This window comes from Blennius ocellaris (genome assembly GCF_963422515.1).
Source record: "Blennius ocellaris genome assembly, chromosome: 17".
Classification (NCBI taxonomy): domain Eukaryota; kingdom Metazoa; phylum Chordata; class Actinopteri; order Blenniiformes; family Blenniidae; genus Blennius; species Blennius ocellaris.
In genome coordinates this window covers 634692-706569 of record NC_137666.1, presented here as the reverse complement: position 1 = coordinate 706569, position 71878 = coordinate 634692, and the positions used below count along the sequence as shown (strand labels likewise).

The 71878-nt window shown below is 42.4% G+C and overlaps 3 protein-coding genes and 1 long non-coding RNA gene across 6 annotated transcripts in view; 1 reads left to right on the top strand and 3 right to left on the bottom strand.

Annotated features, from left to right (window-relative positions):
- Window positions 1–23010: 23010 nt before the first annotated feature.
- Window positions 23011–45076, bottom strand: ehd4 (EH-domain containing 4). The gene is made up of 8 exons (XM_080512834.1): window positions 44828–45076; window positions 39699–39875; window positions 34513–34610; window positions 27602–27768; window positions 27381–27514; window positions 27168–27279; window positions 26100–26264; window positions 23011–26024 (listed from the first exon to the last, which is right to left on the bottom strand). The coding sequence occupies exons 1-8, from the start codon at window positions 45055–45057 to the stop codon at window positions 25467–25469; spliced, it is 1641 nt and encodes a 546-aa protein (XP_080368960.1). The 5' UTR covers window positions 45058–45076; the 3' UTR covers window positions 23011–25466.
- A 3891-nt stretch (window positions 45077–48967) lies between these two features.
- LOC308142219 (uncharacterized protein) lies at window positions 48968–49580 on the top strand (the record flags this gene model as incomplete). Its single annotated transcript, XM_080512567.1, has 2 exons — window positions 48968–49162; window positions 49255–49580. Exons 1-2 carry the CDS (start codon window positions 49102–49104, stop codon window positions 49578–49580), a joined length of 387 nt encoding a protein of 128 aa, XP_080368693.1. The 5' UTR covers window positions 48968–49101.
- Window positions 49581–52021: 2441 nt separating this feature from the next.
- LOC308142445 lies at window positions 52022–59552 on the bottom strand. Of its 3 annotated transcripts, none has more exons than XR_013936999.1 (7): window positions 59462–59552; window positions 56288–56356; window positions 55514–55561; window positions 55306–55436; window positions 54760–54808; window positions 54283–54314; window positions 52022–54070 (listed from the first exon to the last, which is right to left on the bottom strand). It is a non-coding gene; the product is annotated as an uncharacterized lncRNA (long non-coding RNA). The 3 variants fall into 3 exon arrangements; XR_013937001.1 differs by lacking the exon at window positions 59462–59552 and adding an exon at window positions 56565–59017; XR_013937000.1 differs by lacking the exon at window positions 59462–59552 and having other exon boundaries at window positions 56288–59017.
- Window positions 59553–63637: 4085 nt separating this feature from the next.
- The window catches only part of coch (coagulation factor C homolog, cochlin (Limulus polyphemus)), a 10686-nt gene continuing 2445 nt past the window's right edge, over window positions 63638–71878 (bottom strand). Inside the window, exons 5-15 of the mRNA XM_080512833.1 lie at window positions 70292–70425; window positions 70135–70206; window positions 69966–70022; window positions 68501–68648; window positions 67748–67851; window positions 67453–67679; window positions 67118–67232; window positions 66873–67016; window positions 66231–66387; window positions 65275–65369; window positions 63638–65168 (exon numbers count right to left, since the gene is read on the bottom strand). Of these exons, the coding sequence (XP_080368959.1) occupies window positions 64996–65168; window positions 65275–65369; window positions 66231–66387; window positions 66873–67016; window positions 67118–67232; window positions 67453–67679; window positions 67748–67851; window positions 68501–68648; window positions 69966–70022; window positions 70135–70206; window positions 70292–70425 (1426 nt within the window). The 3' untranslated portion in view covers window positions 63638–64995. The remainder of the gene's footprint in view (window positions 65169–65274; window positions 65370–66230; window positions 66388–66872; window positions 67017–67117; window positions 67233–67452; window positions 67680–67747; window positions 67852–68500; window positions 68649–69965; window positions 70023–70134; window positions 70207–70291; window positions 70426–71878) is intronic.

The following is a 71878-nucleotide window of genomic DNA, read 5'->3' as shown; positions in this document are numbered from 1 at the left end:
TTAGAAATTTGAAACATGAAAAACAGAAAAATGGATAAAAACCACGTGAAAATGACCCAAAACTTGCATCTTCTATCATTTATACCTCAGAAATTGTCTCAATGGAAAATATTAGAGATGCTTTGTAAAGCTGAAATGTTCGAGACAATTTAGGGGGAAAAAAAAAAGAGTATTTTCTCTGTTGTCGACGTGCATTTTATCACATTTCAGTTTTTATCCCTCCTGAAAAACCGACTCGTGATTTTAATCATAAATCAGACTAATTTTGGAGGATATGGAAAAAACACAATTCACTAGAATAAAAGCTCCTTTCAAAACAAGAAAAAAAAATGTGCTGTTTAGGATATTAAGATATAGAAATTAGCATGAAAAACCTGTTTTAAGTTATATTTTACATTGGAATATGCTGCAAATTCTTTTTTTAGGAAAAAAATAGATTTTTACTTCATAACTTTCATCTCAAACTGGGTTTGGAATATATTTAACGTAGTCTCAGTTGTATTATAGTGGCGCTTCTCGAGATTGCACATGAAATAACATTAGAAGGATTACATTTTATTTTTATTTTTTTTTTTTTTTTACTACAAAAGAAGAACATTTATTGTATTGAGTTCTGTATTTCTTGTGTATCCGTACTGCAGCTCTTGGTTCATTTGTTATTTCCATTATATTTTTTCCCCATATTTGTTCTCATAAAAGTGAAAAAACTGATTTAAAACTGCTTTAAAATGGGGGTAAAAGAGATGCAAGGAAAAGGAAGTAGAGGAACCGGAGAAAAGCGTTGACTTGTTTCTCCGCTAAATTGAGCCGCGGCTTCTGACGTTTGCTCCGTTTGAAGTCCACTTCCTGTTCCGTCTCCTTCAGAACCGGGACGGAACATCAGTCCTCCAGAAGTGAAAATCCTCCACTCCTTAAAGAGCGAGCGTCCGAGGAGGAACAGGGGCCAGACCAAGAAGACGCTGGTGTGCGTCGCCTCCAACTTCTACCCCGACCACGTCAGCGTGTCCTGGAAGTGCAGCGCGGGGAAATGCGACGAGGTCGCGACCGACGGCGCCGCCCTGCTGGACGGAGAAAGCTACCGGATCACCAGCAGGCTGAGCGTCGGCGCGGGAGTCTGGGAAAACCCCGAGAATAAATTCACCTGTGTCGTCACATTCTTCAACGGGAAGAGTAACGAGGATTATCTGAAAACGATTCACGGGGTCAAAGGTTTGTTTTTTGAAAAGTGATCGAAATTTTTAAATTGTTGTGGAAAAATATTTTCTCTAACGCATTTTGCTTTTCCCTTCAGGTAACTCCACAACAAACATGAGAGGTAAATACCTTGTTTTGTATCCGTACATGTTTTCTCCATGTTTATTCATGTTTCACATAATCGAGTATCGGGTGCAGAAACAACAAAAAAACCTCAGAACTTCCTGCCAGAGTGAAAGTAACTGGTTACAAATACTCACAAGTACAACATGAAATCCACTGTTACTTTTGAACCATTTGAAATTACTTTAAATAATAGTCAAAAGCTTCGAGCTGCAAATTTGTAGCCGCCAAGTTTAAATTTCAACCCTCTATCGGGGCGATTGACCATATATGGTCATATTTATTCCTCCTTTATGTCAAAACAACTGCAGTTAGTTGATAATAATCACAGAACAGGAAACGTTTTAGGCCCCATGTACACCACAGTGCTTCCAAGTGAAAACAAATGACTTTCGTGGTGTTTTGAGAGTCTGTTTCCATGACAGCGGTGCTCAGAGGCACTGAAAATTAAACTTTTTCAAAGTCTGTCTCCATGGAAACGGTGGAAAACGCAACATTTCTGTGATGATGCAATGACAATGGAGGAAAACACAATTTTTCTGTAACGCTCCAGCTTAGTCGCCATCGAAACGGCAGAAAACGCAACTCGTCGGTAACGTTACAACTCAGTCGCCATGGAAACGGTAGAAAATGCAACTTTTCAGTAACGTTACAACTCAGTCGCCATGGAAACGGTAGAAAATGCAACTCTTCTGTAAATTTACAACTCAGTCGCCATCGAAACGGCAGAAAACGCAACTCTTCGGTAACGCTCCAGCTCAGTCGCCATGGAAACGGCAGAAAACGCAACTCTTCTGTAAATTTACAACTCAGTCGCCATGGAAATGGTAGAAAACACAACTTTTCAATAACGTTACAACTCAGTCGTCATGGAAACGGGAGAAAACGCAACTTTTCTGTAATGCCCCGATTCAGTTGCCATGGAAACGCTGGAAAACACAACTTTTGTGAAACCCTTCACGGAGCCAAATTGCTGCACACAAACTAAACAAAACAGGAAAAAAACCTTAGAAAATACATTCAACATTAAAAAAACACCCCCCTCCTGCTTATTTTTTTAGAATACTGGTGTAGTTTAATGTTTATTAGGAGAACAATGACGATATCTAGTGAGACTTTCAACTCTTTGAGGCATTTGAAGCTATAAATTGTGAAATATTGTCACTTATCAGAAAAGACGTCCGGTGTAACAGCCCGCCAAGTCATCACAGCTCAATAAATACCAATATACATTATTATTGTTTTTACTCACTGGACTCTTCAGCCTCTACGGTTCATTTCCACATCATTTCCATGTGTTGTGTTTGAGCAGAAAACTACTTGAGGATCACCCAGAAGGCCAAACTGTCCTACGGCGTCTTCATCGTGAAGAGCTGCGCCTACGGCGCCTTCGTGGGACTCGTCATGTGGAAACTTCAGGTGCGGCCGTTAACCTCAAAACACGTTTCCGTCGTCACGTCTTCTCGTTTCCCGTGCTCCTGACAAGCTTTTGTGTTTGTTGCAGCGTTCGCAGAGGAAACGCTGAGAAAAGACGATGTGACGTCTGGATGGAAAGTTTGTGATTTATCTTCTGTTAAACTGGATTTTTTTTTTCAAGTCGCAGCCTAAATGAGTCAAAACCGCCGCTGGTTTGAGGGAAACTTTAGTCTTTCTCGTTTATCGCCGCCTTTGTTTATGTTTTTCCGCTTGATTTTCAACCTCTAGTTAATAAACGGAGCTTTTCGGGCAAACGTTTGTATATTTCTTTCCCCACATTTTCTGCTTAATTTCTGAGAGCAAAGCTTCTTCCTCCTACACGTGACGAGACAAAGTCACTGCTTCACGTCACATTTTCCAAACAAACAAATATAAATGTCACAGGATTTGTTTGGTAACCCTGATCAGTCCATGAACACATGTTTAAGAGCTTTAAGTGGTTTTATTTGAGAAGTTGCTATCAAAATAAAGAAAATTAAACCGAAAAAAGGAAAATATCTGCACCAATTATAGACATAGACGTAATTTTTTTGACAGAATTTCTTAAAATAGCATGAAGCCACAGCGTCTCGCATCTTTGATTTTAAAATAACAAAAAAATATGAAATCTAATATTTACTCATTGTTTTGTAGCTCAGGAGGAATTATTACAATATACAATCAGTTTTAACTTGAAATTTAGATTAATTTAAATGAAAAATAATGATAAATAATCCCTGTCAACCAAACGACAGAGAAAATTGTAAACATTTAAGAGAAAAATGATTTTTTTCTTTATTTTTTAAAAATATATATACTAATATTCTAAAGAGTAGCGACACAAAATATGGGATATCGGAGACGCTGCCATGAAAAATAGAAATTGAGCTTTTGCCTCCAAGCCGTGGTGTCGGGTTTGTAAAAACTCCCACAATGCAACAGTCATAGTAAAGGTTTTCTTCATATTTTACTGTATCTTAAACCAGACGGCCATTAAAACTGACTTCATGTTGAAACTGTAGTTATTTTCTTTGGGTTTTTTAAACAGCTGGACGACAAAGTTCCTCTTCACATATAGAAACACGGTTGGTAGATGTGAGAACGAGAGACGCGACAACAGGAAGTGGCTCGGCGGGAGGCGAAGCCCCGCAGGCGAGCGGGAGGGAGGAAGTGGTGGCAGAGCGGAGAGAAAACGGCGGCGGCGGCGCAGCTGCAGAGGAACGACTGCAGTGTGAAGCTGCAGCAGCTGTTTGCTCTGATCGGCTGCAGGAAACGAGAACGGCTGCAGAGACGTTTGTTTGTTTTGTAACCCGTACGCAAATAAACAAGACGAACACATTAAGACTTCACTACTGCCACACCAGCGTCCAGAGACACACACACACTCATTCACAAGTACTTTTCCAGTTGCATAATTACTCTATTACTCGATGTACCAGCCTCCTTTTTCACCCATTTAACTGAACGATTGCGTCACTGTTGAGATATTTATTCAGTTATTTCAATAGTTACTCCCCTACTCACTCAATTACTTGGATATTTACTCAGTTACTTATCTAATTACTAGTTACAGTATATATTTACATACTTGTGTAGGTACTTAGTGAGACATCCTGTCGCTCATGTATCTTGTTACACGTGTATTCAGCAGCCATTTCAGTTGTTGTTGACCAAATAAAAACAAACAAATAAAAAAAAGACCGGAAAAAAAAATCGAAGACAAAGTTTTTAACAGTTGAATTAAAACATTTGTTTCAGAATCGTTTGTTCTCAGTTTTACTGTGTTTGTATTTGTTGTGAGTCTATTGTTTTTATTTGTTATTTGTTTGTGTTTGTTGTTGATTTTATTTCTTGTTTGTGTTTGTTGTTGCTGTTTACGTTTGCCATTGTCGTCTGTTGTTTGTGTTGTTGATTGTCATTTGTCTGCTGTTTGTATTGGTTGTTGTTTTCATTTGTTTGTTGTCATTTATTGTTGTTTATCCGTTTTTTGTGTGTGTCTTGTTTGTGATTTGCTGTAGTTCATCTGTTTTTTGTTTGTTTGTTGTGTGTTGTTTGTTGATATTTATGTTTGCTGTTTGCTTGAAGACTCACCCTTCACGCTGCCACCACTTCCTCTGCATGTTTCCACCAGACTCCAGAACGATCCACACCACAGCGCCCCCTGCTGATCAACCTGCAACACAGCAGGCGAAGCACAACTTGTATTAATGGAGTTATTATAATAATAATAATAATAATAATAATAATAGTAACTCATAATAATAATAATATTATTATTATTATGAAGCACCCATATAACAAATACAAGGATGACGTTTCCCGTCACTGTGACACAACAACCTGAGCTTCTCTGTGCTCAATCTTATAAATAGGCGACAGAATATTTGGAAAATCTAACTTATATAAAGTGGTTTAATAACTTTGATAATTTTTGTATTATTTTATTCATTAATTTCAGGCATGTGACATTTGAACATTTGGGGCACACACACACACACACACACACACACACACCTTGTATATCTGATTAAAGGGGTAGAAAGAAGTAAACTTATCAAATCCTCCAATATTTGTTAATTAACTTCCTGTATATTTAGTTTATCAACACTTTTATTTCTTTGTAAAACTTTGTGTTCGATTTGTTCTCTATTCATAAATTTGCATATGAAACACATAATGAACCAATATAAAGATGTATACAATACATATTTACACATGTAAATAATCAGTGATACTACTAAGCAAAGCGGTAGTATTCAGAACACAAGCAGTACTATGATGTTTTTACGAGTCGCCCACCAAGTCAATGCAGTGTCCTGCCAGCAGAGGGAGCCAAAGTACCAACAAACAGAGACTCTGCACCTGCAGCTTCTCCTATCCGATGTTTTTCTTTTTCATTTCTACCAACATGAGACTTTCTGTTGTCCGCTGAATGAAAGAAATTACTTCTTTATTCCTGAAATAAAGTTTGTTCAGTTTTAGTCTTTTTAAAATTGATTTCATCACATAATACTTGACCCTTGAGCAGCGGAGGCCTCCAGGTTGGAGAATTGGACTCGAGATAAAAGCGGCTCTGTTCTAAAAATACCCTAAAAGCTTCATCATGTTTCCACAAGTAAACCTTTTAAAGCAGACGCTTCAAAGCGACGTTCCTTCAGGACATACAGGATGAGAGACAACTGAAGATCAAAGCCGACCCTGAAGCTCCGCCCACCTGGCGGCTCCGGGGTGGCTTGGTCCACTCCAAGAGGAGGTTGGAGGTATTCAGTACTCAGCATCACCAACATGTTCATCCTCCTCCTCATGCTTCAGTTTGTCTCCGTTCTGGTTTCAGGTAATGTCGTTACAGGAGCTTCAGACAAAGAAGCTGGAATTCCAGTTCTTCACCGTTCCCTCGTTCTGCGTCGCAGGTTCTTCTCCTGACAGACGTGTGACCCAGACGCCGCCGGACCTCCTCATCCATTCCGGAGAGGCAGCCCACATCTACTGCTCCCACGAGATCGACGGCTACAACACCGTCCTGTGGTACCGGCGGGGGGACGGCGGGGGGCTGCAGCTCCTCGGGTACGTCTACTTCAAAGACGGCTACCCGGAGGCGGGACTGGCCGGCGTGAAGATGGAGGGAAACGCAGCGAAGGGCCAGAAGTGCACGTTGACGTTGGAGAAACAGAGCGGCGGCGGCGCCGTGTACTTCTGTGCAGCCAGTTAACCACAGCGCTGCACACGGCGGCTCCTCGGCGCCAAAACCTCCTCAGGCGCACCTGGAACGAAGCCGTTCAACCAAACCCGTCTCACAACCATCCCATAATATTCAAGTTCAAACCAAGCAGTTTATCTGCTCAACGTCCGGAAATTTAAAAAAACCCACTCCTCTCTCATAGAATGTGATGAACACATTCTTTTTTTCAATCTTCCTTTAAAGTTGCCCTATGGACAAATGGTGCAATGCCAACTGCGTCCACTGGGTGTCAGTGTTGCCAGGTTTATGGGTTTTCTACTGTGTTGATTATTATTGATCTGAACGCTTCAGGACAAACAAATCATGTTTTTCAAACTCAAGAGAAAAAAAGTGCAAAACTTTTCAAATCGTGAACTCAGTTTATGAATTAGTTTATATAATTTTAAATTAATTAAACAAATTGTAGTGTAAAGATTAACAGCTATATTAACTGTTGACATTTTATAACATGATTGTTCAGTCATCTAAGCAGTACATGTCGCTTAAAACCACTTTTGGGAGTTTTAACCAATTTAGTTCATTTACTATTTTTATACTTTTTTTCAGTTATCGACTTTGAGTTTTAGCTTTCTTCTGATAATATTTTGTCATTTCAATTTTAGCTTTTTGTAGATCCATTTTATAATCTGATCCAATTCGACAGTCTTCATATAGCTTTAGACATTTTAGCACTTTCATCACACCATTTTTATTTTTCGATTTCTCTTATAAACGTATAAAATTTAAAGCATCACCAGCAGTAAAAGTTTTACGGTTCTCATGATGTTGCTATTAAATGGCTTTGTGTAAGAAATACGGAGCAGTATGTGTTTATAAGTGGTTATAATTAAATATGGCGTCCCGCAAGGATCCATTTTAGGGCCCCTCAGTTTCACCTATTAAGGCTCTACTAACGTGTGTATTTATAATATATTAATTTGTCATTTTTATTTCAATTAATGAGGATTTTTGATGGGAGGATTTCATATAGGCCCCTTCTTTAAATGTTTTCTTTTAAATCTGTATTATGTTCTTATTTGGTGCAAATAAAGGGGAAAACAACAAATTAGTTATTTTGATTCCAATATTTAACATTTAGCTCTTTAAGACAAGGTATTAAGAAAAATCATGAAGATTAAGTATTTCTGCCCAGATGTGGAAGAATTAATTTAAGAAATGTGTTGAATTCATTTTTTAAAGTGATTTTTTTAAATTCAGTTTTAAAATGTTAAAGGGAAAAAAATACATTTTGCACTTATACATTAAAGTGCAGGATGTATATAATAATAAGTGTTTGAATGTTTGCCAAGTTCTTCATTGTGTTGAGAAAAGTGTGCATGTTGTTGAAAACGACTGAAATAAACAGCGAGTCTGAATAAACCTCTGAATAGGAATATTGGACACTTTCAAGTGTCACATTTTACTGTATTTTTAACCAATTATATGTATAAAGTAGATGTAGCCGTTTAGCTGTGAAATAAAAAGTGTTTCTACTCCGTTTCCGTGTGCCGATCCCTGATTGGTTGTTTGGTTTAGAGGAGGAGGAAACCAGTGAAATAACAACAATAATGCGTCTGTTGTGTTTAATGTGGAGGAAATACAACATCATGATCGTCTTCTGCTGTCTGACCTTTAACATTTTGCTGGTTTCAGGTAATAAAAGCTCGTCTGTTATTTCTTAGAGGAACTTAATAACTGAGGATTTGAAAGCAGAGATGAAAGGAAGGTGAAGATCTTCAAAGCAGACGTTGCTCTAGTCTCTTCACAGAGCCATCAAGTTCACCAGGATCCACCAGAGATTTACTCCCAGGCTGGAACCACGACCACCATCAGGTGTCGGCATGAAGTCCAGGACTACACCCGGATCCTCTGGTACAAGCAGCCCGCCGCCACCATCGCTATGACGCTCCTCGGAATCATGAACGTGGACAAGGGGCAGCTGGAGGACGGAGTGACGGCGAAGATGAGCGGCGGCGCGATGAAGGGTCAAACGTGTTTGTTCACCACCGAGGAGCTGCAGCCCGGCGCCACGGCGCGGTACTTCTGCGCCGCTTTTAGGCACAGTGAGGCGCCTCCGTCATCCTCGCTACAAAAACCAACTTTAATCGTCTTCAATCACCCCCCCTCAGACCCCTTCAGACCCCCCTCCACCCCCCGCTGAGCCACATCACACACTCCGGTGGCGGTTCGGTTATAAAACAGCCCCCAGACGGCAGATGTCTCCATCAAACTTGAGGCCCGAACTCAAAATTCTATTATTGTAAATTCACATCAAACAAGACGTATTGAAAGAAGACGGTCTGGTTTAGTAGGAAATATTTCCAAAACACAAACACAGACAATGAAGGGTCGTCATTTCTCATTCTTCCTTTAAGAGGAGCAACTGTTAAAATAACAATACTGTCGCCAATGGTTTGGATTATAAACAATTAAGCAACATACATTTTGTTTTCGCTGTAAAATTTTCACGCTTTTAATTGAGATTAAATACAGAAAAGCCTGTTTGTCATCATAGATTAATTGTTTATGTAAACTGTGAGTCCAGGTATGGCAGCATTAGCAACATTAGCAGCATTAAGTCTTCAACCTTTATGAGCAAATCAAAATTAACTGGAGAAAAACAATTAGGCAAACAACTCGGAAAACTTAACATGTACTGTGTATTTTTGAAACATGAACAAACTGTCTTATATTGTATTTATAAAAATGTGCATTACAATTTAGGATGGTAAACATTTAATTACATTTCCAGTCGGTTTTTTTTCCCCTTGTTTAACAGTTTCATTCTTTTTCTGCATTTTTGGGGGAATTTTCACATTTTAGTTGTTTAAATCATTTCCAGGTTTTATTTTAATGCAATTTTTCTTTATATTCACCACTTTTTTTTGCCTTTTATCCCCATTTTTACAATTTTAATTTCCCTAATATTTATTCTGTTTTTTGGTGTGTTTTTTTGCCATTTAAGTTAGTCAGCCAAAAGTTCAAAGTCCTTTTGGAAATGACTGTGTGTAAATAAAATGAAACGAGAAACACATTTTATAACGAGAAAACAATTTATAAAAGGATTCTATTCAACTAAAAAGAAGCTGATGTGTAAACATGCGTGGACAAAGTAAATGTATGCAAATGTATATTTACTGTAAAACTTTACATTTAAAATGTGTTTTTGTGACGATAAGGCATTAATTGTTGGAGCACCGGCGTCTCTACTGGTTTTAAATACCTCAGATTAAATAAGAACTGGAAATAATAGAGTGAACGAGCAGAAGCACCTCCCACTTTAATTCTCTCGCTGAAAACTAACCACAGAGAGGAAGAAGTGCTACAAGTCACCAGCGCTCAGAAATTACAACACGATGCTGCTTTTCTTCTGCATAAGTCTGGAATTCTTCCTCGTTTCAGGTAAAAGAAACCAAATCGTCACATAATTTGAGATTTCATAATGGTTTTGTGTTCTTTTACATGTGTTTCTATGTCCTATTCCATCATGTTTTCATTGATCCAGCAGGAACCGACCCGAGTTCCCAGGTCAAACAGACTCCGCCGCAGATCTACGCAAAACCTGGACAAGAAGCCAAGATGGACTGCGTGCACCGGATCACGTATAGCGACCGGCTGCACTGGTACCAGCAGACCCCCGACGGGCGTCTCCGCTACCTGGGGTACGTGTACAAGACCTCGTCCAGCCCCGAGGCCGGCCTGGACCTGGAGATGAGCGGCAGTGCCGACGAAGGCCAGACCTGCTCACTGACGCTCAGACGTCTGGCAGCCGGCAGCAGCGCCGTCTTCTTCTGTGGTGCCACGCGGCACACTGCTGCAGATCACTGCTGCTCTGTAACACAAACCCTCCCATCTGGGCAGAAGACGGGGGAGGGGGGGGGGGGCATAGTGCCTTAAAAACCCTTAAAGTCCCAGTGAAATGTAACGCACTACTTTGCAAAAAACAATAGTTGGAGTTCTACTTCTGAGGTTCCTCCGACTCTGCCCCACCACGGTTGTCACATAACAAAGTTATTTTAATTTTGAATTTCCAGCCGAGGAAGTCGGGGGAATCCTTCTTCTTCGTGGGCGTGACATCACGAGTTGTGCAGATCTCGATCTGTTGTGTTTATATCGGCTTGTTTCCCTCTTAAATATCCAAGTTTTTACAGTGTTTTGAAGTTATAGTCGGCGTTTTATGAGCCTTGATGAAAGATTGAGCCTGGAAGAGACCGAGAGAGGAGGAAAGGAGCACGGGCGGCAGGAGCCTCAAAGCCTCAAAGGTGAAAACTGGCGGCTGCTGAGGCGAGGAGACGAGGACGAATGGAGGACGAAGCGTCTTCTGCTTCCTCAAACATGTTCCAGACGGGGTCACCGATGGCAGAACCACCTTCTGTGTCTTCTTCATCAATCACTGGGTTTGAAATGACCATGATGATGAAATATGGTTCAATTCAGCCTCTTCGTGGTCAAAACTCCGCCCAGCAGAGGAAATAACGCCGTTTATCGGCTATTTTCTCGCAGATTGCCGTGTTTTAACATTTTACCCTTCAGCCAGTTAGCATAAAAAATGTCCCTAGAAGCGACACCAGAGTGTTTTGGAGGTGGAATTTTCATTTCACTGGGACTTTAAATCTAGACTTTTAGAGTCTTTTTTTTTTAGTTTTGGAGCCGAGTATGCGCGATGAAAGTGTCCAGATTTTCCCCAAAAACCAAAGAATGACTCCAGAAAATGGTGACAATATTCAACATAAATCCTATAATACCTGTTGCATTATGGGTATTTTTAGAATCTCATCTATCGCATGTTTTTACGACTTTCTTGCTGGACTGGAGCCTCTTGGGAGCTCGTTTTTGTTCCACGGACTTTATGTTATATCAGGATTGAACTGGGGGGGGGGGGGAAAGACATTCAGATTCACAATTTGGAACGAATTTTTAAGAAAAAGACTGGAAACTCAAAAACCTGGTTTGACTGGACTCTTTTAAGACACTGCATAATGACGAGGAGACACGTCTGGACTTAGTTTTAACTTATGGGTAATATGTGCCTCCCTAAATGTTAAATAAGAAATACATGTTTCACATCCCTACAATAGAAGGAAAAAAAACTCAATAAAAATGCATGAATAAAATTTTTTTTTTAATGTTTTTAAAAAAAGGATTTAAAGACGACATGCAGTAGATGAAATACTACATAAAACCAAAGCTTGTTCTTTTCTGCACAATCTACTGACATGAAACGTTCCAGTTTCCAAAGAACTGAATCGCAAAAAGACATTTCTCCTGCAGACGGCGTCACTTTTAATCTGTACAAGTACTAGAATAAGAACTACTACATCAAGAGAAGAGATATTACTACAGAAATATGCAATTTTTGTTCCACTTAAAAATACTGTGAGTCTGTGGTGTCTCTATCTTTCCAGCAGGGGGCGCTGGAACTCAAGAAATGCATGCAGCTATCAAAGAAGGAGGAAGACAGAGGCAGTAGACACTGTCGTCGTCGTCGTCACTTCCTGCTTTCAGGTTTTTTTCCCCCTTCGCGGGTCGAGTTCGTCACATTTCCCCGTTTCGCTCAGTTAAACCTTCACGAGGCGAAGAACCACAACGATGTTTTTCCTCGTGTTTTATCACCTCGTAGGTAAATCGTCCGAGTCCCTGGATGTCATTTAGAAAGAAAAAGAGTGTTTTTGGTGTTGATGCAGTGTGCGTCTCTGCAGGATTCTCCCTGCAGGTCCAGGTCCGCCAGTCGCCCCCCGACCTCATCGCCGAGGCGGGCGCGGACGTCCGGATGTCCTGCGGCCACGGGCAGAGCGACCACCGGGTGATGCTGTGGTACCGGCGGCTGAGGTCGCGCGCCGCCCTCGCGCTGGTCGGATACGGATACGGGGAGTTCAACAACGACAGCGTGGAGGCGGCGTTCGGGAAGCATTTCCGACTGGCCGGGGATCTGACCGCCGCCAGGCCCAGCGGCTCGCTTTCCCTACGGGACGCCGAACCGCTGCGACACACCGCCACGTACTACTGTGCAGTCAGGGACGCACATCAAGTCAAACCTCCACGCTCGCTGAGCAAAAACCTCCCGAGGCCCCCGCCTCACCGACATCCTGTCAGACTGGGGAAGAAACTCAACCTGGGGTTTTCTGGTTTCACTCCGACGTTTCTCAAAGTGCAACGGTCCTGGCGGCCGGTTTGTTTTAATCCAACAAGCTTTGACAAGGTTAAATCTACATTTTGTGGCCTTTGGCGACACCTACAGGCGAGGTCGGGGGATAAGCGGTAATTCCAGGTGTGGCCTTTAGGGGCACTGTGACTCATCAAATGCAACGGGAAAAAAATGCAGAAGATGACAGAGAACATAGACATACAGAAGTAGGCACCTGACCATAGATTTTGCGAGTTAAATAGGTCTACGCTCCGGCTCTTCCCGGCACTCAAGAAACGCAACATATCTGAAATTCTGACATTGAAACCCAAACATGGAGTTCCACAGGGTTCCGTATTAGGACCAATACCTTTCACATTAAACATGCTTCCTGTATGGAACATTATCAGAAAACACTCTGTCAACTTATTAAACTAGAAGCCGTCTGGGTGAACCTTAATTTTGTGACCCCGCCCACCCCCCCCCCTCCCCTCCCCCGACATGTTTCGGCTTCACCACAGAGATGATCAGATTAAAAGAGGGCAGGTGTCGAGCTCAGGATTATTTCCTTCCAACAGTTCCGTTTCGTTTCCATGTGCGTTTGTGCCAAGTCTTAAATTCTGAGTGCCGTTTGATGACATTAAGAGATCGACAGTTTATAACACACTGCCCTCTGCTGGGCATACAGGGGATGACGTACAGATTTATTCTATAGAACAAATGTTGTATTCTGTAAATAAACTGTGATAATTTAAGTATAAATTTAATATTTAGCCATCCAATCATCCTGCACACTTTTACTCAACTTGCTAATATTACTGGGATAAAGTAGCATTTTTGAATATTTGTACGTTTATAAGTACCAACTGACAAAGTTGGCCAAGAAAGTTATGTTTTTGTCTGCATGTATTTATTGATTGACTGGTTTGTATGTATGCAAGAATATGTTTACCTATATACCCTTGCAGAAAGTTGCGTTTTTGTGTGCGCGTATTAATTGGTTTGCGTGTATTTTACCAACTTTTCTCAAAAACTATTAAACCGAATTACATGAAATTTTCAAGGATAATTTCTCATCATTCAAGGACCAATCGATTAGAGTTTGGGACTTTAACAGTGAACCTATTTTTTTGTTTGTTTGTTGTTGTTTTTCCAGAAAACAGTATCTCATAAATTCAGAAAAGCTGAGCTACTTTTTTAATAATTTATATTAGCTCATAATTCTGAGATAATTTATGTCATTAATTCAGATAAACAGAGTGGCTTTTTAGTTTTTCATGTGAATGCATAGTAGAAATGTCTGTTCTACTATTATTCCTTTGAGGCGAATACCGACAACGACATGAATGTATATAAATCCTCGCATAATAATAATAACAATTTTTTAAAAAGGACGTTTTGACCATTTTCTTGGCGGTTTGACCAGATTCGCCGTCTCCTGTAAACCTGCTCCACACCTGCTGGAGGAAAAGCCACACAAGCCCAGGACAAACATGAAAAAACTCCTTTTTATAAGACACTGAAATCCTCCAGCAGCATCACTCCGGCTCTCCGATTGGCTGAAACGCTGCGACCAGCAGAGGCGTCACTCCCAAACGAACAAACGCACTTTTCTTTTCTTAGCAGTCACTAGAAATAGCGGCGGCGGCGGCGGCGAGGCCCGGGCCTCCGTCAGCTGCACAGATGGAGGCTGAGATACGGAGACGGGAGGCGGGAGGGGAAAGAGAAAACACTCTGCAGTTTTTGTGAGATGTTGTATCACCGTGGGGACAGGGGGCCACGGTGATGCAACCCCGTAGAGCCGCCGTACAAAAACCTCCCACCGCTGAGCTACAGGCGTAGGGGAGGGATGCCGGTAGGGGGGACCCCGGTCGGGGGGACGCCGGGACAGTCTGGAGACACAAACCCAGCGCCGACACCGGAACTTAACCCTCAACGTTCAGGCTCAGCTTCTGCCTCCGGCGTCCGTCTGAAGAGATCCTCGACCGGAGTCGGGCGACCCTTTTAGGACGAGGACCCGCCCAGTGTGACTCTGGAAGCGAAGCTTACTTTGGAAGCGGAACCAAACTCACAGTTCTGGGTAAGTCGGGGCTCCCGGCGCCTCTCGTCTCGCCGTCGAAACCTCCAGTAGACGAACCGTCGATTTTAAACCGAAAGAGCAAAACGTGCGATCCGAGGAAACGTTGGATATTATTGAGGCGAGCGCGAACACTGTGACCAACACTCAGCCGGCGTACTTCGGACGAGGGACCAGACTGACGGTTTTAGGTGAATATCTCACTTTAATGGAGTGAACGTATTGTATTGTTCTATTCAATATTCCTGCTCTGTGACAGAGGGAACCGTCACATTAATGCAAATGCTTCCATTAATGTTGATATTAACATTAATTTAAGGCTCCATCCAGTTATTTCTAGTAGGAAAATAGTATTTTTGAACAGGCAGAACCTCGAGGAAGGGGAAAAAAATACTACATGGAAAGTCTTAGGTGAAAAAAACAACCATTTTAATATAAATGTCCCTCGAGAGCCACATGTGGCTCCATAGCTCTGCTGTACTGGCTCCCGGAAGATGTTAGAAAATGTGAAGCTAAAAAAAACGTCATTATCTTCATTTTATTTGCCCATTGTACTATTTCTTTTGTTTTCTTATCTCATGGCTGTAAATCGCTGAACAAAGATAAAGCACATAAATGTGACTAATATTACATAAACAACAAAAATATGGTAAGAAAAAGAGCTAAAAATACCTCAAATGAAAACCAAAAGACAAAGGAAAAGTCTCAATAGCTAAAACAACAGAAAATAAGACTAAAACAAAAAAGTGAAACATTTGAAATAGGTCAAATAGATTAAATTACAAAAATAGTCACAAAAAGCAAAATGTCAGCGTTAAAACATCAACAACAGCTAAAGCTACTAAAATGGCTCTAAAACAGATTTTTTTTTTTTTTTCAAGCCTCCACTAAAATCAATGTCTGATGTTCTCAAACCACCTTTAAAGATAGTTTTAATACTGAGATGAGACTTTGTGGAGTTAATTCTGGAGGAAAGCAGGTTGATGTCGGGTATTTCTGCACTGTGACGACTCAAACGAGGCGTACTTCGGAAAAGGAACAAAACTGACCGTTTTAGGTAAATATCTCAATTTGACTGAACCCGGATCAGTAGAAAACATTTTGCAATCGTCATTTCGCTCTGGGAAAGTGAGAAAACGGCTGGTTTTTAGGTACAAACTCACTTAAATAACCTGGTTTTAATGAAGCTGGCTGCGGTGAGAGTCAAGTTAGTTTAATAAAATGTATAAAAAGTGACAGAAATGGAAGATTTGTGAGCTCAAAATGATTAAAATCCGTGCTTTGTAATATTTTAGTAAATTTTTGGGGCGAGAAAGACACTTGAAATGAGTAAAAATGCTGATTTTCTGCAGGACCGGAGGTTAAAAGCAGTTTTAAGCAGTGGTGAGAAACACTGTGCCTCCGGTTCCTACGAAGCTTATTTTGGTGGAGGAACAAAACTCACGGTTTTAGGTGAGATTCATGGATTAAAAGTCTTAATTTCTATCCGAGTCGTCATTAATTGAAGCAGTGGGATTCGCTGCTGGGAGCGTTTTGTCCCGAGGCTGAAGCGCTGTGCCAACTATGAAGCTTATTTCGGTGCAGGGACAAAACTGACTGTTCTTGGTGAGTAAAGAATCCACCAGTAGACTTTTTAATACCTTACAGCTCAAACATACATATTCTGTGAGAAGAAACTAGATTAAAAGAACAATTCTTAAGTTCTGGAGTGTTTTTAAACAAATGTAGATCCTTAAAATGTAGAATGTGTTCAAAAACAAAGCTTAAAGGGACAAAAAGTGACATTAAATTGCAGAGTTATGTTGTGGGTTTTAAAATGCATTAATTAGAAAAAAAAACACAAAAGATCAGAGGCTCATTTTAAAGTCCCAAAAAAATCTCTTTATAATCTAAGTGCTTTAAAAAAAAAAAAAACACCTTCAATATCTTTGAGAAAGTTGGTCGTTTCTACATTTGGAGCATAAATTAAGACGTTTCAAGCACTTTTAAAACAAACGATTCCAATAATTCATGCCTCAGGTTAATAAAGTAGAAGTTTCATAACTTGGAAGCTAAAGAATAAATCATGATGATTCAATTATTTCAATTTTAACACGAATTAACAGCTTGAACTTAAACATTTTAAGAATAAATACAAATTTTTTTTATGTTTGATGCTCAAACTGCAAAAATGAGGAGAAAACTTTTGTTTAAACGATGTTTCTCACAAACGGCGCGAGAGAAAAACCAGCAGGAGGAAGAAGTTTTAGCAACGGCGCAGAACCTGTGTGTTCCTACCAGGAGGTTTATTTTGGAACTGGAACCAAACTCACAGTTTTAGGTGAGAAAAACCAACTGAAAGCGTTCGGAGACGTTTGCGTGTGAAAAGAGTCGTGACAGTTGAAAACTGAAGCATCTATTGTTGGGAAAAAAAATCTTAAAATATCGAAGATGAAAGGAGGCAAAAGCGCAGAGATGAAAGCCGGAGCAGCTTTTTCTGCAGCCGTTAATCAGTGTGAACGACTACCAACCGGCTTTCTTTGGCGGCGGCACCAGACTCACCGTTCTGGGTGAGAAACCACGAGAAAAACTATTTATTCTTTGTTTTCATGAAGGAAACTGACGAGAATTCCTGCAGAAAGTGTATCTTAATGCATTTCTACTCTGTGAAAACGGAGAAAACGGGTCAAGTCAGACTTAAAAACTGACGAAGGAATGAAAGAAAATGAAGATTTTTGAGCTCAGTGCCGCAATAAAGTGACTGAAGTCAGTGTTTTTTGATATAAAAGATTAAATAAAGAGATTTTGGCCATTAAAATACGACGTAAAATAGAGAATTAACGTTGCAAATATCAATATAGATGAATAGAAAAGTGATATTTTGATGCTTGAAACTGTTTACATGTGTTACAAAATTAGAATCAACCTAATTCATCAGTTTTATATTAATACGCTTAAAATAATGAAAATATTTCCCTTTCAAAATTTTGGATAGAATTTTATGTTTTTTCATGTTGAAGTGAAGAATAAAGTTTAAATTCTATATATACATTAAGTTTTCATGACTTCAAGTCAAAGACTTGCCTTTTGTTTTTTGGAAGATCCAAATTTATTCAACCACTTTTTCATCTTCAGACCATCAGATTATTTAATAACTGTTGACCTTTTTATATTGATGCGCCTGTAAATTCATCATGTGACTTATAAATCTCTTCTACGTAACATACATCTATCATAAAATGGATTTTATATGTTGGATATAAGATGTTTATCATGTGATATTTATAAAACCTGAGAGGACGTATAGAAAACTGAATCATCGGTAAACAAAATTATCTTTTTTTTTTTAATTCTATATACAAGGATAATTGTCTTGTTTGTTTTGTCTCTCTGAACAGAACCTAACAGGACGGTCACTCCTCCGACAGTCAGAGTGCTGAAGCCTTCGCCGAACGAGGACGGACAGACGAGGACCCTGGTCTGCGTGGCGTCCGGGTTCTACCCGGACCACGTCGGCGTCACCTGGACGGTCAACGGCCGCCAGCGCCTCGTCGGCGTGGCGACGGACGCCGCCGCCACGCGGGTCGAAGAGTTCTACCGGATCACCAGCAGGTTGACCGTCTACGTCAAGGAGTGGCGGAACCGCGGCAGGAATTTCGCCTGCGTGGTCGACTTCTTCAACGGAACCGACACCGTCCAGGAGACCGGGAGCATCCGGGGGGTCAAAGGTCGGCTGCCGGTTGAAACGACACCTTACTCAAGTTTTCCATTATTTCCTTTTCTAACCTTTATGATTTATTTATTTTTTCTCTTTCAGGCGACTTTAAAGCAAGAGGTGAGCACGTTAGCGTCGCGTCGAGGGTTTGGAACTGAATTTTGAGATTAAAGTCTTTCATCTGTTTTCCCACAGAAAAATACCTGAAGATCACTCAGAGTGCCAAACTGGCTTACTGTGCTTTTATTGTGAAGAGCTGCGTGTACGGAGCCTTCGTGGTGTTTCTGCTGTGGAAACTTCAGGTTCGTGTGTGTGTGTGTGTGTGTGTGTGTGTGTGTGTGTGTACATGTTGTCACATTTTAAAAGTTTTTTGCCCCCAAAAATAAATTGTAAAATAAAAAAAAAAAACAGGGAACAAAATATAGAATATTAGCTTTCGTAAAATAACATTATATTTTAAGGTACACTAAATAAAATGGCCTAATTTGCACTTATTTATTTATATATTTTAAATGAAAGATGGTGAGCAGCATCAACAGTTGTCTCTGCTAACAACATGAAAAAATGGTTTAAACATATATATAAATATTTATTTTATTCATAAATGTATATTGTATTTGTTTGTTTAATCTATAAATATATTTTTAAATTTGATTCAATTTAATCAAATCTAATTTAAATCAATTCAATTTAATTTGATTTAATTATTTTGAACCAACATTTGCAGCACTTACATTTGTAGATTGTCTAAAATCTAATCTGATCATTCAAAGTGTTTAAAAGTGTCGTTCAGGCAAGTAGAGAAAACCTCATCAAGCATCAAAACATACATTTTCCTGTTCACATCTCGACCTTGGTTGTCAAACACATTTTAGTTCAGAGCTCACATACACATCAATTTCAACTCGAGGGCGCCGCACCGGGAAAATAGAACCATAACAACATTTAAATTTAAACTTTAGAGTATCTTCGTTGTGGCGTAGCGAAGCACACGTGATTAAAATGGACCTTTTTTTGTAAACAATTGCTCCCAAAAACGACTCCAATTTCAACATAAAGCCAATTTTAATAAAACCTTCTGATGCGAAATGCAGTGAAATGTTATAAAAGATTTTTAAAAAAGCCTCCTGAATCGATGCTTCGTCTCCATGTGGAATAGAAACATGTGAATAAAAATGTAAAAGGTTTTAATCTAAAGTTTATTTTCCGTCTTTTACAGAAATCGAGGAAAACAGTGAAGTGAAACCCAACAGCTTGTTTTTGTCCTCCTCTGTAAACGATGTTAAAAATGATGCTGTCGTCCATCTTATATTGTCTGTAGACAGTTTTTATTCGCTTCCATTTCATGTGAGAACCGACCTTTTCTTAAAATGTTTGTTTATTTGACTCGTCTTTAAATAAAAACAGGATTTTGATCAATTCTGCCTTCGTTTTTCACTCACGTCCTCGACGTCAAGCCTCTTTATTCACTCAAATAAGTGATTTTAAAACAATTTTGAACGCGTCTCCTCCTCCTCCTCCTCTCTCTGCATCACTTTTTCCAGCGATTGTGTCATTTCACCAGTTTCTTTACATCTTTACAACCGTTCACTTCACTCAAATGTCGTCTCCTCGCGTGCACAGAAGGAGGTCAGAGGTGCTGTTTTGTGCAAACGAGTGCAGACGAGTGCAAACAAGCGCAGAGCGGTGGAGGATGAAGAAGAGGAGGAGGAGGAGGAGAGGATGTGGTCGCAGCGAAGCCGAGAGAGAAAACAACGACCTGAAGCCACAGCCATGGCCTGACAGCAGCTGCACCTCCGAAAACACTTTTCTGTGTCGAGCGGCGCTGCAAACAAAGCGTCTGCTCAGGAAACCAAATTTTTCCAAAAAGTTGCAAAACATGAACTGATCTGACTTCGGGCTGCGACGGAGAAGGAAGCGACTTTCACCGCCTGCGTCTTCCTGCAGAACAATTCAGAATGCACAGCGTCGTCTCGAGACCCCACGAGGACGAATTAGCAAAATAATCTGATTTAAATATTCAGCGATCTCCGTCGGGAGGAGCAACTGACCAGTGGAGCATAAAAATCCATCTTCTTCTACCAGACGGATAAAAATCTAACAGATAATTTAACCGTGAGTCGGAGCCATTAATTAATCCTGATCGCGTTAAAATACATGAAAGTATTTTGTTGGGTTTCTCTCTTAAAAGCACCTGGAAATGACTGTGTTGCTTTATAAATAAAGTTGAATTGAATTTCCACCTTTATCTTTCACAATATTTATTGGAATAAATGAAATTTGATATTATCCTCAGTTTCGGCCAAAAACAACAGAAGAGGGTTTTAAAAGGAAAAACAATATTCTACTGTCTTACAGGAAAAACAACATTTAATAACTTTGAGAGGTTAAAGGAAGACTGGACCTTGAAAGACATGTTTTTTTAATAGATTTAAAGTGACATCAGAAAGGAAACAGACCTTACTGACCCAATGTTGATCTTTTTATTAACGCTTACCAAAGTAAAGTACCAACTATGATGTTTTTATGCTTTATTGCTAGATATTATATGGGACCACTTATACGTTATCTATAAAAAAAATCCTGGATCGGCCTTTCTCTTTCGATTTACTTTTTTGTAACCGACCATTTTCCCAACATTTTCAAAGTTTGTTTGTATTTTATTTCCTATTTTGTACGAAGAAAAAAAAAAAAAAAAATCCTGAGCGGCAGAAGTACATGTATGCAAGTACAGCATGTCTGAGAGTACATACATACTGAGTATTACGCTCTCACAAAAGGTTTTTAATTGATATTGGTTCAATCAATTCTCTTTATCGATTCTCAAACAGTTTCATCTCAAGTTTCCCAAACCAGTAAAACTGTTTTATAATGACCTTTAAATTAAACCTTTAAAGGTTTTCTTGGTTGTCACATGGACTACATGTGATGAAAGTGTCTACATTTCTACAAAACCAAACTATCAACAAGGAAAATGACTAAAATCTCAACATAAATTCAACTTGAATGAATGAAATGAAAAGTTCTCTGGTGCGTCACAGCCGAGGCTAATGCTAATGCTAGCTAGCGTCACTGATATCTCAGCTCGGGGTTCAGCGGCGTGTCACGTCCACTAAATTTCAGAAATGTGTTGAAAAATTCTATGTTTATATTTCTTAAATAAATATCAACTCGAAAACGTACCAGGTTGAAGCGCCTCCGTCCTCCGCCGTGACTCAGCATGTTCTCCCTGCGCCTCCGCCTGTTTTCTCCGTCACTGGCTGCGTGTTTTCTGCGTATTTATCCAGTTCCCGCAGGATAAAGGTCGTTTTTCAAAACCCAAAGTCTCCGCTGTTATTCGCGAAGCAGGAAAAGCAGCCGAAAACACGAATCCTGGTTCAAACTGGCGGCAGGGAACATAAACAAACACTTCCGGTCAGCCATGTTGGAATGGTTCCGCTCGTGGTGCGTTCAAGTTCGTGGGGAATCCTAAAATCCCAGTTTGTGGAAGTTTTACTTCCGAGTTCGTAGAACAAGAGACTATAGACATTATATGTTATTATATATTATGTCTATGCAAGAGACGGCCTCCAAATTCATCCCGCATCAAGTTGTCAACAATTATATTTGTTAAGTTGAAGTTAGTTATGAACTTCACTTCTACACTTTACTCTTTCGTTGTTGTTGTGAAGGTATGTAAACAATATTAATGTTACTGTCACTTTAACTACAATAAATTATAAATATAATTATATTTCATGAACTCCAGATGAAGTCAAATAATATTGTTGGATTAGTATTATTGCATCAGAGAATTCAAGCTTATATGTTCTCAAACTGCAATCATAAATATAATATATGAAAATAATATAATAAATCATATTTAGTACACCATATATGAGAGCGAGAGAGAGATACGTCATATTTATAAGGAATCAGATTTAGTGTAGCGCCCCCTTGTGACGCAAACACTAATAAAAAAATCCTAACTAAAGTATTCTTTTAAAATTCAAATATTTCCACAAAAATAAGCAATGTGAAATGTCAATAAAGGACAAATGAGCCTCAAATTCCCTGACAGGATATAGAAACAGCAGAAAGGCTCAAATCGGACATCTTACAGTCAGTTTCAATAACAGGAAATAAACTGTGAATCTGTAGATCAATGAATAAATTAAAATAAAGACTTTCAGATCAGCAACATTTCCATTTACAGGCTGGTGTGTTTACTTGCAGGGTTTCAGTTTTATGTTTTAATATTCAGCGTGTCAGGCTGATAAATTAAATCTGGTAAATTAAGTATTTACTGACCTCTGCTGGTGACTGCCGGGAATTACAACATATTACCTCATTAAAAATAAAGACTTTAATCAAAGTCGCTTCATAAATATTAAAGTAGCGGAGGCAGGAGCGGGACAGCACAAGGTCGGAGTTAATTATTATTATTTATGAGTGAATGCTGGTCATTTGTTGGCGCTTTTCCCCGGTGAACTATGAGGGGTTTTTTCTTATTCAGATTAAAAAATGGATTGAAAATTACTTTTTTTTTTTTAAAACTTGTATTGCAGGACTGAATTCACAACATCAGTTACTTTGCAGACGACGCCACTTTATCTGAAACATAAAACTTCACACACAGACTGGAGGGCAAGTCAACATCATTTATATGACATCATCATTTGCAGCAGATCTTCAGTTTTCACTGACATTTGAAGGCCGAACGGTGAAACACATGAGCAGCTTTGGACAAACTATCTTACAAGTTACAGTTGCGGACATCTGGCGCTGTGGACAAAAATACACTTTTCTCTCTGTATCTTTAGGGTGAAAAACAAAAGCAAAGCGGAATCTGATGGAGAGAATAAAGAAGTGAGAGTTTTGACATAGAAGAAGTAAATGCTGATCAATCAACATATTTGGCAAATATGTTTTCTGAGTGTTTTATTTTGTATATTTAATTTAAGGAAAACGCAAAACAGAAGAAATCAGAGGCGGACGAGGAAACCGTCACAGATTAATTTGTACATAAAAGTTTACACAATAATATTATCTGACTATATAACAAGATTTAAAAGCAGCGTGTTTACAAAGACGCCTCGACACTGAAACGAGACGGAATCTGAGTTTAGAAATTCTGCAGAAATGAAAAGAAAAATCAGAATTTTTACGAGAATAAAGCCAGAATGTGCAGATTGATTGAATATTTGGGAAAAAAATCTAATTTAATATTCGTATTATTGTTGTCTATCCTTAATTTTGATAGAATTAAATTAGAAATACTTTGAGATTATCTAAAATGTCTTGAAATATAATGCATTTTAATGTTTTAATCAATAAAAGTAGAATTTTGAAATATTTCATAAAATCAGACTTTTAAAAACAGTTTGTCGTCATGGTAGCAGGAAATGGTTGCTTTAACTTGAATTTAGTGAAAAAAAACATTAACTTTTATACGTAACCTTTGAAAGGCTTTAGACGAGAGCGTTTACATGATTTCTATGGAATTACTGAAAGAAAATTTTTTTTTTTTAATGGTCTTTATTAATTGTAAAATATAAATGACTCCATCAAATTGGCCACTAGGGGGCAGAACAAACAAATAAACAATCCTCTCCATTCAATCTCTCTTGAGTGCATTTAATAATTGTAGCTCGTCGCCGTGAAATGAAATAAGTTGAATCCGATTAAATTTTTCTGGAAAAAAAACAAACTACCATCCGTCTGCATTGCTGGTGTCATCCACACCACGACCACTAGAGGGCGACATGCAGCCGTCCCATTAATAAATGAGGTATCGGCCACATCGATAATAAGACGTGAGTTTTAAGGCGAGGCGGAGCGAAGGCACGGAATCCTCGAGGACGACGCTCATCCCGTCATAGGAACAAAAAAAAAAAACAATCCTGAAGCTGCAAGAAGAGACGGAAACACGTTTAGAGTTCAGAGAAATCAAAGTGATTTTAGTTTCACACGTTTCAACGGGTCGTTAAACCGATTTCCACTGGATGTCATCAAATTCAACAGAAGTTTAAATTAGACAGAATTTAAATGTAAATTAAAATTAAAATTAAATGTTTTTATTTTTTGGTCTGATTTTAATCAAATTCACGATTTGATTTAGATTTATTTTATTTAAGTTAATTAGGCTATTTGTTTTCACGTTCAATTAGAAAATAAATTCATTGAAAAAATCCACACATTTATAGTTTGAGGTTATGAAGCTGAATCAATTTTTTTTCTACTGGAAGACTTTAAACCTTTCAGGGCGTCAAAAATACATCCTTTGTTGGCGCTAAATTTAGAGCTGTAAAAATATATCAGAAGAATATTTTCTTTAACTTTTTTTTGCATAAATCTGATCAAAAAAAATAAATGATCAGAGACATTTATTATGACATGTTCTCACAGTGTTGGATATGTCATGGATTAGTTATGTAATTGACTTTGAAGTTGTTGTTTTTTTTAAACTCACATTAGCGGCGTTAGCAGCTGTAAAAAAAATTTTTTTTTGCATAAATCTGTTCAACCTCAAACCTGATCAAAACTACCAAAAATTTTACAAAAAAAAAAAACCTTTAAATGCCAATTTAGAAGATAAAAGCCTCTAGCACCATCAAAGGGAGTAATTTTATAAAAAAAAAAAAAAAACATTTAAATGCCAATTTAGAAGATAAAAGCCTCTAGCGCCATCAAAGGGAGTAATTTTATAAAAAAAAAAACATTTAAATGCCAATTTAGAAGATAAAAGCCTCTAGCGCCATCAAAGGGAGTAAATTTTGCCGACAGTGCATTATTGAAAGTGCAACCAAATTTTTGAAATTGTGTGTAAAAGTAAAATTCCTCAGCAAAACTCATTTGAGTCATTTGAGCCGACACAGTGAAAGTTATGAAATCAAGAGGGAAAGAGTGACCCCTGGTGGACGTTTCTGCCCCCGAACGCCACACAAGGGTAAAAACAAAAGCATCGTTTCCTCGGCACGGCGGCTCGTCTTCTTTGGTTTCGTCGTCGTTCTGGAAAATTAGAATTAGAGCGCAGTCACGTGATTGGTTGGGGGGTTTTGGGGGGGGGTTTATTTGTGTCTCTGGGACGACGCCCCCCCCCCTAGTCCTCGTCGTTGTTGTACAGGGCGTCGGCGGTGGGGTTCTTGCGGTGCGCCGGCGGCACCAGGTGGTCGGGTAGCTCGGTGGGCAGCTCGTAGCCCTCCAGCTTCACCTTGATGAGGTGCTGGGCCAGCGCGAACTCCTCGTCGTCCAGCATGCCGTCGTGGTCGCAGTCGGCCAGCTTCCAGATCTTGCCCAGCACGGTGTTGGGCAGCCGCGAGTTCATCATCTCCTTCTTGGCGTTGACGCCGTTGATCTTGCCGTTGATCGGCATCAGCGTGTAGAAGATCTCGTCGTAGCGGTGCTTGTCGCGGCTCACGATCCAGTCGCCGGCGTCGGCGCCGGCGCTGATGCCCTCGCCGTAGCCGTGGCCGAAGGGGCCGTCCTGGGAGCCCTCGAAGGCGCCGCCCGACACCATCGCCGGCGGCTGCTTGGACTCCTCGTCGCGGATCATCGACATGAGGACGGCGATCTTGTTGGCGAGCATCTTGTCCACCGACTCGATCAGCTTCATCTTCAGCGACGGGAACTTGCTGAAGTCGTAGTGCTGCAGCATGTCCTGCGGGAGGACGAGAGAGATTAGCCCCTCCCCCCACCCGGAGGTGCAACCCGTGGTGCGTTCAGGGTCCCCCACCTGCATCTTGGCCACGTTGGGGAAGTCTCCGGGGCTGATGTGGTGCTCCCTCTGCAGGAGGGTGTAGATCTCCGGCAGCCTCATGATCAACTCCTCCTTCTTCTTCTCGCGGCCGAACAGCGACGGCATCTCCTTCTTCAGGTAGCTGATGATGTAGGCGTGCACCTGCGGGGGGCGGCCAGCAGGGGGCGCTTCAGGATCACAATCCTCTCAAACGGCCGCTTTCATGACTTCAAAAGTCCACATTTCCTTCAGAATTCAGCACTGAGAGGTTTCATTGTTACATCTCAATCAAATAGTAGGAATAGTCTATAGTCTCTATACATTTCCAGCAACAAAGGGAAGATTACTGATCTAAAAATCACATTTTCGCCACTAAAATCATTAAAAAAAAGTCTATAAATTGTAAAATAATATTCAACGATAAATGTTATGAATTAAGTTTGGTATGAATGTGTCACATAAATCTGAAATCTGACTGGAATTGTGACCATTTTTAAATATTTGAGTGTTTCAGTCCCTTCATCCCCCCACATGGAAAGAACCTATATGGGGATATATGCACATATATGACACATATAGGCACATTTTAGGTGCATATATGTGAATATACAGGCCATATAGGTCTCCTGTACCGCTTCTTTATTTCCACACATATATATATATATATATATATATGTAGCCTATATATCTCACTTTGGCAACTGTCATACATTATCAAGGCAATAACTGAGAACGAACTAAAAAACAATTATGTAAGCAGAACATATAGGTGCATATATGCACACATATATACGTGCATATATGTACCTATACAGGTACCTGTATGCATGTATATGTGTACACATATATGCACATATAATATAGGAAAATGGCCAATTGTATATATCTCACATATACTAAAAACCTATATCATAACCTATATCAAAACATATATGTTTATATAGGTTCTTTCCATGTGGGCCTCCGAGCACCTCCCACCAAATTCCCAGAATTCCTGGCGGTCAGGAGGGTTTTTAAAGCCAGGCTCGTCCAGGACCCCTCCGGGCCCCGAGCCAAACGCCTCACCTTGGCGAGCCGCGCTCTCTTGATCAGGTCGTTGAGTTTCCGCAGGGCGGCGTTCCGGGGAAGACTCTGGATGTCCCGGAACAGGTCCTGAGACTCGGCCTCGAACAGCCGGCTGGAGGAGGACGAGGGGGGGGGGGGGGGGGGGCGAGTCAGTGAATGGGTGGATGAGAGAGAGAGAGAGAGAGAGTGGATGGATGGGTGGGTGAGTGGTACCGGTTCTCGGTGTTCTGCAGCGGTTTGGCCCAGAAGGAGCCCAGATAAACCCGAACCACCTCTGGAGTGTTGATCACTTTCCCCAGTGACCACATGAGGGCGCCGTACACCCGCATCAGCTGCTGCGTGTCCACCTGGGCACAGGCGAGGAGGCGTGTGAGAGGGCGTGTGTGTGCGTGTGTGTGTGTGTGAGTGTGTGTGTGTGTGTGTGTGTGTCCCACCTGGTCGGCCTTGTTCAGGACCACCCGGATCTTGTCGTCCTGACCCTTGAAGGCCCTGATGGCCTCCGAGAACTCGTCGGAAATGTCCAGCTTGTGGGCGTCGAACAGCAGAATGATCCGGTCCACCCGCTCCCCGAACCAACGCAGGACCTCGGCGAAGTCGTAGCCTGCGGGACGGCGCACACACACACACACACACACACACACACACACACACACACACACACACACACACACACAACGTGTGAACTGAACATCCAGTGTGTGTGAGTGTGAGACATTTTCATGCTGTTCTAGTTTTCTGTTCACGGCGTCTTTGTGTGTCAGAGTTACAGCAGTCGAGGGCGTTTCAGCTCCTTCGTGTGTGTGTGCGTGCGCGTGTGCGTGCGTGCGTGCGTGTGTGTGTGTGTAAAGTGATCTGTGGCAGTCTGGGTGTGGCTCCAGTGGAACTGGGCGACACTGAGCTCGGATGTGGAAACCAAACACACAGAGAGTCTGTTAAAAGCTGCAGCTGCAACGGAGAAGCAGTGTGTGTGTGTGTGTGTGTGTGTGTGTGTGCTCTCTCTCACACACACACACACACCTGAGCACTTCCATGGGAGCAGAAGATCATAACTCCCTGACCTCTGACCCCCCCCCCTTATCAAAACAGCTTCTATTCTGGGTTTTAACTGGGTTCAGGTGGAGACGCCCGGCGTCCCTCAGGGAGGAGAAACACCAAAGGAATGTTTTCACTTTACTTTCACCCGTTTTCTCTCTCGGCTGAACGAATCCGGTCCGAGACGTCCGAGCAACGGCGTCGTCCAACCGGCAGATACATCATTAACATACGAACCGCCGACGTCATTGAGGAAAGCAGATGTTTACTCAGGTCTGAAAGGTCAACATCGAAGGTTTACACTACAAACACTACAAACACACACTCTGGTGGAGTTAACTCTTTAAACGCCACGACGTTTAAACCAAAATCCACGAAACATACGAGACGATGAAGACGAGGAATATTTCACGTGAGGACGAAGGAACGTCCAGACAGAAGCTCAGCGGTTTCAGCGTCGAACGGTAGTTTTCATTGCTACATCTGGAGTTTAAGTTCAAATCTTAAAAGGTAAAACTGCAGTTTCACCTCTGGACAGCGCTGTTAGCATTAGCATTAGCTTCAGACCTCAAGAAATGTACACTAATTCATCCAGAAACACTTTTTTTTTTTTTTTTTTTTTTTAAGCGTGCCATTAGTCACCGGAGAAAATTAAACACCACTGTGGTCCCAGATCAGGTCCCTGTGGAACGCCACACGCTGAAGTCCTTTGTTAAACGTTAAAATTAATTTTGTTACATTTCCCTCTTTTTATAATGAGATATTCAGACAATAATCAATGAATTCACTCAGGATGAAAGTTCTGTGTGTGTGTGTGTGTGTGTGTGTGTGTGTGTGTGTGTGTGTGTGTGTGTGTGTGTGTGTGTGTGTGTGTGTGTGTGTGTGTGTGTGTGTTTGTTTTGTCCTTCTCGGGAAAACTTTTACGACTTCCCACATCTGACCGTCCCCACAGCGTCTGGAATTTGTGCCTGGTTGCCGTAGCAACGGCTTGTGGTCGGTTGCCGGGCCGGGCCGGGCCGGGCGAGACATAAAAACCTCGCCGTGGCGTTGGTCTGGCGCTCGACACACAGGCGTGAGCTCACAGAGCGGCGAACGGAGCTCTGAGAGGAAACGTCAACGTCAACAAGGTGGAAAACAAACAGAACGCGATTTAAATACTCCGAGTAAATAAACCGCAAAACACACGGAAACTGAAAGTGGAATCGCTCCTCAGTGAATCAGACTTTTTCTGTTTTATGTTGTGATCATGAAATAACAGTAATAGTGGTAGTAATAATAGTAATAATAATAATAACAAAAATATTAATATTAATAACATTAATAATATAATGACAGAAATATTAACAATAATAATAACAAAAATATTAATATTAATAACATTAATAATATAATGACAGAAATATTAACAATAATAATAACAAAAATATTAATATTAATAATATGACAGAAATATTAATAATAATAATAAAAATATTAATATTAGTAATATTAATATAATGACAGAAATATTAACAATAATAATAACAAAAAATATTAATATTAATAATAATACTAATATAATGACAGAAATATTATTATTAATAATAATAATGATAAAATAAATTGAGAAAAAGACCACAAAAAATAGAGATATATATAAAAGCTAAATAAAAATTTTAAATTAATAATTAAACAAATAAATAATTTACCCAGAAAATACAATGTATTTATGTATTTATATTTAAAAACCTATTAAGCGGACGATTGAAGTGTGACGACCTGCAGCAGTGGAATATGAGAGAACGGAACTAGAAGAAGGTGTGACGGCCTGAACTGGAGGTTTCCTGTCGACCATGGCGTGAAGGCGGTTCAACACTGTCGCTCAACAAGGTGAGACGTTGTGAGACGTTGTGAGACGGGGACGTTGGGGACGTTGGGGACGTCGGGGACGTCGGGGACGTTACTGGGACGTGACCTGCAAGTCCTGCCGCAGGGCAGCGGCGCTGCGGGGAGAGGCGGTATTGTTCAGGCTCGAGGCATTTCCTGTCTGTACAGGAAATGGAACATGTGAAGTTAACGAGCGCCGAACAATCACGGCTCGTATCGGAGGAATTTCCTCCGCCGGCGGTTCGGCGTCGGGATCCAACGAGGCTAACCCGAAGCCTCAGGTGTAACCCGACACCTGAGTGCTCCTCCTCCTCCTCCTCCTCTTCCTCTCTCCTTCCTCCTGCCGTCAGCACACAACCCTTCATTTATTCATGAGGATATTTCAGGCTGGAAACACCGAGGTTCAGTTTCACGCCGTTTGTCCGCGGTTGGCAGCTGTTCTACAGATGTGCAGAGCGGAACAGGAGGAAGGGCCTGCAGCCGGAGGAAGAAGCTCCGGTGGTCAGCGCAGGCCAGAGAGACGGGAAATGTTCGGTTTCAGGTTCCTGAGAAATAAAAACTGGAAGTGACAATCCGAGTTCTGAGACAGGAAGCTAAAGAAGCTAGCGTTAGCTTCACACGTCCTATTTTTAGACGAATAAAAAGCTCTTCACTCGCCGCCTCTCGTCTTTAGAAACTCGAGGAAAAGTCGTTTTACCTGATTCAGTAACAAGCCCACCTGCAAGTAGAAAAAAATACTAACCAAGGTCCATCTTTCAGCATTTCAGTATAAAAGCGCAGAAACTATTTGACTCAATACACAAAAAAAAACCTGCTTCTGCAACAACAAACATTATCCTTTAAATAATTAATATCATTAAAAGTAGATCTAATGAAAGCAAATCTTAACTTGTTTCACCAAAATGCATCTTTCTTATAAAAATGCCTGCAAACTTTCACGAGTTTAAGTTCGATTGTTATTATGGCGACTGTCAAAATAAAAGCACCAAGTCTCAGGAGAATGAAGTCATGACACCACAGAGGAAACGCTGTTCTAATTGGCTCTACTGAGCATGTGCAGAAGATCTGCTCCCCGCGTGCACCGTCGCTGCATTTTCAAAAAGTTCCACCTTAAGAGCCGTTTTTAAAAAGAAATAGAGATTTCAGTGACTCCGAGCACCGTTGTCGTGTGAACGGACGCCAGAATCACAACAGAAGTTTTCCATTTTCACGTGGAAATGCAAAAACTGTTTGAGTAGAGAAAACAAACTTATTTCTGCAGCTGCAGATCAGAAAACTTTCCTTTTCAGCCCCTTGGTCTCGAGGAAAATAAAAAAAAAAACAAGTCCCAGCTGACTTAAGTTTTTCAGCTAAAACTAACAAACGCAGCTCGACAAAAAAAAACAAACAAACACACGTGTGCGATTGAACCTGCAAACGGCTGAGTGCCTGAATCTCTCGCCGAGGAATTCAGCTTCAGCTGTGCGGCTGGAAACGTTTCCAGATGCCGGAGCGCCGGAGCGCCGGAGCGCCGGAGCGCCGCCTCGTCCAGCATCATGACGTCATCCGTCCCGGCTGACGCCACGCCGGGGCAACGGGGCCGCCGCGCAGCCAGGAGACGGGCGAGCTGCAGACAGAAAGTGTCCACACACCCCGCAAAAATAAGAGGAAAAGAAAGAAGAAGGAAAAGAAAAAGAAAGGAAACGAAAAAAAGGGAATGAAAAAGAGAAAAAACTTTTAAAAAAAAAGAAAAAAAGTAAATTCCAAAATTCAAAGCAGATAGAAATTATCCTCTTCACAAAAAAAGATAAAGAAAAGAAAAAGAAAGAAGAAAAAAGAAAAAGGGGGAATAAAGAAAAGAGAAAAAAGAAAAATAGAAAAAGAAAGGAAAAGAGGGGAATAAAGAAAAATGAGAAAAAGAAAAAAGAAAGGAAACTCCAAAGGTTCATAGCAAAAAGAACCCCCACCAAAAAAAAAGAAAAAAAGAGAAAAAGAAAGAGTGAAAAAAGAAAAAGACAAAAAAGAAAAGAGAAAAAGAAAGAATGAAAAAAGAAAAAGACAAAAAAAGAAAAGAAAAAAGGAGAAAAAAGAAAGAAAACTCCAAACATTCAACCCCCCCACAAAAAAAGAGAACAAGAAAGAAGAAAAAAGGGGAATAAAGAAATGAAGGGAGAAAAAAGAAAGTAAACTCCAAACGTTCACAGCAGATAGAAAGTATAAACCCCAAAAAAAGAGAAAAAAAAGAAGAAGAAAAAAGGGGAATAAAGAAAAACAAAGAGAGTCTCCATGAAGCCATGCCGGGGTCAGTGAACGCATCACCTCCAACTCCTTTATCTAAAACTCGTCATGTGAAGAAAAACCAAATCACTGCTATTTACCGAGGTCCTTAAACGCCTCACACGCCCATGACAGTGGCTCTATTGTGTGTGGATTAAATCAAATGTTGTATAATTTCCAGATACTAAAGTTTCCAGAAGATCGCCGAACGGCCGACGCTGCGTTCAGAGACATTCCCTGAGCCTGTGTTATTGACCACAAGCAGACAGGACATTTTATATAAAAACAACAACATATGAGTGTATTTATTTACGCTGCAGGTAAACGTGCTGCAGTGAACCACAGTTCCCTGAACTCGTCACACGTGACTCCTCCCGTCATCAGTAGTAGAAAACGCAGCTGCGATAAATCTCCCGGGCTCTCTGCCGACTCTCCTCTGCCAGATTTCCAGCAGAGTTTCTATCTATCGGCCGTCCGTGGATCTTCTTCCTCTGTTTCCCTCCGAGGGACGATTTCACTCCGGACAAAACACATTGCTGTCATTCCATGTAAAACCGTCAGGGGCTTCCTCGCCGATTATCCTGGATTTGGTTCGTCAACTTCGACATCGAAATATCAAGCAGCTTTAATTTCAGGCTTAAATCTGCACTTGTGACACCCGGAGACTTTTAAAAAGAATCACAATTGTCATGACCTGGAGCACAACAATTAAAACGTTTGGGTTCTTGTCCTGTTAGTTCTCAGTGCTGCTTCATACTATTGATCAGAACATCTGGAACTAAACATCAGGATTAAAACCACATACAGCACTGAAATAGTTTCAATCATGGAGTTCCTCAGGGTTCCTACCGTATTCTCCGGACTAGAAGCCACCACTTGTTTCCCCCAACGCTTTGAACCCTGTGGATTTATAACACCATGCGGCTAATTTATGTATTTTTCCGGGTTAACGGGCTTCACGCCGCCAGATTCTGCTTCCACATGTAGATACCTGCTGTTTTTAGCCTCCGCTTCCCCAAAAACTGGCCTTAAAAGTGACGTTTGTGCTCCTGGTGAGCTCGTCTAGTGCTGCTTGGTCCGGAGCTCCAGCAGCTGACTGACGTCACTGATGCCTTCAGGTGCATCACGTAAACTAGAGCACTGGACTCTCAGAATCACAATCGGCAAAGAACCGATGAAATACTTTATCCGACGTGTATTAAAGCCAACGTGTTGCATCCGTGGCTGAGAAATCTTCCACCTGCAGTGAATTTCTTGCCCTGTTATAACGTGCAAAATAATGGTTTTTTTTTTTTTTTTTTTTGTTGCAGGTGCGGCTTACATTCAGGTGCTCTATAGTGTGGGAAATACGGTACACGTTTCACGTTATACATGCTTCATGTGAGGAATATCATCAGGAAATACTCCTATCAACTTCCACTGATATGCGGATGACACGCTCATCTATTTATTCATGAAAGCAGATACTACTGATCAACTTGTCAAACTAGAAGCTCGTCTAAAAAACCCTAAAAGCCTGGAGAATCTTAGGTTTCAGCTCCTGAACCCGAGATAAAACCCTGGACGGTAACACTTTGACCTCCAGTATCACTGGGAGTTTTCTTCATCCTCCAACTTCCACATGAAATAAATCTGCAGGACTGCTTTCCGTCAACGTGTTGGCCCAGAGTCGAGGCTGATAAATTAATCCATTAGCAGGGTATCAAAATAACCCTCCAAATCCTGTGCTCCTCTAATCTCCCACCCTGGTTTGGTTCCATCTCGCTCCTCCGTACCTTCCTGCACCGTCTCCAACGGTGGAAAAGTAACTTCTCCACCTCTTTCGGTCTTTACTGGAACCTACTTTGTCTTCCAGATGTGAAAACACGACATTTCTCCCGATAAGGACGGAGCACATTGATCCATCAGGAGCTCAACTGATAAAGAACTAAAAAAAAAAACCTGGATGGACTTCTGCTACCAGTGAAAAGCCGTTGTGTGTTTTGCGTCGATACCCTCAAGAGTTTCAGATCTGTATTTTTAACCCTCTGCGGTTTCACGCCGGCAGGAGGCGGAAACAGACGGCGTGTGGAAGTGAGAGAGAGAGAGAGTGAGAGAGAGAGAGAGGGATTTCACCACTGCGATTGTGTCACTGGGCGACGGCGGAGTCACGAGGACTTCCTGCTCCGGGGGGCGACGGCGAGCTGCTCACCTCTGCTGATCCTCTGCTTCTCCCCCGACAGGATGCCCGGCGTGTCGATGATGCTGATGCTCTGGAGGACCTGATTGGGCATCTGAGAGCAGATGAACCTGCAAACACACACACACACACACGGGTTTCACTGCAGTTGAAGTCCCAGTGAAATGAAAACTTGACCTCCAAAACACTCTGGTGTCGCTTCTAGGGACATTTTTTATGCTAACTGGCTGAAGGGTAAAATGTTAAAACACGGCAATCTGCGAGAAAATAGCCGATAAACGGCGCTATTTCCTCTGCTGGGCGGAGCTTCTGACAATAACAGAGTGACATCACGAGTTGTGCACACGCCCAAGTTGTGTTTACATTATGGAGGATCAGAGTTTTGACCACGAAGAGGCTGAATTGAACCATATTTCATCATCATGGTCATTTCAAACCCAGTGATTGATGAAGAAGACACAGAAGGTGGTTCTGCCATCGGTGACCCCGTCTGGAACATGTTTGAGGAAGCAGAAGACGCTTCGTCCTCCATTCGTCCTCGTCTCCTCGCCTCAGCAGCCGCCACTTTTCACTTTGAGGCTCCGGACTTTTGGCAGAACGACCGGCTTCCTGGATCGAAGCGCTTTTCTGACTGTGGAATCACCGAAGATGAGTCCAGGTATTACTTGATCGTCTACTAGTCGCCCGAGCTAGCGGCTCCTGCTAGCCGCCCGAGCTAGTGGCTCCTCTCTGGTCTCTTCCAGGCTCAATCTTTCATCAAGGCTCATAAAACGTCGACTATAACTTCAAAACACTGTAAAAACTTGGATATTTAAGAGGAAACAAGCTGATATAAACACAACAGATCGAGATCTGTACAACTCGTGACGTCACACATAGGCTCCGCCCACAATGGCCCATGAAGAAGAAGGATTCCCCCGACTTCGTCGGCTGGAGATTCAAAATTCAAATAACTTAGTTATGCGACAACAGTGGTGGGGCAGAGTCGGAGGAACCTTAGAAGTAGAACCCCAAATATCGTTTTTTTGCAAAGTAGTGTTTTACATTTCACTGGGACTTTAAAGTGGCGTTTTGACGCAACGCATCGTCCCTTTCCTCCGTTCCGCAGTCGATACTGTAGTTCTGAGGTTCCTCCTAATGTGGTTGTTCAGCACCTGGAACTTCTACATCAAACGCACTTTAGTACTTCTGTTCCTGTTTTTTTAGACACTTTTAAAAAGCCTAGTTTCGAACCTTGTGCCAAAACATTTCGTTCTCGTAGAGCCTTAGGGTGGATGTATTGAAGACAATAAAACATTGTCTGTCTATCTACAGTATCTATGAATCTATCTATGTATATATCTATATATCTATTGATGTATATATCTATGTATCTATTGATGTATATATCTATTTATCTATTGATGTATATATATATGCATCCATCTATATATCTATGAATCTATCTATGTATGGTATCTATGTATTCTATCTATGGTATCTATGTATCTAGCTACAGTATCTATAAATCTATCTATGTATATATCGATGTATCTCTCTACAGCAACCATGAATCTATCTACGTATCTATATACGGTATCTATGCATTCTATCTATGGTATCTATGTATATATCTATATATCTATCTATCATTCACACATTCACGTATTTCAAGTAAAAATGCATCGTTTTTCAATTTTCATTTCAGAGAAACCTTCTAAAAACGACATGCGTTCACACAGAAAAACGCTATAAATGTTGAAAACGATGCAGTGAGCGTGCCAGGCCACTAGTCGGCACTGTTGAGACTACAGGAATATCAGAGGAACGCAGTAGCGGCGTGTCAGAAGTTTGCTTTCCCCCCCCGGTTTGATGAAGTCGGGGGGCGTTTTTCAAACGTTCCCACTTGCTTTGCCGTGTTTTTTTTTTTTTAAAGTTGCACTTTCAGCGGCTCCGAGCGTCGCCGTCCAACTCTGACGGCTCCGTCTGTTCCTGATCCGCCTTTAAACCTCCATCCTGGCTCACTTCTTGTGTTATTGACTCCGACGTCGCCCTCTTTTTAACCCCGCGAGGATAAAATTAGCCGTCGATAAATCTCCCCCCCGGTGCATTCAGGGGCCTCGGCTCTGGGCGGGAAAAAACAGCGTCTGTCAGCCTGACAGGTGGTGACGCACACACACTTCCTCCTGGAAACAATACGTTATTGTGAGGCCCTCCGAGGTGAGGCGGGATTTTGAGGAACGCCTCGTCATCGGCCGAGGGTCCACTGTCCTTCCTCTTCCTCGCCGGATTATTTCTGGACGGAGAAAATACGCTGGCATACCGATCCCTCAGGAATGTGTGTGTGTGTGTGTGTGTGTGTGTGTGTGGTTGAGAGAGAGTGACAGAGGTCACTTCCTATGTTGTGAATGTTTTGAGGAAGGCAGTGACAGGAGGACAAACGGTAACCTTTCTTTGTTTTGCCCACTTGAAGGACTTCAAGTATTTTTTTATAAAAAAATTTTTTTAAATAGAATCCGGAAGCTTTGCCATTCATCATCTATTAAAAAAACTTTTTTTTTTAAAAAGGAACTGCTTTAACACACGCTCACTTAGAAACTATTAGCGTTGTCCTAATAGTTTCTGTCAAGAGGGGGCGGAGCCTAAATCGTCCCGAACTCATCCTGAACCTGAGTTTCCTTTACGTAATAAATTGCTGAAGCGTCCAGTAGGGGGCAGCGCAGGTTGTTGGTGTCAAGCGGGAAACCGTTTCTAAGACGAGACAACTTAAATGATTCTAACTCACGAATCAGCTTTGATCCAAACCGGACTTCTAATCTTAAAATCTACTAAAATCCCATTAAATTACTATTAATTGAAATGTGAACATCTTTTGCACACATTCAAACAATCTTTCCTGGAAGTGATCGTCGTTTCTGCTCTTCGTTCCTTTAAAAGCGACGCTGCACAACGCTGCCCCCACAGGTCGGCAGTGGAATCGCACCGTTTGCGGAGCTCCCAGGAAACACTTCACACCGTCATGAACGCAGAAGACGAACAGAACGGGCGACGTGTTAATGTAACGTCGAGCATATTTGAGACTTTTCAGTCCCACTGTGAGAATCTTTTTAGAATCAGATCGCTTGAAGAAACATCATCTGTCAAGATTATTCTGCATGGTGATGTTAGAATTTCACTGCAACTCTGAATTTCCTTCCTCGGGGTTAAAATGAAGACGGAGCCAGTTTGAAGTAAAGAGACTCGTCTTCGACATCAACGGAGGGAAAATCCCGAAGTTTAATGTACATTTATAATCTTGGTTAACCTATGAATTCAACCAACATAAACTTATTACGTGAAAACTTGTAGTTCCTTTAATAATCAAGATTTCTCAATGAATCTTTCAGGGAAGACGTTTCTCTTTATTCTCTTCAATCTGAAGGAATAATAATCTAGATTTTAAGTTTGTTCTTGATCTGAAATAAATTTTCTAGTATTAAGACTGGAGCTGCTGCACTACTACACCTTATTTATCCATAGAAATGTTTTTTTAATAACATGGTAAATGTGTGTCGTGTCCTTTTATTATATTGGTCAATAACAAATCAAATTCTCCTCTTCAATCAACTTTTTTTCCTGAATCATATAAACTTATGAAACTTCGGGATTAGAAAGTCAAAATAATCCAAAATACGTCGCTTTACCTTTCAAAAGCGTCACTCAATCCCTTGAAGTTGTTTTTTTACGTGTTGAAACCGAGGGAGTTTTTAAAAGACGTTCCGGTGGAAAATTAAAAATGGCGGCCGACGATATGAGGGCATCCCGAGGAATTCCGCGACGCGATCCAATCAGAACGCAGGTTTTTTCCAGGTGAGACGCGGCGTCAGTGAATCGGGAAGAACGTAGCGGCCGCGGTCTTCACAGACGTATATCAACTGTTTTCCCACGTTATCGTTCGCTCTCAGCGACGTTTACCAACAAAAAACTTCTTAATACGGCCAATAAAACCTCTCAGAGTTCAGTCCTTTCAGAGTAAAACCCTTTCAAATCACCAATGACTCCACAAGCTGCCCGGCGACTGTCAAAAGTTCAACGCGTCACGAGACGCTTCAGAGATAAACGAGCGGCGATCAGCTGGTTTCTTTCTCCACATTTCCTTCAGTTTGTTTGTTTTGGGTTTTTTTTAAAGTCTCAGCGGCTTTAACTTGCAGCTGTGGAGCAACATGTGTCTGGGCCGCGAGCCGCCGCTGCTCCGTCACCGGCGACGTGTTGCCAATAACAACAGAGGGACCAGCTGACCGGACGTAGACCTACAGTTCTAGACTCTCCGGCTTCATTCAGCTCTCAGCCCATTGGCCACATTTCCTTTGATTTAAAACAAAAAAACACGTCTTCATCGAGACCGTCGCTCTATGTTGGCCGGCCACAACTAACCCATTAACCTGACCCGTAGTTAATCTTCACCACACTCCAGGAGGCAGCAGGGGTCAGAGGTCAGGCTCAGGGAGCCTCAGTAGTGACCCGTCAGCAGAGGGATTCAAACCTTTGACACCGACTAGTCAACTGATCTCAACTAACCAACTGAACACCATGAACCTATTGACTACAACTAACCCCAACTAGTCAACTGATACCAGAAAAGAGCAATTCACCTACCGACCCCAACTAGTTAACTGACCCAACTAACCATAATGAACCTACTCACCCCGACTAACACCAAAAAAAGAACAATTCACCAACTGACACCCAAATGTAAACCCCCCCAAAAAAGAAACAATTGACACCAACTAACTCGCTGTTCTCAACTAACCAACCGAACATCATGAACCGATTGACCACAACTAACCCCAACTAGCCACCAGACACCAAATAAACCATTCACCAACTGATCCCAACTAACCCACCGACCACAACGAACCGATTCACACCAATTTAACCAACCGACACCAAAGAAATGGACTGACTCCCAACTAGTCAACAGACCACTAACTAACTAGCCACAATGAACCTTATTGACCACAACTAACCTCAACTAGCCACCTGACACCAAATAACCCATTTACCAACTGATCCCAACTAACCAACTGACCACAATGAACCTTATTGACCACAACTAACCTCAACTAGCCGAGTGACACCAAAAGATTAAAATGGTTTCATGCAGTTAAGACAGAACGTGGGTGACCCACTGGGGTGGTCTGGACCCCCGCCTGGTTACCGCCTGGTTCCCGCCTGGTTACCTGTTGAGGAAGGAGTTTCCGAAGGCGTTGAGTTTCCTGAAGGGCTTCTTGGGGTCGACCACCAGGGCGTTGCCGGGGACGACGCCTTCGTTCTCCCCGTACATCACGGCGATGAAGCCGTCGGTGGTCGGCTCGGGGCCGATCCGCATCCCGGGGAAATCCTGCTCCAGCAGGTACCTGCAACCAGAGAGAGAGAGAGAGAGAGAGAGAGAGAGAGATCAGAACACAGTTCAGACTGATAGCTGATGCTAGCAGGTCTCAGTCTGTTCCTGCCGCGTCACACATGTTCAGGTTTATTTCACAAAGACTTTTAAAACCGACTGACCAACTGATACCACAACTAAAGAACCATAAATGACACACCACGTAGTTTATCTTGTGTTTGCAGTTGATGGTTGCTCCTTTCTAGTCGGTCTGGGTCCCTTTGAAGTTCTTTCATGTCTCTTTGTGGTTGTTTTAAGCCTCATTTTGATTTTCTTTTTTGTTTGTTTTTTTATTGTAGTTGTTTTTGTATTTTGTGTCTTTTTGAAGTTACTTTGTGACTCTTTGTGGTTATTTACCGTTTCTTTGTAGCTATTTTGTGACTCTTTGTGGTTATTTACCGTTTCTTTGTAGCTATTTTGTGACTCTTTGTGGTTATTTACCGTTTCTTTGTAGTTATTTTGTGGCCATGTTTTTTTTATCTTTATTACTTTATGTTGTTTTTCTTTCTTGTTACTTTGTTTCTGGTTGTTTTGCAACTTTTAGTGGTAGTTCAGTTTTCTTTGTAGTTTTTTTGGGGGGGATTCTTTCTGGTCATTTACAAATAATTTCAGCCGTTTCGTGTCTCTGTCTAGTTGATCACTGATGTAACAAGGACAGAAAGCATTTCGCAAGAAATTGATATTTTCTGCTTAGATAAGTGTGTGTGTGTGTGTATGTGTGTGTGTGTGTGTGTGTGTGTGTGTGTGTGTTGTCATTTGTAAAGGGTCAAACTCTGCCAGAGAAATGCTGCATCCACAGAAAACCCTCTTTCCTCTCTTTCATCTTCTCCTCCGACCTCTAACATCGTCGTCCTCAGTGAAAAGTGAGAAAGGAAGCGTCTCTGTCCTCGAGTCCTTCCTCCCCGCCGGGACATCAAACCCCCGACCGACATCACGCTCACAACAACCTCACTTTCCTCTTCTTCTCCTTCTTCTTCTTCTTCTCCTTCACACAAACCAGAATCACCAGCTTGACGTGACGCCGTGTTGCATGTAAACACGTGAAGGAACGAGACGCTGCTGGTGGGAAAAGACGAGTCCGTCAACAAACCCAGTGAGACACACACACACACATACACACACACACACACACACACACAAAGGCTTTGGAGGAAAGAAAGCCCAAACATCTGTTTAACTTTGGGAGTTTTTTTTCATTCTGTCTTAAATTGAAGTATTAAATCCGCCTGTTGTCGTCAAGAGCAGCTGGACTGTTTCCCGTTTTTTGGGAAATGCATCACAAAAGTTGCTCAGAACCTTTAATGAACTTCCAGTTTGTCACGGACACGTGTCACTCCTGGGGGGGGGGGGGGGGACCCGGGTCACCCCCCCCCCCAGCCTTCCTTTGGGCTGCTGCAAAAAACTAAATCCTGCAAGTTTCACTTCACCTCCAGCAGAAGAAGAAAAATATGTCGACTCGGCAGTTCACTGGCAGCATTTTCCCATGATTCATAGCATTCCTCTGTGCAGGGTGGGGCCTCAGCCCTCCACCCCCCCCCCCCCCCCCCCACCCCATCCCATCCCACCCCACACACACACACACACACACACATACACACACACACACTCACACAGCCTGCAGAGGTGAGATAAGCCTGCTGAAATGTAAATGAAGTGTCGGAGCTTCTCATTCTGACTTCATCGGTTGAGTTGATAAACGCGTCGTCTGTTGGTGACGACATGAAACGCCGCCGCCGCCGCTCCAGAGGAGCTGAACTTGTGCAGGCCTGTCGTTCGCCTCCACAACCGGACCTGCAGCTTCAGGAGAGCCGGAGCCCAGACGGAGCGAGGCGCCTCGTGAAACCAGCAAAACACTGAAGGAACATCCAAACTGATATTGAGGTTGAGGTTTTCTAGGCTGCAGCTCTTCGCAGGTTTATGATCCGAGGTGACAAAGTCAAAAAGCCTTTAAATAAACTCAGATTTACATGATGTTTGGAGGTTGTCGCGGTTTGTTTGGCTTTTTATTGCAGGTTCATGTTTAACCAATGGTTTTTTTCTGATTTATTTATCTTCAGGCAAAGGAAATACAAGTTTTTGTTTCTGTTACTTACATTGCAGAAGCTTTACATACATTATGTACAGTGTTATGGAAAATACTTTTAACCCTTTGATCTTCCTCCGTTTGCTTTAATCTTTCTTTGTTGTTGAATTGACCCATTAATCTACGTAATTTTATCACATAAATTCAGTTGTGATCCCACTACTTAATGATTTAATTCTCATTTTCTACAACCTGCAAACTGTCTTTTCTGGCCTCGTCTTTCTTTTCTTACTCGATTCATCAAGACCCTGAAGATTTTTTTAAATACATTTTTTTTTTTTTGTACTTTCTCTTCAGTTATTAGACTTGGAGGTCCTGACGCTCCTGAACAGAGTCGCTGCACTCGTAGTCTGATTACTGATTTTTCAGAAGCAAAGCAAAACATCCTGCATTAATCTGATGAGTTTTGTTTCCCCATTTATGGATTTTTAACAAAAAAAAAGCATTAAACCCGTTGTGACCAGTGTCTTTATTTGGATTTCATGAGCGAAGCATTATTCCTCCCATTGAATTGATTAAATCAGCGGCTGACAACCGGCTCTCATCGCAGCGTTGGAGCAAATCAGAGGGTGAAATTTGAATTTTCCAGTGAACACAAGCTTGTAAAATTGATCCGGCCTGCTGCTCCTCCTCTTCTCCTCCTCCTCTCCTCCTCCTCTCCTCCTCTCCGCCTTGTTAGACTGAAGCTCCTTCATCCATCAACCTTCAGCCAGATGAAATTAACATCCGGACGTGACGTCGCCTTCCTTGTAATGAGGATGTATGGATGGATGGATGGATGGATGGATGTATGGATGGATGGATGGATGGATGGATTGATGGATCCCCTCCAGCTCACGTCACCTCCCATGATGTGATCTGGCTTTTTCTTTCTTTCTTTAATAAATCAGCTCCAGACACGTGACCCGAGCCTGAATTAAAACTTAAAACTCGTCTTAAAACCCATTTTTATTCTTTGGCTTTTACCTCTGCTCTGGTTTTAGTGCCTTCCTTTTTTGTTTTAACTTTTTATGTTTTGTTTATAGTTCTACCATCTGATTGTTTTTATTGCTTTAACTTTTTTTGATTGTTTTAATGTTTTTATGTTGCCTCTTGTATTTTTATTTCAATGTACAGCACTTTGTCTCAGCTACGGCTGCTTAAAGCGCTTTAGAAATAAAGTTGAGTTGAGTTGAGTTGAATGTGAACTATAAAACGGCGTCAGCTCTTTAACTCGTGACGACTTTTCCCGCCTTGGGGCCGAAACTCTCCGAGAGAGAAACTCTTGAACGGCCACAACGGCCTCCATCACTTCGGCTCCTTCACTTCACTCCGCCGTTGAAACGCAGACCCCGTACGACCGTACGACCGTACGACCGTACGACCACGGCCCCTCGGCCAGATAACCAGAAATAACTACCCACTGACTCATTTGTTTTCACTGTCGAGATAAAGGGAAGGAAAATTAACAGACGTTCTGAAATAAATGGGATTTTCTGATGGAGGCTGGAAAGATTCTGCAAAAACATTGTTAGAATATTTTAGAAGTACGAGAGACGGCTGGATATTAAACGTATTTATTGTGTCTGTGGTCTTGTAGATTATTTTTCATCGCTTATATTTCAAAACTGTTTGTCCTATATGGTCATAAATCACATATACTGTGTTCACACTATATTGTGTTATTCTAGATTGTGTGTATGTATTATTGTAATTATTATTATATACTGATTGACACACATATTATGTATATACACTATCTTATGCTGTGTAAACATTCTTAAATTCGTCACTGGTTTATCTTCCTTTGCTGCCACAACACAAACAAATTCCCCCACAGATTGTTTTTACAACGGAATATCTAATCTAAGTAAACCAACTGATGTGATGGTGTAAAATAATAATAATAAACTAACCAAATATTGGTTCATTCTCATTTTTCTTTTCAAGCAACACAATAATGAATCGTCTCTTTACGGCTCCATCAGTGAGGATCGTTTTCTGTTACTAGTCATTGAATTTCTGGGTTCTTTTACTAAATGTAATAAGGAATTAATTGTTTTGCCTTCTGCAGGTATATGTAGATTTACAACAACTACTGAGAGAAACTCCAGCATGAACTCTGTCCAGGTGAGATGAGGAGTAATAATCCAATAAAATGAGTTCGACACTAGTATTTTCACGCTGAAACTGTGAATTAAAAGTGAAGCACAGATGTGAGGCACTTATTTTTTCCTGTTTTTTAGCTCTGACTCAACAATAAACCCCTCAGGAAGCATCAGAAGTTCCTGCTGGAGCCACAGTCAGGCCATTATTACTCAACAGTGACAGGACACTGTCACGGATTGCACCACATGTTACTACACCCTGCCGCTCCGTGGATGCTCTTGGGCCTGAGTGGCGGGTGAGAATCTATCCGTCAACAAAGCTGTTTTCACAACAAACTTCACACAGAGGGCTCCTTTCATCCTGGGGGACACACGTCATGCCAGACTCCGTCGACAAAACGTCATTTTTACAGTCGTTCGGGATTTGCACAAGTTTCACTCATTGCACAGAAACACATTTTTACGTTTTCCAGTTCTTTTAAACACGCTTGTTACTTCGGGGTGAGTCTCAACCACCGCAGTGGCGGTTTCTGACCCGTTAATCTAACTTGTTTGTGCCGTTTCCATAGCCGCGCTGCGTCAAGACGCGCCACTTTGGGGCGTTGGACTTCCACGTTAACGGGCACGATGCTAAAAAAACAAAAACACCTCTTTTCATTTGACCCCAGCCGAATTGATGACATAAGTCGACACTTGGCGTCAAACGCGTTAAAGTCGCCCGACAGTCGACCGGTGCGCGTGAGCGCGTGGAGTTACCTGATGAAGGTGGTCTTCCCGGTGGAGTACTGGCCCACCAGCAGCACCATGGGCTTGCTCTGGAAGTCGGCGGCCTCCAGCGCCGGCGAGTGGAAGTCGTGGAAGAGGTAGGTCTCCTCCAGCGGCAGCAGCTTCTTGGTGTACAGGGTCTGCAGGCCCTCGGTCACCGTCTGGTACATCTCGCCCTCCTTGTTGCGGCCGCCCTGCTCCTGTTTCACCCAGCTGAACATCTCCGCTGCCCGACAGCCACTTCCCGGTTTCGGCGTTTCACACTGCCGCTGGAGGGGAGGAGGAGAGAGGGGGGAGGAGGAGAGAGGGGGGAGGAGGGGGAGAGGGGGGGGGGGAGGGAGGGAGGAAGAGGAGAAGAGAGGGAGGAGGGGGTAAGAGGAAGAGGAGGAGAAGGAGAAGGGGAGAGAGAGAGGAAGAGGAGGAGAGAGAACTCGGCACCTGAACATCTCTCACTCTCTCTCGCACACACTCGCACACACACACACACACACACGCACACACACACGCACACACACACACACACACACACACACACACACACACACACACACACACACACACACACACGCCCTCCTTACCTGCGGTCACCTGTGGCGGATCTTCTCTGCAGTGCTGCCCCCTGCTGGTCGAACCCTGACAGTACAAACTCTTCAAGAGACGTTGAGGTTCCGAGCTCGTGACCTTTAATCTTTATCGATTTATTTACGCCCTTTAGACTTCTTTATACCCCCCACTTGTCTTTCCTTTTGTGTGTTTGTTAAAAAAAAAAAAATCCTTTCTGCAGACAAACGTTTCATGTCCACGACACATTTGATTTTCCTTCCAATGTGTTTTTTCTATTTTCTTACAGTTTAAATGGACTGAACACGTTTTCACGTCGACACTGTCACTACCACATTTCAGTTGTAATGATGTGACTAGTGAGACTAGCGGTGGGCGGATGGATCCAAATATCGATGATACCAACGTTGGTATCGGTATCGAATGATATTAAAATGCATGGTGCTCCAGCGTCAGCTCTACTGCAGGAATATTGAGAGTTTTGCACAGTTTGTTTAATTAAGAAACAAAATCCAGACATCACAATGTATGGGACAAGTTTTATTTGGTTACAGTTGTTTGAGAAAAATGTTTTATTATGAGAAAAAAAAGGTATTTGGTTTTTACCGACAAACTTTTCCCAAGTTCTGATCGAGGTTCAACAAGCAATAAATCGAAGGGACCTAAAAAAAAGTCCTAAAAACATGAAAATTCATCCAGATTTTTTGAGTTTCAGACAATTTCCCATCATTAGTTTTGTGTCGTGGAATTAAAGTTCCCCCTGGTGTGTTAACGCCTCAGTTTGTTACTTTGAGTTTGTTTTGTTGACCTCTTTTATTGTCAGAGAAACTGAAGTTGGTACCTTGTATTTTCAAAATAAAACCCAGAGTTTCCTCGTTGCCGACCTGCTCGGTCCCCGACGGACGTGACGGTGAAAACTCACACCTGAACTCCTGGGACCTGACGACACGACGGGTTTCAGGCTCTAAATGCGACTTGCTGGGACCGGAACGCCGGACGCCGCCTCAGGGCCTCCGGCAGCGGCAGGGTGACGTCACTCACACATGACTTGAAGGGGACGGTGGTCAGGACGGGGTGTCCACAGTCTGAGGGTTCCTGTGGGGGGGGGAAGAGGGGGAGGGGGAAGAAGAAGAAGAGGAGGAGGAGGAGGAGGAGGATGAGGAGGAAGAAAAGGAGGATAGGGGGAGGAGGAAGAGGAAGAGGAGGAGGAGAAGGAGGAAGAAGAGGAGGAGGAAGAGGAATAGGAAGAGGAGGAGGAGAAGGAAGAAGAGGAGGAGGAGAAGGAGGAAGAGGAAGAAGAGGATGAGGAGGAAGAGAAGGAGGATGGGGAGGAGGAAGAAGAAGAGGAGGTGAAGGAGGAAGAAGAAGAAGAGGAGGAAGAAGAAGAAGAGGTGGAGAAGGAGGGGGAGGAGGAAGAGGAGGAAGAAGAAGAAGAGGAGGAGGAGGAAGAGGAGGAGAAGGAAGAAGAAGAGGAGGAGAAGGAGGAAGAGGAAGAAGAGGATGAGGAGGAAGAGAAGGAGGAAAAGGAAGAGGAGGAGGAGGAGGAGAAGCAGGAGGAGGAAGAAGAGGAATAGGAGGAAGAGGAAGAAGAGGAAGAGGAGGAGGAGGAAGAGAAGGAGGAAGAGGAAGAGGAAGAAGAGGAGGAAGAGGAGGAAGAAAAGAAGGAGAAAGAGGAGGAGGAGGAGGAGGAGGAAGAGGAAGAGGAGGAAGAAAAGAAGGAGAAAGAGGAGGAGGAAGAGGAGGAAGAGGAGAAAGAAGAGAAGGAGAAAGAGGAGGAGGAGGAGAAGGAGAAGGAAGAGGATGAGGAGGAGGAGGAAGAGGAGGAAGAAGAGAAGGAGAAAGAGGAGGAGGAGGAGGAGAAGGAGAAGGAGGAGGAGGAAGAAGAGAAGGAGAAAGAGGAGGAGGAGGAGGAGAAGGAGAAGGAGGAGGAGGAAGAGGAGGAAGAAGAGAAGGAGAAAGAGGAGGAGGAGGAGGAGAAGGAGAAGGAGGAAGAGGAAGAGGAGGAAGAAGAGAAGGAGGAAGAGGAGGACACAAACACAAACATAAACACTGGAACATGTTGGACAAAGAAAGTTTCTTTAGAGACTAAAGACTCCTCGTGTCCAAGATGTTCATATTTACTGTAAACTCATTAAAGTGTAGAGATTTAATTTTGACCTTCAGCAAAAAAATATTTTTTTCAAACTTTAAATTCTGGTGCTTTAATTAATTTTAATAAAAGTTGTCTATCAAGATGATAAGACTTTTTTTTTTTAAATAAAATTAAATAATTTTAAATAAACAATAAATAAAAATAATTCTTTCAGGCCAAAACTTTATTTATCACATACACAAACTGTCAGTTCATGTTCGCCCCCTGGAGGTGAGGCAGGGTACTGCCTGCCTCACTTTATTGTGGCGATCAGCAGGAAGGGTTCTCACACACACACATTAAAGACGTGACCCAGGCTGCAGAACAATATTAGAGTAAAGTTCATATTGCTGATAAGCCGAGGAGCAGGAAGGTCATGTGACCAGGTGGTGTTGATCACAGTGAGACGTGAGGCTCAGCTCAGTGTCGAGTCATCCTGTGGTACAGTTACTTAGTTACCTAGTTACACAGGGCGATCACCACGGTTACAGCTGAAGGTGTTGGAGGCGGAGCTCACCTGTGTGACGGTGTTGATCTTAGTGAACACCACCTCTGCAGACAGAAGGAGACAAACTTTACAAATCATTTAGATTTTTTTGTTTCTTCACAGGCTGAAAAATGCTGCGGTGAGAAAATAAGAAAATAAAAGACCCGCTGGTCTCCAGTGAGAGGCGGGAAGAAACGCTAACATGTGCTGAACTAACGGTTTCCAGCCTGGCGGCCATTTTGCCCCGAGGTGTTAATATTAGATTTAGGGCCAATTCCAATTCTATCCCTCAGCCCTTCATCTTACCCCTTTGAATTGCGCGTTCGCAAGAGTCTGAGGGGTGTCCCGTTTCACTACTGTTCAGAGGTGGAGGGGTGAGGCGAAGGGCTATTCACCCCTCTAAACGAAGCATTTCCAGATATACACTTTAAACAGAGGGGTAGGAGGACATGGCGCCAAGGACTCGCATTTCATATCTATACTCTTCTAAAGTTCTATAAACTTGTGTTTTATACTAGCTTCCGTGTGTCTTTGTTTGGTAGAGACTGTTTATAACATTTTATTATTACACTGTAGAGTTCCAAAGCCTTCTAATATGGTGTTTTGAAAACAGGGACCCCCTGAGCAAACAAGGAAGATCCTCTGTTTTCACATGGTGAACGAGGAAATATTCCTGAAGTCCAAATACAAAAACTGAAGTAATCCACGTCTCCGTGTATTTCTTCACCTCGATGTGGAAACGAAGCAGCCAAGCTGCTGCAACACGTTGAATTTGGGCTGAGCAGAGAGGGAGGGGGGTCCCAAATCTAATGGCTGAAACTTTTACCCCTTTGCCTTTGCCCTCGTTTTGGAGGGGAAGGCGGAGGGCTAAGGGGTAGGGGGAGGGGTACGGGTAGAAAAGAAAATTGGGATTGGGCCTTAATATTAGGTCGACTGTGTCTGAACCCGAATGAACAAAGTCAATATTAAAACATTTAAACATTAATCAAGGTCTGTCAGTGTTTTTATGACGGAGAAACAGAAGAAGAACCTGCCTGTCGACTCTCCACTGTCCACTGTCGTCTGGTGAGAAAACCTCCGGATGAGATGAACACAGAGGAAGACGACGCCCCACATGGCGACGGCGACGGGAACGGCGAGGGCGAGGGTGAGGGCGAAGGCTTTGGCGATGGAGATGGGGACGGCGATCCAACCTGTCCAAATGACACACGTTTTAAAATAGGAATGATTCTGTTCCAGGTCGGAGGTCGGAGGTCGGAGGTCGACTCACTGCGACGGTTCAGTTGACAGAGCGTCGCCACATCAATTTCCAGGGTTTGATTCTCTGCAGGGTTCTGAGCGACGCACTGAAGAAGGGAGTCCAGGTCCTGCTGGGACACAGTCAGAGGCAGAGAGGCGGCAGAGTCGCTCTTCCCCAGGACCTCCTGGCCTCTGAGCCACAGGAGGGCGACGTCCTGCCCAGGAGAGTCCAGGGAGCAGTTCAGGGAGCAGCTCTCACTGCTGCTGTTCACCACGCCGACTGTAGGGGGCGCCACCGAGTCTGCAGGGAAACCAGTGGGCAATGAAAAGACCCGGACTCAACACACAGGCCAAAGGTAAGAAGACTAAACTCAACGCACCGTAAACCGTCACCATGTAATGTACAAAAACGCCACTTCCTGTCTTGGAGTCGACGGTGTATTTCCCCGAGTCGGTCCTCTGCAGCCCCGTGACGGTAAATAATCCTGTGGTCTGGTCCCACTGAATTCTCCCCTTGTAGTTAGGCTCGTATACGCTCAGTTTCTCCTTACGCACCTCAGCGAACGTTTTTGATTCATACGACAGAAGCCCTGTCTTCTCCACGGCGTCGGGCAGAGTGAGGTTTCCTCCTGCAGAGATTACCAGGGTCTTCAGTGGATCAGCAGCCGACGAGATCATCACTGCGCATGAAAAGGAAGTGAACGACAAATAAAATCAATTTACAAACTAAATAAAAAAAAAAATTCAGAACTTCAGGTTTCTTCAGAATAAATCCATTAAAATGTTTGAGTTTCACACTTATTTGTGTGGTACGTATGTCGTTACAGCACCAGGAAGAGACAAAACACCCTCTGCATTTCCTGTCGTGTCATTTGAGCTCATTTAATTCTAACAAAGAAATAGTGGCCAACATGTTATTGAGGTGTTATATATATATATATATATATATTAATGCCGTCATTCTATTAAAAAAAACAAACTAATTAATCGCACAAATGTCTGTAATTAATTTGTGCGATTAATTAGTTAATCGCTTTTCTACTGAAGCTTTTAATGGATATTTATTCGGGGAAAACCACAGAATTAATATCGACTCAACACACAGAGACTGCATATTTAAATTCAGTAGCATTTGGTGAAACCGTTTCTCTCCCACATCAGCAACATAATAAAAACATAAATTAATTATTAAACATCCAACATAAGTGTCGGTTTTGTCAGAGTGCAGCTTCACCATTTTGAGAATTTTAGTGTTTCTAGAAACAAAGTTTTGAACTTGTTACATGAACAAAGTGGCAATAATATAATGTAATAACCGGGGGGGGGGGGGGGGGGGGGGGGGGGTTATTACATTATACACACACACACATTTGCACCAATCAAACCAAGTACTCACCTAAACAGACGAAGGAGATGGCTCTTCGGGGATCCATCATCGAGTCGGAGGGTCAGCCAGGTTCTGAGTCCACAACAGAAAGAAGTGAGGGTCTTCAAAATAAAAGCATGGGTGGGGCTGATGTGGCATCAGGAAGTAGATGAGCAGGATTCAGATGCAGAGCAGAAAACGAGGCGAGGAGCAGAAAGGAAAGTGAGCGACACCAAGACATATATATATATATATATATATATAAAACCACCCCACGGCCCTTCCCAAACTATCTATCTATCTCTTTCTCTATCTATCCATCTCTTCCTGTTCCACTGTGAAGCAGCAGACTCCGGTCTCATGCTTCACCACAGCTGATGATGAGTTCAGCCTTCAGACCACAACTTCCCCTCAAACCAGCAGCGTTCTGCCAGAGCCCACCGCAGGGCAGCGTCCTCCTGCAGCCCACAACTCACCAACAGTCACTTAATTCCTGCTTGGTTGTCTGCAGTTTTGATTTCAAGGTTATTTTGGGAGTTTGAGATAATAAAAAAAAAAGAAAATCACACTGACTGATAAAGAGTTAAATATTATTGATTCATGCAGTCAATCACTTATTCAGTCTTTTTGTCATTGTAAAAAAGAAACAAGCACATTTGAGCAACACAACCCACATATTATGTTGTAAACAAAAACTAAAGTGCATTAATGGTTCAGAAACCATTAATAACAATTAAATAATAGCATCCGGTGCAGGCACTAAATGAAAACAGCGTTATTCTTAGCAACAAGAGGCGTAACAGAAAAAAACAAACTGTTGTTTCAATTGGTCCCCCCAAAAAATCTATGTTCAATATTATTGAAAAAAATTCATTATTTTTAATATTTAGGATTTATTTTTAAAACTCCTTATTGAGCATGTTATCTTTCAGCATATTAACGGTGTAATACATTTCAGGTGTAAACTGTGTGGTTCACATGTTTCTGCCCTCGGAGCTCGTTTAGAGTTTTACCTTCATTCTACCAGAAAGGAAATAAAAAACAAGCATCGTCACATTAATTCCAGTTTCTGTTCTGAAACGCTTCATTTTCATTCTCTCGTAACACAGAACCAGATGAGGTTCTTATACTGTCTTGCACACATTTTAATTTGTTTTCCTCTATTTATATAACTTTTCAGAATAAAACGTCTCTTGAACAGACGAGAGAAACCAGGACTCTGTCACAAAAGCACAGCAGCTTGGAGTTCAGCTCATAACGTCAATACTGCAATTCAAATTCAGTTTAAGACTTTAGTTAAAAAATCTAATTAAATCAGCATCTACAAACTGTTTGAACTGAGAAAAACAAACACTCACTCGTCATCAATTGTTTTTACATTTGTTTTATTACAGAGTAAAAACCAAAATTACAATAAAAAAAGCACCGTCAGGCCTGTTTACATGACAACACCTAAAAAAAGGAATTCGTTTCCACTGCAGCAGCAGATGCACAGTGAGGTGGGCTGAACGAATGACATTTTGAAAAGTTGTTTCATTTTGTAATGAGGAGGGTGGGGGGGTAGGAGGTGTGGGGGGGTAGATAGGAGGGGGCTCCTCTGCAGGAGGGAATAGCGGCCGTAAAAGAATCTTTCCACTTTGGGAGCCGGATTAAAAACTTTGTGGACAGTGGATCCGTAAATAGGTGCCACGTAAACACACCCCCCAAAAGTGAAGGGTAGGGTTGCCAACTCTAATAAAAACTTTTTTTTTTTATGACAAAATACAAAAATTCACAAAATAGATTTTTCTTACATAGTAAATAGTCATAAAAATAAATTTTTCTGCACAGAACTCGTATATTACAATATACAAATAAATATCAACTTCAAAGTATAAGTTAATAAACAATAGAAATCTTAACACTTAATATTCAGTGCAATGAGAAAAGTGTAAACAGAAAACCTGTGGAAAAAGTTCTAAACATAAAACATGCGTTCCTTCAAGTGCATGGTGTTAAACTACAGTTGAGGTAAAAAAGATTGAACTCAGAAGCTCAACGCTACATCATGTAAATAATACTTTTCCATTTGTATTTCTGTTGAGCTCCGGCTGCAGTTGTTTGTCTTTCAGCCTTCCAGAGTAAAACTCTGAGCAACACATTTCTTCATTTACACATAAATTCCTCTGTGCTTTTAACAGAGAAAACAGAAAAACCCAACAAATCCACATGAGCAGCAGGTTTTTTTTTTTTTAGGAAAAACTCCCTCTAACAGGAAGGAACCTTTGTAGAAACCAGAGGTGGAGGCATTCTGCTGCCACTCCCCAGGATAGAGCACTCTAGAGCACTCCACTTATTGTTGATGTAAGAAGAAATCAAACAGCATCAGCTGAGTTGTTAGTGGGTCATTAGTCATTTAATAAAAAGGAAAAGAAATCCTATTGTTAACCTCATAACTTTGCAGTGTTTTGGCTACTTTTAGTTTAATATATTTAATGTATGAATATGTATACATATGAACTGCTTGTATTTGTAACTTGTAGAAAAATTTATTTTTGTGTCTATACTGCAAAGTATGTTATTACTATGTATTTAGTTTGAGTTAGTTAATTTTGGGCATCCATGAAATTCTTCAAAACATAAAAAAAACATAAAACAATCAAACATAAGTCAAATACATCTATGCACATACACAAGTTAACAAATAAAATAGTAAATATTCAACAAATATTTGCTAGCACCAGTGTCACGGTCCTCCTCCCTATACTTCAAGAAAACCATTGTTTTGAGGTATTTTGAACTGGGTTGTTTTTGGACACTCTCCACATATTGAAATGATAAAATGATTGTAAAGTTGAGTAAAATCTCCCGTGTTTCAGCTTTAAATCCTCTCCAGTTAAAGTTAAAGTTTGGAATATCTGGAGGGAGTTGATTGTTTATTGCTTTATACTTTATTTGTGCCATTTAAATAGTATTTTAGTATTTTTGATTTGAAGAGTGAATTAGTATATATACCCAGTTTTATGAGTTATTCTTATTGCTCTTTTTTGTAAAATTGTTGGCAGTTGTAATAACCGTTTATAAGCTTTTCCCCAAACCTCTGCACAGTAATTTAGATATGGTGACACCAGTGAACAGTGCAATATGTGGAGTGGTCCAGGATGTTTTTTAACTTTATTGATTACTCAAATGCTTCTTTATATTTTGTTTTGAACAAGTTTTATGAGACTTCCCATTTATTTTATAATCAATTATAACACGAAGAAATTTAGCCCCGTGAACCATCTCAGTTTCCACATCATCTATACCTTTAACTGTTTCAAGTTTTACCAGATTTGTTAGTTGGCAACCCTACTTTGTGGATTTGTTGTCGTGTAAACGTGGCCTCGGTGCAAAATGGTAAAAGAATTGAACAAATTCTCATCGTCAGTTCTCTTCTTCTCCTCCAGAGGGGTCAGAGGGAATCTCAATCTGAAGATACAAGATACAAGACGAGTTAGAGTGAAGAGGAGGAACTAGAACATGTAACATACAACATGAGACCTGCTGAGCAGAAGTGGTGCTTTGATTTTATCAGTGGAAATAAATTCAGTAGAAGTTACTCTCTTTACTCTCCAGTTACTTAGTTACATAGTTACATAGATACAGGTTATTCTGATGGAGTAGTGACAGGAAGTACTCACCCGAGTGTCTCCGTTGGCCTCAGAGTGTCCAGCTGCAGAGACAAAGAGACAAACTTCAATATTCATGAAGGATTTTTCTAAACAGGAACTAAAATGCTGCCGTCCTGCGAGACGAGCTCATTAAAGGAACGTCTCTGTTGGAAACTCCAGTTGGGAGTGTGGGAGAGTTCCCAGACCGTCAAACTTTGTTTGTTTAAATGATCGACGACCAAGGAAACAAACTTTATCACAGTTAAAATGCAAAAAATACTTGATTAAAACATTAAAAATAATTTTGATAAATGAATAAATCGTAAAAAGAGACTAAAGAAGATTTAATTAGATACACAGATAGTCCAGAATGTGCTCCCTACTTTGTGTGGATTTTTTGTTGTTGTTTATTTATTTGTCAGGGACCTCTGCAGTCTCTGGCAGGCACAACATTACAATACATTATAAATATGAACGACAGTAAACGTTAGTAACATTAGCGATTACCATTGAGTGGCCGCAGTTCCGTCAAGTCATCAGCAGGGGGCGCCGTCACCTGAAGAGGTCCCGGATGCATCATAACAAAATACAAACCATATTATTTAACGTATTTATTGTATTAGCATCACCATGATGTCACAGGCTGAACGGTGTTGATGCCCCTGGATGATTGAGACAAGAGGAACGAGACGCTAACGGGACGCTAACGTCATGATCCAATCGATATCGGTAAAGGGCGGAAAGGGGGCGGAAGCTCCAGTTTTGTTTGAGCTCAACATAAACGATGGGACCAACTGAGTTGTTATCTTTAACTGTGGGACGTCACATAGAGCCGGAGTCCGCCGGTCCAGACGCTGAACAAAGGCCACGTCCAGACGCTGAACAAAGGCCACGTCCAGACGCTGAACAAAGGCCACGTCCACACACTGAACAAAGGCCACGTCCACACGCTGAACAAAGGCCACGTCCAGACGCTGAACAAAGGCCACGTCCACACGTTAATAAAGGTCCGTCAGTGTTTTATCATGAGGAACAAACTGAAGAGGAACCTGCCTGTTGGTTCTTCTGTCGACCCGTTCTGCCGAGAAGACCTCGTTTCTAAAAGTAGACACCAACACCGATGAGGACAACAACGATGAGGACAACACCACCGCGGATGCCGACACCACCGTTGACGGCACCATCTGATCAAATGACACATAAACAAACATTTTTTTAATAGTAACGATTCAGTTCCAGGTCAGGGTCAGAGGTCACTCACTTGTTGTGGAGTTGTGGTTCGGTCCTATTGTAGGAGTCTGGTCAACACCTGCAGAGCAACAGAGTTGATAATGATGAGTACAATGAGATGTATTTATTGAATTACACATTTACCATTTTACTTCTTAATTTGTGTACATATATGATTCATTGTTGAGGTGGAATAGGGGAAGAGGTAATTAAGCTTAGGCTTCATCCTATTCCCTTTCGGTTATGGTTGAGCATTATTTATTTAATTACTTATTTTTGGCTTGTTATATTTATTAGTTTTGTGTGTTTGTATGAAATGTTGTTATTGTTTGAATCATTTCATTTGTGCCCACATGTCCCAAAAAACCCTTTCAATTCAATTCAACTCAAACTAATGTGAATGTCGTAGCAGGAAGATTCTTGCAGATGTGAATCGTAAATGGATCATTGTGTTTGAAGGCAGGTTCCACCCAGGACCAGTCACACACAAGGTGAGAAGAATAAATCCAACCTCCTGTTCAACACCAGTGTGGGATGTGGGCTAAATCTACTTGGTGTCTTTGATTCAACTGTATAATTTCCAGAAGCATTTTCCTGCTTCACCACGACGGCCAATAATCGTGTGGCAATATTCAAGTCAAATTTCACCACATAATCTTTAAACTTGTGTTAATTACAATAAGGAGGCACCACACCTGATGGCGATGCCACCAATGGCCCAATTTGTTCAAATGACACATGAACACCAATCGTGTTTTTTTAATAAGAACGATTCAGTTCCAGGTCAGGGTCAGAGGTCACTCACCTGGTGTGGAGTTTCTGGAGTTCTCAGAGTTGTTGTTCAGTCCAGTTGCTGTAGGAGTCGGTACAATTTCTGCAGACCAACAGAGTTAATAATGATGCCCACATGTCAAAAAAACCCTTTCAATTCAACTCAAACTAATGTGAATGTCGTAGCAGGAAGATTCTTGCAAATGGATCATTGTGTTTGAAGGCAGGTTCCACCCAGGACCAGTCACAGGACAAACCCAGAGAGACGGACAGACGCAACACACAAGGTGAGAAGAATAAATCCAACTTACTCGTAAACACCAGTGGGTGTTCTGTGCTTGATCTATTTGTTATCTTCATGACATATGTATAGTTTACAGGGTGAGCTTTCTGCGTCGGCGTGATGGTAAATATTCTTGTGACAATATTGCAGTCATACTTCCAACCATCTACAATATGGGATATTTTGCTTGTGTTATTGCACTGAGCTAGAGTTGTCCCATCAGGAGCTTTCACCAATACATTCTCCAAATCAGGAGGCAGAGTGATGTTTGCTACATAGGCCGACACGTCCTCCGATGAAGGTGAGACTGCTAAGACCATCACTGTGAAATAAAAACACATGAAGCCATCAGGAGGACAATCATCTGCAGACCAACAACAAGAGTCATGTTAGAAAAGCTCCATCAGCCTCGTAAACAAAGAACTTTCTTCGTGTGTGAGAAGAAAAATCCTCCACCAGAAGAGGTGAAGCCATCAGAGGACAAGAAACTCTGTTCATTAATTCACACTATATTATTTAGTTATTTCTTTCTGTAAATAAGTCTTAGACATTTAACCATGTGAAAGAACAGGATCATAATAACATTTTTTGATGAAGAAACACTTTCAAACTGGATTTGTGTCGATTCCATCAGACACACTAAGAGGTAAACTATTTTAATTCCTCCAGTCCAGCAAGGATCTAAAGTTCTGAATTATGTGGTAATGGGGTTTGGTTACTCTGTAATAAAATACATTATGTAAACGTACGCTATTCTGAAAAGTCAGACTCATAAATGTGAATTTTCAAATGTCAATGCTGTAGAAAAACTATTCCTTAAAAAGATTCAGACATAAGAGGAGGTGGATCACGTGGTTCTTTAATATAGTAAAAACAAACTGAGGAAAGAAACGTTTCCTTTAAAAAAAATAAGAAAAATGGTTTTAACCAGATGGAAGTGAAAATAAATCACTACCGAGAGTCTTTATGTTAAGATGAGTTTATAAAATCTGGGGGGGAAAAATCATTAAATGGCTTGAGTTTATTCTTTAGGTGATTTTTTTTACTTTACAAATGTGAAAAAAAAAAAACATAACATTATCGTCATGTATTTATCTCTACAAACCTTATGAAACAAACAATGTGTGGGGATTTTTTTTTCTCCGCCGTCACTCTGGAACTTTCTGAGCGGAGCGGCGCTCGAGACCATCAGGTGAGGGAGGGGGAGGGGGGCAGGGCTGGAGGGCTGACCGCTCGCGAGGGGGATGACGAGCGTGCCGGAAAACCTCGCGATAATGTAAGGAGCCGCTAGCTGCTGTGGCTAGTGGCTAGCGGCGAGTGTTAGCGCCTCGGCCACTAGTTGCTCTTAGCAGCGCTTTTTAGCATTGCAGCTGCTTTTCTCACCGCTCACAACTCCTAAGTAAAGACTTCAATAAAGTGGCTCGCGAGTTTTTAACGATTCCTTCAAATTGTATCGTCACTTGTCGGCATTAAAGCTCATTTACAGTAACAAAACCAGAAATAAGTGTGAAAAAAAGTAGCCGGCTCATCGTCCTGACATGAAGAAAAGTTCCGGTACACTGAAGGGTAAACATTTAAAGTGTCATTTTAAGACCCGCTTAAAATTCAAAATAAAACTCTTACCCGCGAGGACGAGCGCAAACGTTGTCATCTTGACGAACATCTTGGCGTCCAAAATACTTAAGGGAACGAACGAGCCTGTGCAAACCCTTTAAAACTCGCGGGTGGGGTTGGTCAGGTGTGTCACTCACCAGTCAGAAGGTAGTGCGCTAACTGTGTGCGCGTGTGTGTGTGTTACGTCGTTATATGTAAATGTGTGTCTGCTCGGCCCACAGTGTTCACAGGAGAAACCTCCCTGCAACACTCTGGCAAAACTGGTTTTACAGGCTTATGTTGCAAGAGTGGGGATTCTTTTTTTTTTTTTGATACACTGCTTTACTTTTTTTTTTTAAGACATTTTTAAATACATTACAGTCATTCTAATGTGCTTTTATAGAGAAAATAGAAAAGCCCAACATGTCCACATGAGCAGCAGCAAGAAAAACTCCCCAACAGGGAGAAACTTTGTAGAAACCAGAGTCAGAGGTGGAGGAGAGGAGAGGAAAGACTTGGTGGGGAGATACATACAATACCCTTGTTAGTGCTACGTACATATATTTTTTTTAATAATACAGTAACCACAGTGATCTAAATATTTTCCAACTGCCATGAGATTAAACCAGCCTGAGCGACAACAGAGCAAAAACCAAAATAATCACAACAATTATAGCAAAAGCAAAAACAAAAAGGACATAAAACAAAGAGAACAAAACAAAAAAATAAAAACAAAAACAAACAAAAACAGGAAGGAAAAAAAAACACACCAACTTGATTTTGATAATTAACAGAACAATCTCGTCAATGAGGAGTGGAAGTGTGTGTGTGTGTGTGGTTTGTCCTCTGGATGTGAATGGAACTGGGCCACTCCGGCACCCAGCGACCCACCGGATCCAGGGAGGCTCCGACAAACCCCCCCGGAGAGCCACACCCCAACCCGGAAGGCACCAGACGGAGCGCGCAGAGAAGACCCCCCCCCCCCCCCCCCCAGGCCAGAGGGGCCCACAAGAGAAGGATAAAGGGCGCTGAGCCCCGGGCCCCGACCCGGCCAGTGCAGCGCTCCCAGGCCACGCGGGCAGGGAGCCCCCCCCGACCCCGACAGTGGAGCCCGCCGCACCCCCGGGGGCCATCCCCCCCACCACCCCCCCCCCCCCCCCAACCCCAGCGGGACAGAGAAGGCCCCAGCCGCCGAGCCCCAGACCAGCCCCCCCCCCCAGACAAGGAAGAGCGAAGGCCCAGCCAGGCCCTGAGTGTTAGCTGAAGAACCTTCTAGAATGAGAGAAGAGAGACAACCCCAGTGTTGTCACTATCCAAAAAACTAAAACTTACTCGTCACGTGAAATGGTGGTTGAGAAGGCGCTTGACTCGACTCCAGAGAAAAATCAAAATGAAGGTTTACAAGTCGTCTCTTTGGGTGAGCTTCCCGTTTATTGTAACAAAAGAGGATAAAGGTAAATAATGGTGACGAGTCCGGAAACGCCGACATGTCGGCACATGCGTCGAGCTCCTAGAGCAAACCCTGCGTAGTGCGCGATGACAGTTTGAACTGACAGCCAAACTGTGTTTATCAAGAAAGCGCATCTCTCAACAGGATGTATCTGGCAAAAGAATCTCAGATCTTTTGCGATTCAGCGTCAAATTCACCTGGAGTTCTGGAGCAGCCTCAAGTGAAAAGAAAGGTTTCCACCGTGTGGGACCATTTTGATGTCATATCATATTTAATTTAATCCTTCTTGTTTCATCCTGTTCTCAGAGTTTCCTCTTGATCTATCTGGATTTAAATTTGTTTCAAAGTGACTCTTAATTTACGATCCATCTTATTTTCTGCAGGTTAAATGTCGCATTTGTTCGACAGAACTTTCATATTTAAATAAAAGCACCTCCTCAATGCTGAGGCATTCCAGGGCTCGGCATGAGGATGAAGTCCCAGATTCACCCAGGATTAACTGCATACTATACTATGCTTGATGCAAGATCTGCTTTCCGAGGAGCCAAAATACAAAGTTTCCCAATTATCTGTCGCTGCATCGTACTATTATTGAGATTATATAATTTCATGTTATTTGCCACAACGTCAGAGAATTCACTGATTTGATAATTAAATTGAATCCTGGTTTGGAGGTAAAGTTAAACTAGTACTGTAAATATTCTACAACTTCCTCAGTTCCTTTATTGATAATCACTTCCTATTAATTTATTCTTGACTTAATGTTTAACCGTCAAGCTTCCAGGAAGCAGATGCTGGACGAGGCTGAACTTCCTCCTGAAGGACTGCCGGCCCCTCAGCCTCCTGGAGACTGAAGGGTTCAGGAACTGGTTCAGGTCCTTCAGCCCTCATATGTTTGTGGAGAAATTATCTAGAGTAGCTGTTGATATATCCAATTTATTTAATCTTGAATGTAAATATATTCATTTGTGTTTGGTTTCACTTGGTGTAATTCTCAGACCATCAAACAAATGGTGGCCCAAAAGTGTGAGGAGGAACGGGAAGGAGTGAAGATGGAAGTCCAGCGAGGAGAACAGCTGACATGTGGACATTGTGAACATGGAGGCTTACTTGGCTCTTACTTGTCACTACATTAACGAGAACATGCAGTTGTGTACATCTGTGTTGGGTGTGCAGTGCTTTGCACAAAAATCACACTGCTGACAATTTGGCCCAAGTCCAAAGGGGCGTGATGGAGGACTGGGCCAGAACCACTAAAGTAAAGTGTCTTGTGAGCGACGCAGCACCAAACATGATTGCAGCCACTGACAGCTGGTGAGCAGAACATCAGAGGAGAAACACTTCCTGTGCTTGCTCCTTTCCATCAAGCCACAGTGGAGGTGTCTGAAGAGAGGCCAGTGTCGGGGTCAAAGGTCATCCCGATGATGAAAATGCTCCATCATGCACTAGAGCGTAATGCTTCAACCTTGCACACACAGGCAGCCATACACCTCCATGACCAGCTGAAGCGTGGAGTCACAGACACTGCTTCCAGTCTGGAGTCATTAGGTGTGTTACCATAGCAACACTAGCAACACACGGTTCCGCAGTAACCAGCCAGGACCGTCTTTTCAACAGCAGTCTGCACCCACTGCAGGCATGTTATTCAGCATTAAATGTTTGTTGTTGTTTGTAAATCGTGTACTAAAATGCCAATTTGTTGTTTTTTAGATAACCTTTGGCAACATCTCGACATGGAAGTGGGCAGGCAGACCAAAAGTGCCACAGCTGATGCCGTCCAGGAGGAGCAGAGAGACCTGGCAGAGGGCAACACTGCCAGGTCCCAGGATGCTTTGCGATACTGGGATGACCAACAGTCAAACTACCCAAACCTGTTCCACCTGTCACTACAGTTTCTCTGCACTCCAGCCTCATCTGGGCCATGTGAGCAGGTGTTTTCCACAGCTGGAGAAGTTAGGTGTCAAAGAAGCGCAACAGACTACCGGTACATTTCAAAACATTGGAAAAACTTATTTTTTTAGAATAAAAATTTGTAAAAACAAAAGTCCCAGTCCCCGAGCATCGTCATTCACAAGGCGTTCACTTAGATTTTCATGTTATGATACATGTTCACATCATTTACTGACTGTGTCTAAAAACATCAAATATATTTTAAATTAAGATGAAGACATGAAATAATATAAAATACAAAGTATTAGGTAGTATCAACACAGTGTGGCAGCGTGTCCAAACGCTTCATGATGCCTCATCAACCCATCACTAGTAAATAACAAAACAGACATTACCAGGTTCCTTGGTTCCTCTGGCTCTGGTAAAACTGTGTTTCCTCCACCAACATTCAACTCAAACTAATGAACTCCCTGATCTTAAGCAGCTGCTGCTGTCAAGGAAACAACTGAACAACACTGCCCCCTTGTGGTTAAAAGTAAAACACGCACAACAAAAAAGAATGGCTCCTACACCCAGTACTGAGAGCAATAATAGTCACAACAATCAACATTTCTTGCTCAAGGGCAGAGAGTGAAGTCGCCTCAGCTCGTTCATCGATCTGCGATGTTCTTCCCTCTGCTGCCTTCTTTTATTCCCGACGTTGAAGTAGGAGGTTACGTTCTTATTCCATGATACAACAAAGGAGGTTAACACTGGTGTGTGTGTCTCTGTGTGTGTGTAAGTATGGTTCTATGTGAGCTGAGAATGTTGGGATGCTTTGGGACAAGATGGTCCTCCAGCCTGAAGGTTCTGGTTTAAACAAAGAGAATCTTCTGAATCCTTCAATGACACGAAGTATTGTCGATGTGAAACCACAAGTTACTCTCTCACACCTCAGTGAAGCTTTGTGTTCCTGCAACCTGATTAAAACCTGAACCAACACCAGGTGGCAGTGTCCTTCTCTTTTCCCTGAACTGGATTACTGCTGGCAAAAAACCAACACGTGTTCTTTGTTTACTTACTTGTGGAGCTCTGAGGCTTTGCTGTAAACCAACAATACAGATAACAATGGACTCTGTATGTGGTTTAATAAGTGTCGCTTCAGTTTCCTGTAAGACTAGTTATAAGTTTTATGTGTAAACAAAACAGAAATGGGCTGCTGGAAATACACGTTGGACAAAATATTACACAGAAAACTATATTTCTTTGCGTTGCTTAAATTTCAGAGTGGGATTCGTTTTTCAGCCCTGGTAGTTTCAGACCTCATTTAAAATCATTTAATTAAACTCTTACATGTTACGTCTATAGCGCTTTTCTGTGAAGTCTTGTAATTCAGCGTAACTTTCTACAATATTTGCTTCATAATGAAAATTTAGTTCAACACAAGTTCACCAACATTATACAGCTTTCTTTTTTAGAATTTCAGAGTCAATCTTCCAAATAATTTTGAACATATATGCAAAACTTAATGAAACGTAAATATCAAATAGTAGATTTAAACTATAGAATTTACTTTCTCATAACTCTATCATCTGTTATTGAAAGAAACATGAGCCACCCTGGAACATGAATAAACCCTGAGCAGTGCTCTGGGCTGCTTTCCGAGGAGCCAAAATACAAAGTTTCCCAATTATCTGTCGCTGCATCATACTATTATTGAAATTATATAATTTCATGTTATTTGCCACAACGTCAGAGAATTCACTGATTTGATAATTAAATTGAACCGTGGTTTGGAGGTAAAGTTAAACATCTTACCTGTTCCATTTGTAGTTTCTAACCTTGAGCTGCTTTTAATGAACAACTTTCCAATTTTTACACATTTTGTTTCATCTGTTTCCAGAACTTTCCTACTTTTTAATTCTATCCTTCTCAAGCCACGCTCTGACCGAATGCGCGGGCGTGTGACGTCATCAGCGTGCGCCTGCAACGCTCAGAAGCTGCGATTGGAAAGCTTTTAATAAAGTTTGTTTAAAAAAATAATAAAGCTCATTAACTGATTGTTCGGGAAGTCTGAAGACATAAAAAACAAAAACTCACATTTATGACACTTTGGGCTTCATTTGTACTCGATAAAGTTTGAAGACAAACCTGCTTTAGTGTGAAATCCATTGGGTCAAATACAGAAGTTTGATATGACAATAAAAAGGAGATTTATTTAGATACACATGATGACATCGAGCACAGATTACAAAAAAAAACGACTGCAGTTCAGAATGTATTCACTCAGGCCGTTTCTGATTATTCCCCCAAAAAATACAAAAATAAACAATTTAAAACAAAAGCATCTCCCAGTCGCACCTTCGTTTTATTCAACGTAAAAACGGCTGAAGTTTGGCGCTCATTCACTTTAACTCTGATTTTTCCTTATAGCAGTTTTAATATTGTGATAAATACAGCATGAGGATTTATATTCAGCGAAATATATTGAACCACAAATGAAAACATTTTAAGAAAGTCAACATTAGCTTTTAAAATTTTAATCAGGCAAAAGAAATACAAAAAAAAGAAACATTAGACTCGTGTCTCATAATGAAAACTGTTTCTACAATTTCAGGAAAACTTTATCTTGCAACAATAAAGATTTTGTGTCATTTTGTTGTTTGTTTACATTAAATCTTTATTTTTCAGGATGTTTTTCCTCATCGGTCAAGTATATTCTCACTTCTAATGCGCTCAGTATGTAGATAAATAGGTACATATGTAGTAATGATAGAAAAAAAACAATCTTACATTTTTAACATTTAAGAAAAATACAAATTCATTGATTCGTAAAAAGGTTTTCTAAAATTTGAGAACCGAATTTTATTTGCTTCATACTGGTAGAAATGTTTTCGTGTCGTCACACTTTAATAAATTACTTTTTTCCTCGATTTGGATTTATTCTTTAATTCAGTTTTATTTAGAACCAAGAAAGTCTTTTTTATCTTCATTTCCTGAAACTTCTTTGTATTTTCCTTTTGTGACGCAGAAGGAAATTATTAGAAGATGGGGAGTGTGATTTACTTTATTTTTTTAAAGATGATAATAATAAAGTTCCTCATATTGTTTTAGTTACCAGATTCACAACAGGTTCGATTGAATCAGTGAAAAGTTTCAGATTTTCCTGGTTAAAAAAGTGTTTTTCTAATAATTCAGAGGAACATTTTAGTTTTCAACACAAAACACACATTATAAAGAGAAAGACTCCAGAACATTCATCACAACTAAAAGACGTCCAGACACACATTTAGTCCAACACATGAAGGAGATCTTAACACATTAACATGAATTCAGAGATTTAGAAAAGGCTTTTGCTTTTTTTTTCTTTTTTACAATAATTTTCATGTAATTGCAAACTGTTCACTTTTCAGTTGCACTTTTTTGACATTATTGTATTGACATTATTATAAAAAACCAACGTGAAAAAAAAATAAAAACAGAGAAAGAAGACGTGTCGCACCGTGTGTGTGTGTGTGTGTGTGTGTGTGTGTGTGTGTGTGTGTGTTCAGTTGTTGTCGCTGAAGTCCTTGCAGATCCCTCGCACCAGCGGCTGGATGAAGTTGACGAGGCCGGTGAACTCCCGGGTGAAGAAGGTGTGGTCGTCCTTCAGCTCCGACGCCATCGACCGGAGCTCGTCGGGCGGCGCCCAGGCCACGCCCACTGAGAAGACGGTGATGCCTGGGGACGGACGGACGGGGGGGGGCAGAAAGATGGGGGGGGGGCAAGTGTCATTTCACACATTGTATTTGAAACTTCTTCTTCTTCTTCTTCTTCCCAGACTCACCCTGTCTGTGCGCCGCCATCGCCGGCAGTCTCACGTCGTCGTACGATTGGCCGTCGGTCACCACGATGAGGAAGTTACGGCCTCGTCCTGCTTGTCTGTGAGGGACAAACTTCAGTTTTCACCGACAAAACGACAAACTCGAACAGCTTAAAGTCCCAGTGAAATGTAACACGCTACTTTGCAAAAAAACGATAGTTGGGGTTCTACTTCTAAGGTTCCTCCGACTCTGCCCCACCACTGTTGTCGCATAACAAAGTTATTTGAATTTTGAATCTCCAGCTGAGGAAGTCGGGGGAATCCTTCTTCTTGGTGGGCCATTGTGGGCGGAGCCTATGTGGGACGTCACGAGTTGTGCAGATCTCGATCTGTTGTGTTTATATCGGCTTGTTTCCTCTTAAATATCCAAGTTTTTACAGTGTTTTGAAGTTATAGTCGGCGTTTTATGAGCCTTGATGAAAGATTGAGCCTGGAAGAGACCGAGACAGGAGAAAAGGAGCATGGGCGGCGGGAGCCGCTAGCCGCCCGAGCTAGCGGCTAGCGGCTAGCGGGAGCTAGTGTCTTCTTCATCAATCACTGGATTTGAAATGCCCAATGATGATGAAATATGGTTAAATTCAGCCTCTTCGTGGTTAAAACTCTGATCCTCCATAATGTAAACACAACTTGGGCGTGTGCACAACTCATGATGTCACTCTATTATTGTCAGAAGCTCCGCCCAGCAGCGGAAAATAGCGCTGTTTATCGGCTATTTTCTCGCAGATTGCCGTGTTTTAACTTTTTACCCTCGGGCCAGTTAGCATAAAAAATGTCGCTTCTAGGGAGTGTTTTAGAGGTCGAATTTTCATTTCACAAGGACTTTAAAGATTTTTGTTCCTTTAAAAAAAAAAAAAAAAAAAACCCAGAGAGGGTCTCAGTCAGTGATGGTTGGGTTCAGGTCACGATGACGCTGCAGTTACCTGAACAGACTCTGGGTGGCGTAACTGATGGCAGAGCCGGTCGACGTGCCGCCGCTCATGTAGGGGATCCTCTTCAGGGCGGTGAGGGCGTCTTCCTTGTCCGGGTGATCGAACAGACCAAACTCTAGCCTCTGATCGTACGTGAACTGGACGGCACCTGCGGCGTCAAGACAGGAAGTTCATCGACCGTTCATTACGCGATACTGTTTCGCCAACATTAACCCATTTGTGGGTTCAGTTACTTTCACAAACTACATCAAATATTATGGAGTTAATGGGAGTGGAGGTGCAGTCGTGGCTGTTCAATATAAAGAGAAGTGGATCCAGGACACGACCCTGAGGAACTCCAGTGTTCAGTCTGATGGTTGGGGGTGAGTCGGGGGCGATTCGCTCCTGGAAGGGGTCGGGCCCAGGAAGCCAAGAACCATGAAATCAATGTAAAGCATTTTCATGGAGCACTATCAGTATTCCAGGTCGCACGGTTGCTACGGTGACCGTGAAGCCAAAGTAACGGGGAGCAACGGAGGAGGAAAGTGTGTTTGCCTGATCATTCGGTCGGTCGACCAAAACGACCAACCACTCAATCAGAGCATCTGCGTCTATATAGCATTAGTATTAGCATTAGCATTAGCATTAGCCCACCAATGCGAGCGCCCACGTCGGAGATGTCGAAACTTCTGGCGACTCCGATCAGGAAGTCCAGGACCAACTCAAAGTTTGCCTCCCCGACGCTGGACGAGCCGTCGATGAGGAAGCCAATGTTCACCGAGTTGAAGCAAGTTTTACCTTAAAAAAAAAAAAAAAAAAATGGAAAACGTTATAAAGCATCAGGGAAATTTCTGGTGACGACTCAAAGGTTCGCCGACTGAACGTGTGTTGCGTCTCACTGCAGAGCATGGCGTCCAGAGAGCACAGCCTCTCGGTGAGCGGGCGGACATGTTTGGTGGTGCTGAACCAGCTGGGGATGGAGTAACTGAAGAAGCCGTTGTCTTTACACACGGCCTGCAGGGGGAGACAGAGAGACGCCTTGGTGCTCTGTTTCTACTTCAAATCTTTGTTTTTTTGCGGTGTCACACAGTAAATATGCCACTGACAAACAACATGGAGCCACACTGATGACAGCCAATCCAAAGAGACTGTCACGCCTGGCCCCGCCCACTTCTACTCGCTCCTCTCTGATTGGCTGCTCGAGCGGCGGAGCCGTTCTGCCAAGCGAGCGCACCTTCTTGATGAAGTCCTTGTCCAGCACCATGCCGAGCTCCTCCGTCGCCGGTTTGGCCACGGACACCAGGAACAGGTTGACGCCGCTCTCCCGGGCCAAGATGGCCGCCGGCTCCAGGTCGTCGGACGGCCAGCCGTCCACCAGCACCAGCATGACCCGGGGGTGGCCCCGCCTCCCGCCCTGCTCCTGGTTGAAGAAGCTCTCTGCCGTGTGCATGATGGCTTTACCTGGGGGGGGGGGGCATGTCAGTGTGTGTGTGTGTGTGTGTGTGTGTGTGTGTGTGTGTGTGTGTTACCCGTGTTGGTGTTTCCTCCCAGAAAAGCTAACTCCTTGATGGCGAACAGCAGCTCTTTAGGGTGAGTGTAGTTAGTCAGTAGGAATTCTGTCTTCGGGGAGTCACTACACACACACACACACACACACACACACACACACACACACACACACACACACACACACGGTGTGACACGTCTTATTTCTCTGTTTTTATTTTGTTTTCACGTTGGTTTTTTTCATGCAATCCAACAATAATGTCAAAAAAGTGCAACTGAAAAGGGAACAGTTATTGTATTATTATTATTGTATAAAATTATTGTTTAAAAAAAAGAAAAAGCCTTTTCTAAATCTCTGAATTCATGTTAATGTGTTAAGATCTCCTTCATGTGTTGGACTAAATGTGTGTCTGGACGTCTTTTAGTTGTGGTGAATGTTCTGGAGTCTTTCTCTTTAGAATGTGTGTTTTGTGCTGAAAACTAAAATGTTCCTCTGAATTATTAGAAAAACACTTTTTTAACCAGGAAAATCTGAAACTTTTCACTGATTCAATCAAACCTGTTGTGAATCTGGTAACTAAAACAATATGAGGAACTTTATTATTATCATCTTTAAAAAAATTAAGTAAATCACACTCCCCATCTTTTAAAAGATTCACATGAAGCAATTTCAAGATATTTCATTCAGCATTGAGATTCATACACCCTTAAGGTTTATGTGCGTGCGTGTGTGTGTGTGTGCGTGTGTGTGTGTGTGTGTGTGTGTTGGTCCTGACCTGGCCTGGACCAGACCCAGGTGAGGTCCGGTCGGTCCGACCTTCAACATGGACGCCAGCTTGACGACAAAGTTCTTCTGCAGGTTGAATCTCCGCCGGCCGACGTTGTTGCTGCTGTCCATGACGACGGCGATGTCCACCTGGCAGTCTGCCAACGCCACAGACCGACGCCACAGACAAACGCCACAGACCGACGCCACAGATCAACGCCACAGACAAACACCATAGACCAACGCCACAGACAAACGCCACAGACAAACACCATAGACCAACGCCACAGACCAACGCCACAGACAAACGCCACAGGCACCACAGACCGACGCCACAGACCGACGCCACAGATCAACGCCACAGACAAACACCATAGACCAACGCCACAGACAAACGCCACAGACAAACGCCACAGACAAACACCATAGACCAACGCCACAGACAAACACCACAAGCACCACAGACAAACGCCACAGACAAACGCCACAGACAAACGCCACAGACAAACACCATAGACCAACGCCACAGACAAGCACCACAGACAAACGCCACAGACAAACACCATAGACCAACGCCACAGACAAACGCCACAGACCGACGCCACAGATCAACGCCACAGACAAGCGCCACAGACAAGCGCCACAGACAAACGCCACAAGCACCACAGACAAACGCCACAGACCGACGCCACAGATCAACGCCACAGACAAGCGCCACAGACAAGCGCCACAGACAAGCGCCACAGACAAACGCCAAAGACAGACGCCACAGACCGACGCCACAGACCGACGCCACAGATAAACGCCACAGACAGACGCCACAGACCGACGCCACAGACCGACGCCACAGACCGACGCCACAGACAAGCGCCATAGAAAAACGCCACAAACACCACAGACAAACGCCACAGACAGACGCCACAGACCGACGCCACAGACCGACGCCACAGACAGACGCCAAAGACAAGCGCCATAGAAAAACGCCACAAACACCACAGACAAACGCCACAGACAAAATGTTTTTTTCCTCATCCTGAGTAAAATCTGAGCAGAATCTGATGATTCAGGTCATGACGAGGTCTGTTTACATGGAAATGCTGAAAACGATGTAGTTCTCACTCCGGGCCACTAGTGGGAGCTGTTTGTTGTCATAATGAAACCACACACACACACACAGAGCTATCTGCTCTGAACATTTACAATAGCGGGTAAAACGGACCTTCGTATGGACGGACCGCCGAGTCCTGTTATCGCTGCGACTTTCAAAATAAAACTACCAAGTCCCAGGAGAGTATGGACCGAGAGTCATGAGATCACGGAGGAAACGTCGCTCTGATTGTCTCTACTGAGCATGTGCAGAAGATCTAGTTACTACGGCCGCGGTGGACATGAGCAGTAGCAGCATTTTAACTCGAAAAAATGTAATAAATAAATAAATAAATAAATAAATGTAGATTTAGAAATAAATGTTGCACCTTTATTTCCGGCCAGCACGGCTTTCTTCACCGACGTCTTTTTGGCCGGTTTCTTTGCTGCAACAAACACAAACACCGATTATTTTGTGTCTTCGATCGGGGCTCGTCGTTAACGAGCTCCGTTGGCGTTTCCACGGTAACGAGGAGACGCCGGACGTTGCGGATTCACCTGGCGCCGCGGCTTCGGGAAGAGCGGTAGAACTGGTCTCACTGGTTAACTCTTGAGGCAAATTAACCGGCTCTGGTGACACACACCGAGGAGACTAGTTAGCAACAGTTGACTAAAAAAAAAACAACTAAAAAACCCCCAGTGGGGCGCCACCTACTGGTGAGGCTGAAGGAGGCGGTCCAGTGAGGCAGGGCCTGGGAGTGGACGCCGTGAGCGTAGGAGCTCAGGTAGTTGTGGCGGCCCTGCATCTTGTGGACCCTGACGGGACCTCCAGAGGCCCCCAGGAAGCCCCTGCAGGGGGGGGGGGGGGGTGAGACAGTAAAATACTCAAAACTTTAACTTTCAAACTGAACGGAGGTGAAACGGTGGAATCGTTCAGTCACAGCCTGGTTTGGTTCCGACGTGAATTCACCTCCATGTGGACATTTTATGTTTCTTTGCCCATTTGCAGGTTAGATTTGTGTTTTTTAACTGCTGATTGTCATCTTATTTTGAAAATCTGAAGAAAGTGTCATTCTCAAGAAGATCCCGTACAAAAACCTCTTTCTAAATCCAACACTCGGTCAATCAATACAGTAGAATCCCTGAAGCCCCAGTCCAGGTCGTTGTCATGGAAACATGAAACTTCCCCCAGTCATCAATGTTAATCAGCAGCTCCTCGTGTCACAGTGTCAGTCGCCATGGGAACATGACGCCCCCCCCGTCGTCATGGAAACGCCCCACCGTCTCCTGCTCCATCATCTTGGATGACGAGGTGTTAGTGAGAATATATATATATTAAAAAAACAACTAAAAGTGTATAAAATGGACATGTGGGTCGTTTCCTCCTGATCTGAACTGACGGAGGTGAAAACCAGCCAGACGTTGTGAGTCTGATCAGCCCAGCAGGGGGTCGGAGTCGTGTTGACGCTCTGTCGTTGTGGGAGTGTGTCCTCGTCTCGGGGACTTTGGGGGATTTGAGTCAGAACGGAGGGGCGGCGGGGGGAGGGGAGGGGGGGGTGGGGTGGGGTGGGGGGGGGGGGTGTCGGTCGGTTAATCCGAGGCTCCGACACATTCCTCCCGCCGCTCGCCGCTGCTCCCAGAGGCCGCTTGTTACGTCACGGCGCAGAAATCTGATCCACGTGTGGGAAAATCCAGAAACACCTCGACGTCCACCGGGGCTGAGCCGGCTGCACACACACACACACACACACACACACACACACACACACACACACACACACACACACACACACACACACACCGAAAACAACACCACAACGAACTACAACTTATTTCACCTACACCACAACTAACTACAACTACACCACAACAAACTACAACCACACCACAACAAACTACAACCACACCACAACAAACTACAACCACACCACAACAAACTACAACTACACCACAACAAACTACAACTACACCACAACAAACTACAACCACACCACAACAAAATACAACTACACCACAACTACACCACAATTAATTACAAACTATTTCACCTACACCACAACAAACTACAACTACACCTTGACTAACTACAACTACACCTTGACTAACTACAACTACACCACAACTACCTGCAACTACACCACAACAAACTACAACTACACCACAACTAAACTACATCTCCCAACTGCACTCACACAGCTTATTAGCCGCAACTAAACCAGAACTACAAACAAATCACAGGTAACTACAACCGCACCACAGCAAAAAAAAACTAGCCAAACTACGACAACTACACCACTAACCA

Excerpts from the sequence above, each read along its gene's own strand:
- ehd4 (XM_080512834.1), bottom strand. The coding sequence starts at position 45,057 with ATGTTCAGCTGGGTGAAACAGGAGCAGGGCGGCCGCAACAAGGAGGGC. Across the intron at positions 39,876-44,827 it reads GGGAAGACCACCTTCATCAG|GTACCTGCTGGAGCAGGATT; the intron begins GTAACTCCACGC and ends CTCTGGTTGCAG. Across the intron at positions 27,769-34,512 it reads GAAGCAGAGGATCAGCAGAG|GCTACGACTTCGCCGAGGTC; the intron begins GTGAGCAGCTCG and ends GCCGTCCCGCAG.